At 43.6% G+C, this 72,089-nt stretch overlaps 2 protein-coding genes across 2 annotated transcripts; both read left to right on the top strand.

Annotated features, from left to right (window-relative positions):
• The first annotated feature begins 17,807 nt into the window (after positions 1 to 17,807).
• Positions 17,808 to 23,694, top strand: LOC307181160 (UDP-N-acetylglucosamine--peptide N-acetylglucosaminyltransferase 110 kDa subunit-like). Its single transcript, XM_079946600.1, has one exon. The coding sequence runs from the start codon at positions 18,976 to 18,978 to the stop codon at positions 22,114 to 22,116; it is 3,141 nt and encodes a 1,046-aa protein (XP_079802726.1). The 5' UTR covers positions 17,808 to 18,975; the 3' UTR covers positions 22,117 to 23,694.
• A 15,808-nt stretch (positions 23,695 to 39,502) lies between these two features.
• Positions 39,503 to 69,532, top strand: LOC307181156 (uncharacterized protein). Its single transcript, XM_079946597.1, has 2 exons — positions 39,503 to 52,937; positions 53,022 to 69,532. The coding sequence occupies exon 1, from the start codon at positions 42,147 to 42,149 to the stop codon at positions 44,067 to 44,069; it is 1,923 nt and encodes a 640-aa protein (XP_079802723.1). The 5' UTR covers positions 39,503 to 42,146; the 3' UTR covers positions 44,070 to 52,937; positions 53,022 to 69,532.
• The last annotated feature ends 2,557 nt before the right edge of the window (positions 69,533 to 72,089 follow it).

Genomic DNA, 72,089 nt, shown 5'->3' with positions numbered 1-72,089 from the left:
CCTCTCACTGTTGTGGCCTCTCCTGTTGCGGAGCACAGGCTCCGGACGCGCAGGCTCAGCGGCCATGGCTCACGGGCCCAGCCGCTCCACGGCATGTGGGATCTTCCCGGACCGGGGCACGAACCCGTGTCCCCTGCATCGGCAGGCAGACTCTCAACCACTGCGCCACCAGGTAAGCCCAGTTTTTTGCCATTATTAATGAAGTTCTGAAAAATATGGTGGGCAAGATTACTTGAAAAACTCTCCTAAAAGAAAAGGGTTAGGTATGCTAGGTTAAATGTACACAACTTATTTTTAAGTGCGTGGTTGATTTTGGAAGTGTGCAGTCGAAATTTCCAGTACCCATGAAGGAAGGGTGGTCCATGTGTGAGAGTGATAGCTCTATTAAGAGTGGATTGAAGATCTTGATAGCTTAGAACAGAAGCTGGAACTCCTGTTTTTATGGAGCCAAATGGCAAATATTTTAGGCTTTGTAGACCAAAGAGGCCAAATTGAGGATATTATTTAGGTACTTAGGTAACCACTTAAAATGCTACCAGTTAAAACGTGAAAACTATTCATAGCTCATAGGCCATAAAAAATAGGCAGCTGTCTGGATTTGGAATACAGGCCGTAGTTGAATGACACACCTGGTATAGAGACTTGTTTTTAAATGGCCATGACCACATGGGAGGCAGGAGGTAAGACTCCATCCCTACTAGATGGGAAGTTAGAACTAAACCTACCTATCCCTGGCTTCACCTTTAATGAAAGGGTGTGCCAGGAGAAAAAAATATCTGCTGGCAAAGGGAGACTAAGAGCAAATTCTCTTGGCCTCTGCTCTGGGTAGGAAACAGGTAGGAAATCTTGAGAATTCTGAACCGCAGATCTGTGTTCACAGTGTTTGGGTTGCAAATTTATTTGCGGTCTTGCAAACAGAAGCTAAGAAATTAACTTACAATGCTCCCAAATCGGTGGTATTCCAAACACAAAACTAAACCCTTTCTGGAGAGGTAGACCTTCAACACAGGCCTATAGCGTTCCCACAGATAAAGTTTAGCTAAACGTGAGCTCATGATCTAAATTTACACAATAATGAAGAAATCAGCTACAAGTGGAGAGAATCAGCAAAAACAATCAATAGCAGAATTAGATTCCCAAGGCCATCCATCAGATGTTGGAATAATCAGGTGCCAGGCAGAAAATATACATAAAACTAGAACTGAAACAAGGAGCAAGGATGTTTTAAAAGACTGGGTAGGATCTTTCAAACATTTTTAGAGTACATGTCATTGTTAAAGCTAAAAACTCGAAGGTCGTGTAATACAGCAGATTAATCGTGGAGAAGAGTGAAATTATGCTGTTTTTAAAAATATGGCAGGTCAGATTTCCTGCCTAATTATATAAGTTGATTTATCTTAAAAAATACACAGTATTTTAAAGACTTATTGGCTGTAAAATAAGTTAAGGGTATTTCAAAGGGCTTCTCTGCAAAGAGAAGTGAGAAGTAGCAAAACACAGAAAGTCGAGGGGAAAAAATGTCAATATATACATGGCTATAGGGTGAACTAAGCCTTAGGCCAGCAACTATGAGGAGGAGCTGACCCTTAGATACGTACAACTAAGCTGGAACCTTCAAAAAGTTCAACTGTTTATAAGTCAAAAGATTTATTAAAATTAATAACCAAGTGTTTTAATTGACATCAGAAGAGTAAAACAATAAACCCTGAGAACATAGAAAAAGAGACAATAAAGATATGAGCAGAACTTAATAAAACAGAAAACAGTATAAAATTGAGGTGATTTAGTAAGTCAAAAGAATATTCTTTGAAAAGATTTAAAAAAACAAACTTTGATTAAGCAAAACAAAAACGTAAGTAAACAATATACAGAAAGAATCAGGACAATGTTATAGCAGAGAGTACAAACAGAGAATATATGAAATGCCAGTAAATTTGAACATTTCTGTAAAGTGGACAATTTCCTAGCTCCTAAAGTTTACCAAAACTGACACAAGCGGAAATTTGTAGCTGGAGTTCTTACACCAGTAAAGGAATTAAGTCAATAGTTTACAAGCTTTCACCAAGAAAATACCAGACCCGGCCAGATCATTTGGGAGGTGAATTCTATCAAACTTCTGTTAAACAGATAACATCAATATTAACAAAGAAAAACTTCTAGGGAGTAGCAAAGGAAGAATGCTCCTTTATTCATCTTATGAAGTCTATATAATCCTAATACTGAAAATAGATTAGGACTGTAAGGAAAAAGAAATTTACAGGTCAAATTTACTTGTAAATATAAAAGGAAAACTTTTAAACTATGATATTAGCTACCCAAGTTCACTAGAGTAAGAAAAAGCACGAGCAAGTTAGGTCATCCAATGTAGTTTAATGTCAAGAATATATATCAATAGATTGAAATCACCACATTTTATTTCTTTCATGTGTCTCTTTAACAAATTGGTAAGTACTTATATTGATCTCTCTTGTACTAGGCACTGTGCCAAGTCACTTACATATTTACTCCTTTAAACCTTCTATCATCCCTGGGGGAAAGTTCTATTTTGCTTCCATTTCTTAGCTAAGACGCTAACCCCCAGGAAACTAAAGCAACATTTGTAAGTTTTTGTGGATGGTCAGTGACGGGACCAGTACAGGAACATCCAAAGTCTGTGCTTGGAAGCAGTGCCCCATGTTGACACTCGCATTACAGATGAAAGGAAAGGAACCATGCACTTACATATAGATTAAATCTCACATTACAGGTTAAAGGAAAGGAACCATGCACTTACATTATAGATTAATACCCACATAACAGGTTAAAGGAAAAAGAAACATGTGCTTCTCTCAAAAGTTGTAAAGAAGGCATATCCATTTCTAAATATATTTCCCAATTTCTTTTGCTTGTTTTCTGACCTTTATAGTGCATTTTGCCATGAGGAAAATTTTAATTCTTATATAATTAAATGTATCCTTTTCTCTTTGTATCTTAGAAAGGTATTCCTCATGAATAATTTATTTCAAGTCTCCCGGGTTTCTGATACTTTTATACTTTCATTATTTTTTAACTTTTAACTGGTTGCTGTATCTAGAATTTAGTAATTCTATGATAGCCATATTTTCCCACTTTTGTTGAATAATTTTTGCTACTGATCCAAAATGTGAATTTTATTTTAATCTCAATTCCCTTATGCTCTTGCATCTAATTTTAAGATACTTCCTATTCCACTGGTTGTTTTGTCTATCTAAAACAAAATGCTACCTTAAAAATAATGTAATTATAATATAATAAATGTCATTAGTAAACAGAATACAATATATAATAAATAGCATAATATAAAATAACAAAATATAATTTACCATATAACAAGGTCAAAGGAGAGCAAAAGTATACAGTCACTTGAAATATCCCCCAAAAGATATTTTATAAAATTCAATATTCATTTGTAATTTAAAAGAAAGAGTAAAATAGGGATTGATGAATGCTTCCAAAATAAGAAGAAATTATATGTCTAAAAGAGAAAGAGGTAAGTGATAGACTTTAGTAACACTGGCAATAAATGCAGGACAAGATGAGGATGCCTGATGTAATGTTAAAGAAGAAGTATTATGTAACATTGTGTTTGCAGCACTGATGAGTTCAGTGAAAAGAGAATCTCATAGAAAAGAGTATCTCGTTCTTCTTAATGTATGTACACTTGTCCATTGCATGAACATAACAGCTTATTTAACCAATATGTTACTGATCTGCATCTGGATTTCTAGGTTTTCATGGAATTTTATTATGCACAGTTGTTTCAAACACTAGGACTTCCTCTTATGTTTATATCTTTTGAAAGAAACACTATCTCCACCGATGATTTATCTGTGCTGGCTGCTAGCTGACTTTGGGTACTTCTCAGTTCTTCCCTTTACCTTCCTAGTCAATATGAAAAGGGAAGGCAAGAAGGTCTCCTGTTTCGAGACTGTAAAGATAGGTCTTGGTGATAAAGTCTTGGTGGTAAAGGCTAAAAGTATTAACCCAGAACAAATGTTTTTCCAGCTGTAACTGTGTGTGATTCCCTTGGCTTGATTCCGTAGAGGATGTAAGACAAGACTGTAGAATCTGCCCTCACAGTGCTTCCAGTAGGATGAGCTAAGTCAAGTATGGTGGCATATCTAATTCAAGACAAAATATCACGTCTCCTTTTCTCTCCTGGCAAAACTTGGTGGAGTGAATGTCGAAGTCACTGTATGCTTTAAATTAAAGCAACACAATAAATCGTGTATTGGAAGGTGATTATTCTGGTCTCTTTGTGGAGACGAATTGGAAGTTGTCTAGAAGAAGGAAAATTAGGTTAACCAAAGTTAAACTCATAAAAAATTGAGCATTAATTAAATATCTGTGGTCTATGTTTCTCTTTGATCATAACTTCTCCCAATTTATAGACCTCTTTGATACCTGATTAATCCTTGTCAAAGATGCAGTTAACTGATTATTACTGTGTATTAGGTTTTGCCTGGGCCCTGAAGAAACTATCCTAAATCACCAGCTATGATTGTCACTTGATTTCCTCACAGAGAACAATCAGAACTCCTTGTCTTAAGTGGCTTGGGATGTGAAACTAGTTAGTCTCTTAGATACTGTTAGAGGACCCTACAGAGCCCATTGGTGAAAGTTTGGAAAACACTGGGCTTCTTAAAATTGATTCTTGTAGTGCTTCAGGAAAGATCACTGAACCAAAAGGATAACGGTGTTTCTGGTTCTGTTGTTAGTGTTCTCCATGGAAACATTGCTGAAGCTTCTGGACTCAATTTCCTTCCCCATGTGTGAATGTCACTGAAAATATCCAACTCCATTCTATCCCCATGTAACTTCAGAAACTAAGCAAAATGAAGACTCAAAATTCATTTCAAATAATGAAATGAATATATAACGTAGAATGGAACTGGGAAAATACCTGGTTTAAATTCTAGAAAGTACCAACTATACAATTCTGGATAAGTTGCTTCATCTTGCTTAGTCTGATTTAACGCCCATCTCACAGGATGTTATGATGATTAATTTAATATCTTTGTATAACGTACAGTGTTATGTAATTTCTTCTTGTTTTTCTTGAGTAAATTCATATCCTTAAGCAACTCACTGTAAACAATAGTTACTTACTTGCTTAAATTACTCTTATCTTCTATTATCAGCTGAATTGTGTCCTGCTCAAGTTAATATGTGGAAGTCTTAACCCCCAATACCTGGTAATATGACTGTATTTGGAGATAAGGCCCTTAAATAGGTAACTGAGGTCAAATGAGGTCAAATGGGTGGGCTTTAATCCAATATGACTGGTGTCCTTATAAAAAGAAAATATTAGGACACAGACATGCACAGAGAGAAGACCATGTGAAGACAAAAGGAAAACATGGCATCTACAAACCAAGAAGAGATACTTGAGAAGAAATCAATCCTGCTGACACCTTATGTCAGATTTCTAGCCTCTAGACCTGTGAGTGAGTAAATTTCTGTTGTTTAACCTCCTCAGTCTCTGGTACTTTGTCATGGCAGCTCTAGGAAACTAATACAACTTTTTATGGCCTCCTTGTCTCATGTTGAAAGTTCAATATTTGGCATCATAGCTAGGAAACAAAAATATCATCTACATTCCTTGTTGTAGTCTTTCTTCCCCATTCTCATTGCTAGTAATTTCCATATTTGGGTCTGTTTTCGGTGCCTTGTAAACAGAGCGTTACGCTCATTTCTGGTCTTACTGCTAATATACAGTAAATGTGCAGATACTGAATAGATTTTGGAGAAGTGCAGCATATAGTTGGCACATGTGTGTATGTGTGTGTATTCATATAATTTATACTTTTTCTCTATTTTCTTTCTTTGGTGAGCTAAGATTCTCTGCTTTTGTGACTAGTACTCCTGAATACTAATCCCTGAATTTAATTCACCAAAAATTGCCAAAAATAATAATAATATGGGGAAAGAGAGAGTGATAGAGGGAGAAGAACAAACAATCAGGCAAGGGCAGTACTGTGAATTATTAGGGTCTTATTAATAAGATTATGTTAGTCTAGCGGAAATGACCGTAAATATCATCAGTGAGCCCAGTTGGTCTTTACTGACTGCTAGACACATCCCTGAGTTCTGTTCTTAGTCTCCAACTGTGTGATTACTACTGTCTGGAAGTATTATTTGAACAACTAAAGTCACTTAATGGAAAAGGAATATGTCTTTAAAGAATCAACAGTAAGTTTTCTATCTGATTACAAAGGAATGTTGACTATCTGGAAACCTCAGTCATATCTGTAAGCAGGAAAGCATTGGCTATTAAAAGTGGATGATATAAAAAGATGAGCAGAAACTTTGGCGATAGGTATACCTGGATTTAATTCTCACTCCTACCGCTTAGCAGCTGGATAGCCTTAGGCAAGTTTCATACCTCCCTGAAATTCACTTAATTCAGTCTGTAAAATGGCATAATAACTTATTATAGCATCCTTTTAGGAATTTTAAATCAGTTATTGAAATAAAAGTACACAATATATAGACAAGTATGGATTCCTCAATAGGTGTTTGACTTTTCATTTCTCCATTATCCCACCCGCATCAAATAAAGAAAAATACTTTTTAAAATTTATGAATATTTCATTGTTCTAAAGTTAAAGCCATAAAAATAGAAATAATCAAATGGCCTACTATCATACCATTAGAAGAAAAAAAAAGTGTTCATGAGAGTTCCATATTAGAATACAAATTTTCCTTAGGCACCTGTTTATGTATGCTATTCTGCTCTTTACAATAAATAATTAAATTTAAAAGACTTAATTCCTCACTTTTAAGACCTTATTAGTTTACAAATTACATATTGACCTATGCTACATTTTATACCGACCCATGCTAATGAATTCAGTGCAGAAAACAAAAAAAACTGCACTCAAGCAAACTACATATATATATATATATATATTACTTAAATGCATTTATATCCTACCATGTCTCATAAAGCATTGTGGTAACTCACCGGAATACAGACAATCAAATATAATGGCAAAAGCACTTAATATAAACAGGGCCAAGGAAACATAGACAGAAGATGAAGAAAAGATGAGGGAAATGTGAACAGGAGGAAGTGTAGTTAATCGAGTTGTATGTTTTGACCTTAAGATTCTCTGTGTGGGGACTTCCCTGGTGGAACAGTGGTTGGGAATCCTCCTGCCAGTGCAGGGGACATGGGTTCGGGCCCTGGTCTGGGAAGCTCCCACATGCCGCGGAACAACTAAGCCCGTGCGCCACAACTACTGAGCCTGTGCTCTAGGGCCACTGAGCCACAACTACTGAAGCCCGCGTGCCACAACTACTGAAACCCTAGCGCCTAGAGCCCGTGCTGCACAACGAGAGAAGCCAAGGCAATGAGGAGCCTGCACACCACAATGTAGAGTAGCCCCCACTCGCCCCAACTAGAGAAAGCCCATGTGCAGCAACAAAGACCCAACACAGCCAAAAATAAATAAATTTATTAAAAAAAAGATTCTCTGTGGATAAAACAACATGTAAATAATTGGTTACAAAGCCATATTATTTGAAGGTGCCAGACTGCACATTAACAGTCTGACACAAAGGGACAGCACAGGATAACTATTCAAAGATAAAGATTTTTAAATCTTTGCAGTTTGAAACCTTTTAGAGCAAGTATAATGAGCTCGACACACATTTCAACACTCCACATGTTAATCACATGTTCAAAGCATGTCTCAAAGTCATTGGAAATAGTTGCTGTCTCTGTCTCTGATATGTAAAACAGACCTGTGATGTGTAAAACTCAGGAGGTATTGATATCCACTTTTTGGCATCTGAACAGGAAACAAAGTTGTTTCGCAGTGATAATAAAGAATGAAGTAAATGCAACAGTCAAATAAAAGACAAAGTACTGAGGGAATGTATTAACAAAACGAATCCAACTAAATTCTGGTGGCCTGGGGCCTACGATTGTACACACTGCATGGAAATACCCCAGCCTAAATACTGGCATAGGAGGAAGGGTACTGCTAGGCCCATCACAGTATAATCCTTTTAAATGTCCCTTTCAAGGTTGTCTCCACTCAACACTGAGTATAGGAAATCTTCCCATCCGGCAGAAACACTGGCTGCACAATGATTGACCAAGAAATTAACACACTAATGAATAAATGATGCTAATTTATTTCTATCCCTGACAACGGGAAACAGCACACACTCTGTGTCAATGATATGTCCTCTTTCCCACTTTTCTAAATGGTCAAGTATGATTTTCCCTTCATTGCTTTATATCATGTGTGGCAGGCATGATGGGAAATGGCTACCAATGGTTCTGTTATTGATTTCTACCTTCATTTCACTGTGGCTGAAGAAGATACTTTGTATGATTTCAGTTTCTTAAAAATGTATTGGTACTTGTATTGTGGTGTAACATATGGTCTTTCCTGGAGAATGTTCCACGTGTACTTGAGAAAAATGTGTATTCTGCTGTTGTTGAGTGGAGTGATCTATATATGGCTGTTAGGTTTAGTTGGTTAAATGTGTTATTCAGTCCCCCTACCTCTCTACCGATCTTCTGTCTAGATGTGTTATCCATTATTGAAAGCAAGGTATTGATCTCCAACTATAATTGTAGAACTATCTATTTCTTCCTTCAATTCTGTCAATGTCTGCTTCACATATTTGGGGGATGTTTGGTACATATATGTTTATAGTTGTTATATCTTCTTGATAGATTGAACTTGTTATCAACATATAGTGGCCTCCTTTTCCTCTTGTGATAGTTTTTGATTTAAAGTTTATTTTGTGTGATATTAACGTAGCCATCCCAGATCTACCTTCCTTCCTTCCTTCCTTCCTTCCTTCCTTCCTTCCTTCCTTCCTTCCTTCCTTTTTCTCTCTCTCTCTTTCTTTCTTTTTGTTACTATTTGCATGGGATATTTTATTCTGTGCTTTAACTTTCAACCAACTTGTGTCTCTTGAAATCAAGTGAGTTTTGTGCGGACAGCATATACTTGGATTATGGATGTTTTTAAGGTCCATTCTGCCAATATTTATCTTTTTATTGGAGAGCTTAATCCACTTTTTCAAAAATTACTGATGAGGAAGAACTTAATTCTGTCTGTTTCCTGGCTGTTTTCTGTATGTCTTATGCATTTTTTGCCCCTCATTTACTCCATTACTGACTTCTTCTGTGCTTAGCCGATTTTGTTGTAGTGAACTCTTGATTCCTTTTTCATTTCTTTTTGCATATAGTCTATTGATATTTTCTTTGTGGTTATCAAGAAGATTACATTCACCCTTCTAAAGTTCAACCAATATCATTTGAATTGGAACCAACTTCAATAGCACACAGAAACTCTGTTCCTCTACAGTTCCATTCCTCCTCCTTACATTATTGTTGTCACAAATTACACCTCTATACTTTGTGAGCCCAATAACATGGATTTATGATTATTTTATGCATTTGTTTTTTCAATCATGTAAGAAATAAAAAGTAGAGTTACAAGCCAGTAGCACAATACTGGCTTTAGTATCTGCCCATGTATTTATCTTTACTGGAGATTTCTATTTCTTTATACAGCTTCGAGTTGCTGGCTAGTGTCCTTTCATTTCAACCTGAAGGTTCAATTTAGCATTTGTCATAGGGCAGTGTTAGGAAGTTGTAAAACAAACGCCCTCAGCCTTTGTTCATCTGGGAATGTGTTAATTTCTCCCTAAGTTTTGAAACCAGTTTGGCCAAATATAGAATTCTTGGTGGACAATTTTTTTCTTTCAGCACTTTAAATATGTCTGGCTTCTTCCGTGGTTTCAGATAGGAAATTAGCTATGAATCTTTTTGAGGATCCCTGCTTTGTAACAAATTTGTTTTTTCTTTCTCCTTTGGGAGTAAAGATTCTTTCCCTGTCTTTTGGCATCTGAGAGTTTGATTATATTGTTTCTTGTTCTGGCGTTCCTTGAGGTTCTCTTAGTCCTGAAATCAGGCAAAGATTTACAGCAACCAAACACATACTGAACCAGGGAAGAGGCAATTGGAAAAAGGCAGGAAAGCTTTGTGGCATTTTTACTTGCCCTTGCCCCATCCACTGTTAGTGTAGTGGTGGTCTTAAAGTGGTGGGGTCTTAATGCAGTGATAGTCTTAAAGTAGCAGCAGGCCATTCCTAGTATGGGACCCTCAATCCTGCTTCAGGAGGGAGCAGAAGAGACCGTACTCTCGGATTATTATGTGTATCTGTTCTAACCTGTCTGGGAGCTACCTGAAGGACTGACACAAGATGCTTATCTCTGTCTTAGCTAACCTGGAACACAGTCTGGAAAAGCAGCGGTCATTGCTCAAAAAAAGTGCAAAGCAGAGATGCCTGGGGCAGAAGACTGTGCATTGAAATACAATAGACCACATAAGATGCAGGAGCAAAAGTTGGCGGAGATTCTTTGGGAACTTAGAACATACAAAAAGTACACATGTGTCCAGAGAAATTAAGAAAGCCACATGCATACTCAAGATAAGATGCATGTTCTGAAAACACCAGAGGAGTCTAAGCTTTTACCATGGGCTGAGCCCTGAACTCAGTGCAGGTCAGCTAAATGTTGAAGGAGTGATCCAGCAATCTGCACAATGGGGAGAGGTGTGTGGTTTTGAGTGTGCATGTGGATGTGCTTGTGTATATTTGTTTTTGTTTGTCTTAGGTGCAGGAATTCAAGGACATCTCTGTCAAAACATTAGCTAAACATGAACTAAAGGAACAGAGACTTCAGTGCCTACATACGATAAGGAGTACAGTCATTGCAAAACTAGTTTGGAAAGGTCCCTAAACAAACAGACTACTACAGCCTTCAACAATCCAAAGGCCAGAAAACCCTGGGAAAGTAGGAGAATCTGATTTCCATAGACACCACATTATAATATTTGAAAGCCAGATGTTCAGCCAAAAAACTCACAAGGTATACAAAGACATGGTAAAGTATGGTCCATTTAAGAAAACAAATTAATTGATGACACCATCCCTAAGGAAGCCCAGACTTTTCTCCATTGCATATTCTTGCCTCCTTTGTCATAGATTGATTGACCATAAGTGCATGGGTTTCTTTCTGGGCTCTCTATTCTGTTCCAGTGATGGATGTTTTTGTGCCGGTACCATACTGTTTTGATTACTGTAGGTTTGTAGCACAGTCTGAAGCCAGGGAGCATGATTCCTCCAGTTGTGTTCTTCTTTCTCAAGACTGTTTTAGCTATTCAGGATCTTTTGTGTTTCCATACAAACTTTAAAATTATTTGTTCTAGGTCTGTGGAAAATGCCCTTGATATGTTGATACAGACTGCATTGAATGCGTAGATTTCCTTGGGTATGATGGTCATTTTAACAATATTAATTCTTCCAATCCGTGACCACGGTATATCTTTCCAGCTGTTTGTGTCATCTTTCATTTCTTTTATGAGTGTCATATAGTTTCCTGGGTTCAGGTCTTTTACCTCCTTAGGCAGGTTTATTCTTATGTATTTTATTCTTTTTTATGCGATTGTAAATGGGATTGTTTCCTTAATTTCTCTTTCTGATAGTTCACTGTGAGTATATAGAAATACAAAATTCATATATAGAAATCTATTGTATCCTGCAAATTTACCAAGTTCATGTTTGCGCTCAAATAGTTTTTTGATGGTGTCTTTCAGATTTTCTGTGTATCATGCCATCTGCAAACAGTGACAGTTTTACTTTTTCCTTTCCATTTTGGAGTCCTTTTATTTATTTATTTTTTCTTGTCTGATTGCTGTGGCTAGGACTTCCAAAACTCTGTTCAATAAAAGTGGTGAGAGTGGGCATCCTTGTCTTGTTCCTGATCTTAGGGGAAATGCTTTCAGCTTTTCACCATTGAGTATGTTAGCTATGGGCTTGTCATATATGGCCTTTATTATGTTGAGGTATGTTCCCTCTGTGCCCACTTTCTGGAGAGTTTTTACCATGAATGGATATTGAATTTTTTCAAAAGCTTTTTCTGCATCTATTGAGATGATCGTATGGTTTTTAGTCTTCAATTTGTTACTGTGATGATAAGAGACCTAAGACAGCTACAGAGGCTAAGTGTCCTTTCTTCCCTGAATGGGTAGGTATCCTTGTTCTGCCTTCTAATTGAGTTAGTATCTGAGTAAAGAACTGCCAGGTGTCATTTAGTTCACAGTACACTGCTGTGGCAATATAGAAATGAATTTGCCTAAGTCATTTGGCTTTTCTCAATTATAGTAAATGAATATACTGAATGAATACTTCAACTTAAGGAAATGTTCTTAAAAATATATTAATGTAGGCAACTTCAGTGGAGAACTGAAAACAAAACAAAACATTCAGGTAAAGGGTTGAAATAAAAGTACACTCAGTTGTATCCAGTTTCCTCTTGTAAATCTCTCTTTTTAATTTGAGTGGACAGTCACTTGAGAATATCTGACTTGGGGCTAAGGAAATCTAAGCCTTCTTGGCCACACTGTATTCTCTTATGTCATTTACTAAAGACACCAGTTGGGCTGCTGAAAAAAGGTGGGAAAAATCAATCCCTCACATCCAAAGGGCGGCTCTTGAAAATATGTGTGTTGTTGTAGTTATTTTGCTCTTCTGGCCTCAGAAGTTCTAATCTTAACCTTAGCCCCTCATGGAGAGAGACTTTGTAAACCAGTTCCCACGTTACTCATTATGTGACCGTTGAAAAAGAGAAACCCAGCACTTTTCCTGTGCTTTCAACCAGTTATCTTCTTCAAAAATCTGTTTGGATTGTTATACCTTAATCTTGCCTGGCAAGGGACTTATGGGAAGGTTCTTATTGTTTGAAAGTTTGGTGCCAGTATCTGCAAAGAAAGAAGAAAGATGTGTTTATCAAACATCCCAATAGTGAAGGTGTGTGAAAGCAACTTTTGAAAAAGTTAATCTGTCAGAGTTTAGCCGTATTATTACATTTTATTTTATTCATTGAAAATAAATAATTATCAATGAATCCTTTCTACATTTTCTAGTTTCCCAAAGTTCCCTGTATTCACATTCTAAGAGGAAAAATGGTATTTTAAGTCACTGTTCTCCACCTCATATTATTTATAATCACTCCTCGTGATCTCTTCCTTCCAAGAAACGTGATCCTGAGAAGTGTCCTTTGTTTGTCTTTGTGGAATAAGTGATGAGGATGCATCCTGGAGACCTGTGAGATGTTCAACTTGTGGCATAATGAAACTAGGATGGAGAGTTCTGGAAAGATCTGGAAAGGTGGCTGGTAGAGTGTGGCCATGTGGGAGAAGAGAGACATACAGAGAGAGGGAGAGGAAATTTTCAGAGGGAGAAAATGAAACAAATAATTAAATAAGTTTTGTTGTGTGGTGTGGGACGCAAGCCTTTCTCTCCCCCTTTCCTTCACAATGTCTTTCTTAAAGACTGTGTTTTTCATTAGTTTTACTGAGATAGGATTTGCCGTTTTGTTTGGATACTGAGAATGGACCCATGGGAACAGTTACATTTGGGTTATCTCTGACTATCTTTAACGAAGAACATAAATATTGGCCACACTATCTATGCACATGCTATCACCATGCCTTTTTTGTTCTCTGTTCATATATCTAAGTCCTCTTCTTTCTTTAAGGTCAATCTCAAATCTCATCTGAAATGTACATTTATTGATAGATTCAACCCATAATGAACTGTCCCTTCTTTGTCCTCCTTAGGCTCTGATTATTTATAAAAACTCATTTTTGAACTTAGAAACTGTCCAATATGATATATTAGTTATTTCACCAGCATATGTTATATCCTCAACACAATTATACGCTTTTGTGGGGCTGGGATCATACATTCTGTAATTTTTCTCAGTACTTACACTTTGATAAAAAGCACATTCATTCATCTAAACATCATTTATTGGGTGTTAATTAAATATCTCAACTCAGTAAATATTGTTTGAATGAATGCATGCATGAATGAGGGAGTATGCAATAGGTAGCCTAATGTACCGCCCAATGTGAGAAAACCAAAAACATAAACACAAAAGCAAGCCAAAAAGTGGACCAGGACTTTCTGTAAAATATCCTGCTTTTTGTTGGATGATGCCATGAAAATCAAGGTGATCCTGAACGGTCTTAATAGCTGACCAAGAATAGTAAACAATTGAAATTCTCTCAGGCTTCTTCAACCCTATCACTGGACACATTTATACCTCTCAGGAATGGTATTAAAAGAAGAGATTAATAAAGCTTTTATAGATGAGTTGATAAATCTCTAAATATTTAAGTCTTCATTGCCTCCTAGGTTTTCTCTATTTTGGGTTTCCAAAAGATTTCAATAAACCACAGGATAATTAAAAATTAGACATTATCTTTCTTACCTTGACGTTTTTTGATGGTAAACACCTTTTTATTGTCTCCATAGTGCTGCCCGATTTCCACCAGTACAGTACGTAAGTGAATTTTGCTCTGGATGGTGGACTATATAAGATGGAAACGAATTGTTTGTATATGTTTTAGAATTCTTCAAAAGGGCCTGGCCATGGAAATGCATTGAATATTACTTAAATAACTAAAGTAACTTCCTCAGAATTATTATTCTATTCTGGTTAGGATACTATCTGCTCTGGTTTGTTAAAATTTCGCTTTAGAGTGGTTTTAATTTTGTTTCTGATAGGGTCCTAGGATTTATTGCCACGCCCATCCTGCATCTGTTTTTCTTTGAATTACTCTCCTTGCAGTTTCTGATTCATACAGGGCCTTACAGGTTAGTGACAACCTGGCCATCACAACGCTGGGAAGGACAGGCCTACTTTTCAGAGGTGTTGATGTTTTCCGTACCTGAAGGTTTTCAAGAGATATCAGTCTTCCTCACCACCTCCCTTGGCCCTCTTAATGGACTAAGCAGTTCCTCATGAAATTTCTGTAGGATATCTGTACCAACTTCTCAATATTGTTCCATCCTGAGTCTAAATTCCTGGCCTCAAGGTAATGTTAGATTCCTAGCTCCAGCCCCTATTTACATAAGGCCTATACTAAGGAACGGAACCCACAGACATCAGTCCGCTCTTCTTTCTCTGGATTTAATTTCTCTGTTACTTTCTGAAACATGCAGGTGTTCCTTTCTTTCTTTTAATCTCAGCTATGTGCTTTTAACTTTTTCAAAATTGACCCAGAATTTACATGTGTCTCCAGTAAGAGTACATTAAATTGAGCTTAGTCTGCTATTCTACTGGCATATTTGAGATCCAGATAATTTGCTACTTAACTGGATTCAATGACCTGTATATTTCAGGCATCTAAAACTCACCATGTTCCAAATTTCCTTCCTTATAGTTAGTAATTTTCTTGGGAATCTGGATGAGATTAAATGGAATAAAGTTAGTGAGTGGTCCAGGAATGCCTGAAAGTTTGTTTGTCAGAGTGGCCAGGGAAAGTTAAGCAAGGAAGAAAAGCAAATGAAAAACAGAATCCCATTATTATGGCTGAGTTTACTCCCAGGATTCCATGCAGAGCTCTCTGTAGAGCTGGGTTGGGTTATAACTTATGCCAGAGCTCTACGTGGGGCTGACACCATCTCATGCCAAGCTCTCAGTTCTGGGCTAACGTCATCTCTGGTCCACTCTGTGGAGTGGAAACTTCGGAGGAATGGCCAATGTGTTCTGCGGCGTAGGAAGAGGGAAATTGTGAATGTGACTTTCTAAATTGTGGAGGAACTAACCACTGTAAATATGCCTTGAACTATGTTGTTTAATTTGACCAGTCAGATCAATGACATTCCCCTTGAATGAAATGCTGCTACATATATGAGCAGAAAAACAAAACTGGTATAAGAAATAGATAGCTAGTGGAAAGCAGCCGCATAGCACAGGGCGATCCGCTCAGTGCTTTGTGACCACCTAGAGGGGTGGGATAGGGAGGGTGGGAGGGAGAGAGATGCAAGAGGGAAGAGATATGGGGACATATGTATAACTGATTTACTTTGTTATAAAGCAGAAACTAACACACCATTGTAAAGTAATTATACTCCAATAAAGATGTTAAAAAAAAAAACTGGTATAAGGAGATGGAGAGACTGGAAGTCTTATTTTCCCACCAATTAACTTTGCCTCTGACCATGACCTTCCCTTTGAGTCTCCTAGACCTTGGGGATGATCACAACCCCTTGGGTTGGGTGACGGCAACCCCATCTTCACTAGAACCTCTATAGTTAACTTTTGATTTTTCCCACTCCGTCTATCCATCCCATGTATGCAGTCAGACATTTGATCTTGGACTTTTCCTGACAAAATGTGCTTGAATATAACCATTTCTTTTCACTCCCACTGCTACTATTGTCACTGCCTTAACTAGGGCTTTATCTTTAAGTTCTTTATATAAATATATAAATATCTATATATAAATATACAAATAAAATATAGTATTAATTCTGATGATTTTAAAGTCTTTTCTTGAGAAAGATTTTTCCTGATAAAGATACACAATATCTTATATAAATATATTTGTATTATCTGTTCTTAGAATTTTAGTCATATGATTCTATCTCTTGGTTTGTCTAGAACTTTTTGATTGAATGCTGGCTATTTTATTTGGCTTTTTTTGTTTTTCTCAGTGGAAACGTTGTTTTGCTTCCAAATATTTTATTCTACCTGGAAGTAGCAAATCTTCAAATTACAGTTTTTTAAATGCTTTCAAATATCAATACTATAGGTGTCACAAAATCTAGAAAAATGACATTTAAAAATGAACTACTGCCAGATGTGTCTCTATAAAACTTTTCCCCCACTCTTTTAGCTATATATTCTTTAACTGCCTCCTCATACGACAGTTTATGTATTTTCGAAATAAAATTTTAAGAAATAAACTTTGTAGTTTATAGACATAGATTTCTTGTAACATGGTTGATTAGAATTTGCTTCTAGTTATTAATAGTTTAGAAAAGTTTATTTCAGCTTCACAATTTATTATTGATAATGTCACATTAATTTTCATTGTTAACTTTGAGAAAACCTCTATGGATTACTTCCTCATAAATATTTACTATTATAAATGCATTACTGATTTCAGTACTGCTATAGGTTTGTGCATTACAGGAATTCTGATAAAATACTCATTCACACCATTCCATTACACACATTGTTGATGGGGTATATTCTTTTATTTATTTATTTATTTATTTATTTTTGGCTGTGTTGGGTCTTCGTTGCTGTGCGCAGGCTTTCTCTACTTGCAGGAAGTGGGGGCTACTCTTTGTTGCGGTACACAGGCTTCTCATTGCGGTGGCTTCTCGTTGCAGAGCACGAGCGCTAGGCACGCAGGCTTCAGTAGTTGTGGCTCGCAGGCTCAGTAGTCGTGGCTCACGGGCTCTAGAGCGCAGGCTCCGTAGTTGTGGCACACCGGCTTAGTTGCTCCGTGGAATGTGGGATCTTCCCGGACCAGGGCTCGAACCCTTGTCCCCTGCATTGGCAGGTGGCTTCTTAACCACGGCGCCATCAGGGAAGCCCCTGGAGTATATTCTTGACAGAAGAAAATTTCCCGTTTTGACTAAGCATTGATGAGAACTGAATCTTTGACTTATCTTTCACATGCCTGATGATTGAAATAATTTTCCACAGAATAGCTTCTGGTTTTGTACTTTTCAGTTCTTTTTTTCTTCTTCAAACGCACATGCTTTGAGAGCTGTGAAGTGCAAGACATGGCTATATTGTAAGGTGGTTTTTGTCCTTATGCTTCTGTGTCTTGTGCTAGTTAAGTCAGTAGAGTAGTCAGTATGAGTACTGGAAGTTATTCCTGTAATGCGATAGTATATAGTCAATTACATATGGTGGTGTCTGAAAATCACATAATAGCCTCACTTAAAACATCTCCTTAGGGCTTCCCTGGTGGCGCAGTGGTTGAGAGTCCATGCCGATGCAGGGGACAGGGGTTCGTGCCCCGGTCTGGGAAGATCCCACATGCCGCGGAGCGGCTAGGCCCGTGAGCCATGGCCGCTGAGCCTGTGCGTCCAGAGCCTGTGCTCCACAACGGGAGAGGCCACAACAGTGAGAGGTCCGCGTACCACAGAACAAAAGAAAATCTCCTTAGCCAGATTTCAAAAAAGCCTGTGGCCATTCCAATATGATCCAACATAGCGGAATAGGATAGAAGGAAAATTGGCAAAGAAAGAGACGCTGGTCTTACCTGATGGAAGTGAAAATATCTCACTTTTGACAATTTTCAAAAACCTATAATTACATGAACTAATTTCTAGGGTTCTTCATAGGACCTAAAAAGGAACCCATAGAGTTGTGGAACAACAATAGAAGCTTCTGTGATGAGAAGCCCGGGCACCGCAACAAAGAGTAGCCCCCGCTCGCCGCAACTGGAGAAAGTCTGCACGCACTATTGAAGACCCAATGCAGCCAAAATAAAAATAAATAAATAAAAATAAATAAATTTATTTTTAAAAAAGTAATACTCAGGTTTGAGGCATGAGAAATATGATGAGGAGAAATTAACTAATCCTTTCAGAACTTTTAAAATATCAAACTCAGTCTCTAAGATTTTAGCATTATATACAACATCGGTTACTTATTAGTGGTTTGGGAAGGCCAATTTAAAATTTTCTGATCTTACTGTATTGAAATTCACGGCCCTAATGTTTTCCACATTGACTGTATGAATGATGAAGTAAAGTCAATCATGTATTTCCTTTCCAACTAGGCAGAAAACAAAATTTTGAAAAGTGTTTGGACTACTGACTTTTGATTTCTTCTAAGGCAAGTGTATAGGTAATTTTTATTCCCTGATTAGGAGAAAAATGGTGGAAGAGGGCAGGGTTAAGAATTAAGATGTCAAGAGCGTGAGAGGTAGATGGCCAACCAGAGTTCCTAAGGTTCGGTGCCTGTAACTGTCGCCGCCGCTTAAGCCTGCCAAAGCAGTGGTACGGCTGCTGCCCTCGTATTTGCTACCTCTAGAAACATTCTTGCCAGTAGTGGCGGCAGCGGGACTCAATTACCCCCTTTTATCACTCTCTGCAGAAGCTCCAGATGGCGTCTTCTGTGGGCAACGTGGCCGACAGCACAGAACCAACGAAACGTATGCTTTCCTTCCAAGGGTTAGCTGAGTTGGCACATCGAGAATATCAGGCAGGAAATTTTGAGGCAGCTGAGAAACACTGCATGCAGCTGTGGAGACAAGAGCCAGACAATACTGGAGTACTTTTATTACTTTCATCTCTACACTTCCAGTGTCGAAGGCTGGACAGATCTGCCCACTTTAGTACTCTGGCAATTAAACAGAACCCTCTTCTGGCAGAAGCCTATTCGAATTTGGGGAATGTGTACAAGGAAAGAGGGCAGTTGCAGGAAGCAATTGAGCATTACCGGCATGCATTGCATCTCAAACCAGATTTCATCGATGGTTATATTAACCTGGCAGCCGCTTTGGTAGCAGCAGGCGACATGGAAGGGGCAGTACAAGCTTACGTCTCTGCTCTTCAGTGCAATCCTGATTTGTACTGTGTTCGCAGTGACCTGGGGAACCTGCTCAAAGCCCTGGGTCGCTTGGAAGGAGCCAAGGCATGTTATTTGAAAGCAATGGAGACGCAACCGAACTTTGCAGTAGCTTGGAGTAATCTTGGCTGTGTTTTCAATGCACAAGGGGAGATTTGGCTTGCAGTTCATCGCTTTGAAAAGGCTGTCACCCTTGACCCCAGTTTTCTGGATGCTTATATCAATTTAGGAAATGTCTTGCAAGACGCACGGATTTTTGACAGAGCTGTGGCAGCTTACCTTTGTGCCCTAAGCTTGAGCCCAAATCATGCAGTGGTACATGCCAACCTGGCTTGTGTATACTATGAGCAAGGCCTGATAGATCTGGCAATAGACACCTACAGGCGAGCTATTGAATTGCAACCACATTTCCCTGATGCTTACTGCAACCTAGCCAACGCTCTGGAAGGGAAGGGCAGTGTTGCCGAAGCAGAAGATTGTTATAATACAGCTCTGCGGCTGTGTCCCACCCATGCAGACTCTCTGAATAACCTAGCCAATATCAAAGGAGACCAGGGGAACATTGAAGAGGCAGTTCGCTTGTATCGTAAAGCATTAGAAGTCTTCCCAGAGTTTGCTGTTGCCCATTCAAATTTAGCAAGTGTATTGCAGCAGCAGGGAAAACTGCAGGAAGCTCTGATGCATTATAAGGAGGCTGTTCGAATCAGTCCTACCTTTGCTGATGCCTACTGTAACATGGGAAACACTCTAAAGGAGATGCAGGATGTTCAGGGAGCCTTGCAGTGTTATACTCGTGCCATTCAGATTAACCCTGCACTTGCGGATGCCCACAGCAATCTGGCTTCCATTCACAAGTATTCAGGGAATATTCCAGAAGCAATTGCTTCTTATCGCACTGCTCTGAAGCTTGAACCTGATTTTCCTGACGCTTATTGTGATTTGGCTCATTGCCTGCAGATTGTCTGTGATTGGACAGACTATGATGAGCGAATGAAGAAGTTGGTCAGCATTGTGGCTGACCAGCTGGAGAAGAATAGGTTGCCTTCTGTGCAGCCTCATCATAGTATGCTCTATCCTCTTTCTCATGGCTTCAGGAAGGCTATTGCTGAGAGCCATGGGAACCTCTGTTTGGATGAGATCAGTGTCCTTCATAAACCACCGTACGAACATCCAAAAGACTTGAAGCTCAGTGATGGTCGACTGCGTGTAGGATACGTGAGTTCTGACTTTGGGAATCATCCTACTTCTCATCTTATGCAGTCTATTCCAGGCATGCACAATCCTGATAAATTTGAGGTATTCTGTTATGCCCTGAGCCCAGATGATGGCACAAACTTCCGAGCGAAGGTGATGGCAGAAGCCCATCATTTCATTGATCTTTCTCAGATTCCATGCAATGGGAAAGCAGCTGATCGCATCCATCAAGATGGTATACACATCCTTGTAAATATGAATGGTTATACCAGGGGTGCTCGAAATGAACTCTTTGCTCTCAGGCCAGCTCCTATTCAGGCAATGTGGCTGGGCTACCCTGGGACCAGTGGCGTGTTTTTCATGGATTATATCATCACAGATCAGGAAACTTCACCTGCTGAAGTTGCTGAGCAGTATTCTGAGAAACTGGCTTATATGCCCCATACTTTCTTTATTGGTGATCATGCTAATATGTTCCCTCACCTGAAGAAGAAGGCAGTCATCGATTTTCAGTCCAATGGGCACATTTATGACAATCGGATTATGCTGAATGGCATCGACCTCAAAGCATTTCTTGATAGTCTCCCCAATGTGCAGATTGTCAAGATGAAATGTCCTGATGGAGGAGACAATGCAGACAGCAGTAATACGGCTCTTAATATGCCTGTCATTCCTATGAATACTATTGCAGAGGCAGTTATTGAAATGATTAACAGAGGACAAATTCAGATAACAATTAATGGATTCAGTCTTAGCAATGGACTGGCAACTACCCAGATCAACATTAAGGCTGCCACTGGAGAGGAGGTTCCCCGTACCATTATTGTAACCACACGTTCTCAGTACGGGTTACCGGAAGATGCCATTGTGTACTGTAACTTCAATCAGTTATATAAAATTGACCCATCTACTTTGCAGATGTGGACAAATATTCTGAAGCGTGTTCCCAATAGTGTACTGTGGCTGTTGCATTTTCCAGCAGTAGGAGAACCTAATATTCAACAGTATGCACAAAATATGGGCCTTCCCCAGAACCGTATCATTTTTTCACCTGTTGCTCCTAAAGAGGAACATGTTCGGAGAGGCCAGCTGGCTGATGTCTGCTTGGACACTCCACTCTGTAATGGACACACCACAGGGATGGATGTCCTTTGGTCAGGGACACCCATGGTGACTATGCCAGGAGAGACTCTTGCTTCCCGAGTTGCAGCTTCCCAGCTCACTTGTTTAGGCTGTCTTGTGCTTATTGCTCAAAATAGACAAGAATATGAAGACATAGCTGTGAAACTGGGAACTGATCTAGAATACCTGAAGAAACTTCGTGGCAAAGTCTGGAAGCAGAGAACATCTAGCCCTCTGTTCAACACCAAACAATACACAATGGACCTAGAGCGGCTCTATCTACAGATGTGGGAGCATTACGCAGCTGGCAACAAACCTGATCACATGATTAAGCCTGTTGAAGTCACTGAGTCGGCCTAAATAATGACTGTGTGCACAGGAGAATTACCCTGTACCTGAGCCTCAACCTTCTGGGGGAAAGGGAACTACTTTTTCCTTATCTGTACAATACCATGCTGCAGATGGGTGACAGACAATGATAAGAAATAGCACAGCCAGACTTGCTTCCTGCATGATCATGATCACGATAGGGAGAGACACAAGAGATGGGAAACTGCTGTTCCACAAGGAGTCTCCATAGAATTTTGCAGCAGCCAGGTGTCTGGAAGGTCTGGAAGGTAAGTGTGGAAGGTCTGATCTCCCTTGGTCTTCCATGGGATGGATGGTTAGTGTGGAAGGGAGATAGAGATTGCCCAGCCATTTTGTGATTATCATGGATTGATTGAGTCTTCTGAATTAATATTTTTCTTTATATTTTGGGTATTGGAGCTTTTAAAAATGTTTGGTTTCAGGTATTTTTATTCATGTGAAGTGTATATGATTCTCTTGAGATAAGGTTTTAAGCTATAATATTCCTTGTTTTAGTTTCTGAACTCTACAGATAAATGGGGACTTTGCTGGTGTAGTCTTTTTATAGGTTTTATAAACCACTTGAGCCTATATCAGTCATTTTAGTGTCTGACATAATGTTTGGAACTATCAGTGCTTTGTTGGTTTATAGATGATGGCTTAAATTCTTTTCCTGGTCCGTTTCCTTCTTCCCCTCCCTCCACTTTAAAAATTCTCCTGTAACTTGGCTAACAAAAAACCAAGTCTGATTCAAAACCTCCCAGAGCGTTTCTCTTAAACGCATCATCTGGTGCCAAATGAAGATCCTTAGGAGTGATTATTAATTCTGAAGGGCACAGTTGTGGTACTGTCACTGATGATAATAATAATGGATTTTTGGCCTAGAGTGTTGACCTATTTCACCAGTGTTTTACCGTTGACTGCCCCTCTATGCTGCTTCCAAAAGTCATAGTGTGTGATAAGATTTTTACTTTCATTTCTAAAGTTTTTTTTTTTTTTAGTGAGTCCTGTTCTTCCTTTTTCTTTCAGCAGAAATGAAATCCCAGATAAGTATAAGTATTCAAATATTTGATCAGTAAGTCACAGTTATCTCCAGTACATTAAATAACTTTCATCAAAGAAACATGTTATAGGTAAAAAGCTCTGAAGGACCAGCTATGTATATGATAATTATGTTTCAGATCTTCTAGGGTATTATATATAATAACTTGTCTTCTGGACGTGGTCTTGAAGTCTTTATGGATTCAGCCTCGGTAGTAGCGAACTGCACTGCTACTTGGTTTGGAGTACAAATTAGACTTTAGCCCTCCTGGAGGTTGAGTTTTTGGTATTGAAAACCATAGGAATGAAATTATTGTATTTCAGCAAAGGATCGAGGGCTTGAGGCTTAAAAAAGGCAACATATGTGTGGGAAGCAGTCAGCCTTGAAAGCAGGTAAGGACATGCCAGGCATGCGGCCGCTGCTCGAAGGGAATGTCCCTACTTGTTCCCCTCCTTATTCCATTCCATGGGAGATAAATCACCAGGGCCCAGAGATCAGAAAGAATGTAAAATTTGACAAGCAAAGCTGTCTCCCCTCTGCACGTGCAGGTTATTTTTGATGCGTCTGGGTTTATGGGTTTTCTCCCAGGGAAGTTAACCTTGAGCCGAGACAGTCTGTAGATAATGTAAACCACCATCTGGCAAGCTTCCTTTCTCTAGTCTATTTAATCTGCAACTGTAGCATAATGACTTTGGAATTACTGTTGCTGTATTACCAAAATCTTAAACTAGGATATTTTTGACAAATGCGGTCCTTAGTTAATTTTTAGAGCTACAAACTGTCAGATGGCTCTGAAATAACAATTGTATGGCTATTCTTCACGGTGATCACAATATGGTAATGACCTTGAGGTATCACTAAAAAGCAGGAAGGTGTGAGTCTTCCTTTGGTTCCGGAGTGAAATGCGAGTTGGAGTTGGAAAAGAGGCCCACAACCAAGTGTTAGAGAAGGAAATGTGAGGTCATTAGTTAAAAACCAGGTTGAAGTTAAGGTGAAGAGGCATGAGGAAATGGTCAACTGTTACAGTATTACAAAGATCATCAAGAAGCATATCCATGAATGTGGTTTGTATTGCAATCTGCTGAAAAAGAGACAAATATCCTGGCCTGGCCTTCATGGAGATTATATTTTATTGATTCTGATAATAGATTATTGTTGAAAAGGGCCTCCTATAAATTATAACCATGCAAAGGCAGCAAGATAATTTTTTTTCCTTTATGTATGTGTTTCTCATTCCTACTCACTTCTCTCTTAGGGGAAGAGAAAATCACAAAAAACAAAATTGTCAAGTCTCAGCTATTCCTTTTCAAAATAATTTTTTTCCAAATTCCAGTGGAGGCAATAGGTTAACTGTTAAGATTTGTAAGGCTCAAATAGCTAGATTTTTACAAAGTGTAGCCAAATTTTCTTCCATACATAATAGCTTTGGAAAGAATATGTGATGATGCAAAGTTGGAAAAAGGTGGTTTTTCTTCTGTGAATGGCTTCACTGTGTTGGGAGAAGAGGCACAGAAGAAATCAAAGTAATTAAACATGGGGTGAGTTTTCCTGATAGGGGACTCTAGTGCTTTAAAATAGACTAGATAATCCTAGGGATAATCTGAGGGTAGAACAGACCAATGCCTCATTTCCAGTCTGGTACCCTGGAAGAAAACAGTGTATTTCCTTTGAGGTCTTGAGAGGTTTCTCTTCTGCTTTGTTTTATTTTTGGTTCATTTTGTAATCAACCTTATTAAGGTATCATTTACATACAATAAAATGCAAACATTTTTAGTCAACTGTTCAGTGACTTTTAAATAATGTATACATTTGTATAACTAGCACCCCCATAAAGATAGATAACAATCCTAAAACCCTAGAAAGTTTCCTCCTAGGCTTTTGCAAAAGTATCCCCATCTCCCACCCCAAGGCCACCACGGATCTGCTTTTTATCTTTAGAGATGACTTTTGCCCAGTTTAGAATTTCATGTAAGTTGAATAATACAGTCGGTGCCCTTCTGATCTGGCTTCACTTGCTCAGCATATGGTTTTTGAGATTCATTCATGTTGGGATGTTTTAAACCAGGACTTTAGCCTGGGTGGCTGATGTTGTCTGAAGGCACCTATAGGTACATCTGAGTCTCTGGCATTGTCACTGTCTGTTCTTGGCTCAGTATTTTCAACTTTATAAGAAGCACAAGGTTGAAGTAAGGAAGATCATTGTCAGTATAATGGAGGTGAAGTGGGTTCTGTTATATAATATTCTCAGCAAAAATTGACCTGCTTGGAATCACTGTGTTGATAATCGACAAGGATTCTCTTCCTCCAAAAGCCTTGATACTATAAAACTTCTAAAGGACGCTGTCCTAGGACCCTTCTTTTAGTTTTCATATTTTGGGAAACATTTCTGGAAAATTCAACTGCTCGCAACCTGAAAGAAGCAATTATTCACCTGAAGGCTAACTCTGCTAAAGTTGAGTTGTCCGACCTTTACATGCTGATAGAAGCCAAATAGCCTTGCAAAACAATGCTCTCTTATTGGATATAAGCATATAGATTGTTTTAAGGTGGACGTGTGTATGCAGTAAAGTGAAATAACAAAGAATCTTTGCGTTTCCCTTGCTGTTTTTTTTTTATTTTTTCATTTAAGTTTCTATAGCGTATGCTAATAGCTCAGGGAAACCTCAGGTTAGTTTTAGGTCCACTCTTTATGTAAATGTTGAAGTACTCCATACCCACCTTTTTTCTACCTTCCTTCTTTTCTTCCTTCTTTCCTTTCTAACTTCTTATAATCCATTATACTTAATCCTGCATTTGCTGAGGTGGCAATTAGTGTAGGAAAATACTGTGAAATTTTGCTGTTCAGAATGCATGTTGACCAAATTCTATATTGAGAAAGGTCTGAATTTACCCAGAGTAACCCTTTCTCAGCGTCTTTGAATAAAGGCCATAGAAAGTGGGCTATATATAGTATCCTGACAGGTATGTAGAATTCATAGCAATTGCCCTCAAAGAGCTTACCTAGCGTAGATGCATATGAATGCATTTAATAATTGCTTTATTGGCAGCAGTGCCAACATACACAGTCTATTTTGTTTTATATCATTCTCATTACCTGCTCTTTACCACTGTATACATTGCTAATGGCGTGGTTTCTATGGCTTGTGAATTTCACCGCCAAATAATACGTAATTTATTGCACACTTCAGTGTAGAAGATGGAGACTTCATAAATTTTCATGTGCTCGTTGCCCCTTTGGAATGTATTACACTGAGATCAGTCAAAGTAATAAATTTATTTCAAATGTGCGTGATAGGTAGACATCAATTAGGACTGATGGGCAATATTTCTTCCAGCAACATAACAGTTTTTAAAGACTAAGCCATTGAACGTGGAGTCACTGAACAGGGGACTCAGTTCACTGGGATCCTTCTTAGAAAAATAAAGGACAACTTGAATTGGATTTGTGTGGTTTATTCAAGTAGTAACTAATCATCTACATCTTGGTGAACTTAATTTGTCACAGTCGTTTGGTATTTTATTAACTCTCTTCCCTCGACTCTCACGAGAATCGATCATGAGTATCTTAAAACATACTAAGTCGTCTTCCATCCCTCTAAATCTAACTACAAGAGCACACTTTCCTTATCCAATGCAACTTACTATCTTTTAGAGTGGCTGGGGTTTTAATTCTCTACAAAATTAAAACCAGCAAAGAGAAACATTTTCAAGGAGCCGCCACATTGTAGAGCTTTAGAAAGAAGACTTTAGAATTAAGGGCAACTATATCATTTTATAGCTAAAGCACCCGAGGCCTAAAATAGGCAGGTAACCATCGAGGTCAGGGAAAGGGGTGGAAGATCAGATTTCAAGCTGAGAAAGAGTCTACGGGGACTCAATATGAGCAGGTCAAAAACTGAAATGAGACCACGAATGTTCTGGGAAGGCTGGCATCTGGCCTCCAGTGTGGGATTCAGATGGGGAGTGGTTCCTGGGGGAACTGAGCTTCTGCAGTAGGCAGAGAAGTCCACCTCATCTCCGGAAAGTGCCACTGACATCAGGAAGTTGAGGGGAAAGAGCAATGAGTTCCAGTCCACTTGAGAAAGCAGGCCAGTCTGATTAACTCTGAATTTAGGCTTATTTCAGATACTTCTTGAGAAAGAACTTGGACAAGAGCAAGTCCCACGCAGCCTCTTTTAAATCCATGCCCAGTATTTTCTGGTGGAGCTGCTTAAACCCTCCAAGTGACTCCAGTATTTTAATTTCACTCTGTATTTAATTCCGACAGTTCTATGATTGATTCTTTAATGGGCAAATAAGTAGGGTCACAAAAGAGTGCGAATGTATTTTACAGGATGAGGATGGGTGGAGTGGAGCAGTCTGGAACAGGACACCAATAAAAAGGGATTTTGGTAAAGAAGAACGTCATTAGAAATAGAGAGGAATTCGCAAGGAAATTAGTGCCTGACACCACGCCCTTCTCTCTGCATGTTTAGAAGCTAGTTTCTAATTTTATTTTCATAGGAGATGTCCCTGTGATGAACTGTCTTTAATTCCATACTATTTATCACATGGACATATTGTGAAGTTTGTGTGAGAGAAAGCAAGTATTAGAATTTGTCTTGCAAGCAGCTATAAGCACTGCCTGGAACAATCTAGGATAGAAGGAAAAGGAAAGGAAGGTGGAAACAAAGGAGAAAGACAGCTAATGATGCTGGAGTCTCTCGCTGGGATTTGTGGTATCTCTTTTTGAAACTAAGTACAGAAAGTCAGAACTTGACTGATTGTTTCTTGATCACGGTTTGTTTTCATTTTTGCTTTTTTCTTGCTCTCTCATCAGTTATTCCAGCCAGTGGCATGTCATTTTCAGTTTCAGTAAGCATGCTTGTCTTGTTTCCATTTGCATTATTCATGCAAACGTTGATTGAACTGATGACCCCGAGTTATCACGACAACATTAGATACACCAGTTGATACATTTCTTAATTTTAGAAAAAAATTACCTAGTGAAGGTTAAAATAACTCCTCTTCAATTTGTCATTTAAAAAAACTTCTCCTAACATACAATACCTCATTGCCTAACAATGCCAGATAAATGAAGAATTCCTATGTATTCATGAATGCAGGCTAGTCTGTATATTTTTTGGCAGGTATGACCGTTACCAAGGGTAATGGCCTTGTTTGCTGGCCATGTCCTGTCTCCTTGAAAGTTGTACTTTCTGTTGTCTTTCAGTTGGTCCATGGGATATCAGAGGTGAATTTATAAAACTATACTTCCCTTTACACTTACTTTGTTTTGTTTTGTTTTGTTTTGTTTTACTTGAAGTGTAGTTGATTGACAATGTTGTGTTTCAGGTGTACAGCCAAGAGATTCAGATATATATATTTCTTTTTCAGATCCGTTTCCTTTATAGGTTATTACAAGGTATTGAATATAGTTGCCTGTGCTATACAGCAGGACCTCGTAGTTATCTACTTTATACATAGTATACACTTACTTTGTGTGATCCACGCTGGTCAGACCACATAATTATTTTCACTTCTGATATAATTTTTTCAGGTCCAACCTCAAATCTTTGATGAGAAGATATTTTAAAATAAGTTTAGCATGTGTGTGCTCTAAATCCAACAGTAGTTATTAGAGATATGATTTTGCACTAGGTAGTCCTCTCTTTTTTGTTCTTGGCCAACCCATTGAAAATTCGTTTTTATTTTCTGCTTAGTTTGCTAGATGTTTATGACTATAATAAAAGTCTTAAATTTTGTCTCATATCTTAAAGCACAATCTGAATTAGCAATGGATATTGTGCTATACATAGGGGCTGTGATATAAATATAGTTTCTAACTTCAAAAACATATAGCCTAGAAGGGAACACAGACACATATGCAGCAATTATGGCAACTGCATTTGTTTACTAAGTGAAATAGCACTGAGATGGATAAAGTGCTAGCAAGCCTTGAACACGCAAATCAGCTTCAAAAATAGATGCGCAGTTCTTTAAAAATCTTTTTAACATTTTTCCAGGTACATGTAGAATATAACTTAGCATAAAAACGGTATGGGTTTGAGGATATGGGGAGGGAGAAGGTTAAGCTGTGACAAAGTGAGAGAGTGGCATGGACACATATACACTACCAAACATGAAATAGCTAGCTAGTGGGAAGAAGCCGCTTAGTACAGGGAGATCAGCTTGGTGCTTTGTGACCACCTGGATGGGTGGGATAGGGAGGGTGGGAGGGAGACAAAAGAGGGAGGGGTTATGGGGATGTATGTATATGTATAGCTGATTCACTTTGTTATATAGCAGAAACTAACACACCATTGTAAAGCAATTATACTCCAATAAGGACGTTAAAAATAAATAAATAAGGAAAAGAAGACTGACTCATCCAATTAAAAAAAAAAAAGAAATTCTCTTGTCCTGGATTCAAGAGAAGGGATGAAGTAAAAGGATGAGGAAGAACAAGAAGAGGAAATGTGAGCGTGGAGAGGGTAGGAGGAAGAGCAGAAGGCAAATAAGTGTATGTGCTTCCCTTGCCATCCCTGACTTTTTTTTTTTTTTTTTTTTTTTTGCGCTTCAGGAAAACCCAAAAGCCAGAGAAGAGCAAGGAGGTGGTCACCACTGCATGTGAACAAAAAGGTGGAGAGAAGAGAATGGTGGTAATCTGCGCAGGCAACTGGAGGATGACCTGAGTGCATCTCGCCAGGGAACGGTCCCTGTTCCACAGAACCCCTGAAGATGCCAGGCTCTTATGTTTAGATGGGGGGCCGAAGGCGTCTGTGGGGTCACCACATACATCACTCCTGGAGGTGTTGTTCACTCTTTGTAAAGAGTGTCCCTGGTGAGATTCAACATCTCCCTCTGCAGGACCCAGCCTTGCCCTCCCAACCCGCCGAGGTCAGCAGGCAACATCCCCAGTTAATCACCAAGTGTGGTGAGATATCTGGAGTGGCCCTGGTACCCCCCAGTTCAGGCGTCCTGGGGAAAGGGTGAGGAGGACAGAGGCACCGGGGCTTCTTCTCACGCAAGCAGACAGCTCACCTGGCCCAGCGCTGCTGCATCCCTGTGGGCACGCGGTAGCCCTGGCATCCGGTAGGGGACACTGCAGGATCCACACCTGGCTGGGATTTGCCCACCCCCTGGGGACCCCTCAGCCTCTGTGGAGCCCCACTGAAGGGCCTGGGTCACCTCATGGCACCATTTCTCAACCTGAGGTTCTATAGATTTTCCATAGATGTGTTAAAATTGAATACAACACACACACACAAAATGAAGGCAATTCAAAGCAATGCTAATTTAGGATGAGTTAAAGGGCCAGGATTCCAAGTTAATTATGACCTTAAAATTAGATAACAAATACATCTGGTTTTATTACACGCTGAAAAGCAGTGTCTTCTACAAACTTTTCATGTTGGGATACAGCAAAGCTATAGAATTTATGATTCTATGACCACAGCATCAGGATATTTTTAAATTAAAAAGCACAGGCAAGTTTGGCTGGGGTGTTAAAGAAAGAAAAATGATTCTTAGGGGAAAAGGGAACATTGCGGTTCTCTGCCCACTTCCACTGTGCTGATCTCATGATGGGCCGTGTTGCGTGTGGGCTGGAGGGACAGGGTCACTACTCTCACCTGTGTCATCAGACCTCCCACTCCTCACAGCGCCCAGGTGGGAGGGACCCACACTTTTCACCCTGTAGCCCCAGAGCCTCCCCTTTCATCTGCATCACTTTCACTGTTCAGGGGACCAGTCACTTGAACACCGCCCGGCCAAATGCCCAGGTTAAATCGCCCCTGTAGGACAGGTCTCTCTGCTACCAGAACACACTTGGCAAAGAGCAGCAAACAGACCCCAGTGCCCTGGGGATGTGAGCCCTGGGGGATGTCAGGGCCCAAAGTGACTTGCAGGGTCTGAGTAGCCCCCTGGGTCCCACACACCGACCCCAGGAAGCCCACCTCCCCACTGACTCCAGTCCCTGCCTTTGTGTGGCAGGTTCTGGTCTGACACCTGTGAGGACTGTGACCTGGAGGCCTCAGCCTGAGACTCAGAGGGGATGGAGCCTGCGCAGCGTCTGGCAGCTTAAATGAGACACGAGTCCAAGGAAGGAGGGCCGCCTCTCTGCTCCCCCTCCGCTCCTGAGTCAGCTAGTGAGTGCCGGTTACTTCCTGTCGGAGCTGTACAGATTTAGCATAAATTTTAGATATAGGTCTTACTTTTAACAGTGAAAGGCTGTTACATCAAGCAAAATTGATCTTTTTTTTTTTAAACATTTTTATGTAAGATAACACACAAGTATAGAAAAGCACCCTCCGCAAAGGGAGGGCTCAGTGAATTACAATGGGCGCTCCACTCTGGGGAGCAGTAGTTTTTCCCTCTGTAAAAGCCCAGATGCTTCTGAGAAGCTCCTCAGCTTCCTTACTCTGGCCCGACCTCCACAGCGGAAATCCCAAAGGGACTGGATTCTCCCAGCCCTCCAGCACCCTCCACTACTTTCTGATTGTGCTGCCACACTCATTTTGAGTTATTTGTGTGTAAATCACTGCACTTGGAATATACGTGGAGTAACTGATTTCATTCTTATAACCGAATAAGTCAGCACTTATTCTTCTCCCCTTCTACAGGAGGCAGCCAGGGTGCTGGGGACATCCTGTATATTGAACTGTGTGTTGGTAGCAGATGTGTTTATATTTACAAGAAACCATAAAGCTCTACGCTTAAGATCTGTGCCCTGTACAATACACCAAGGAAACTTCAATTAGAAAGAGATGCCAAAAAAATTTCCCCACAAAACAAACTTCAGGGCCAGGTGGCTTCCTCTGATTTCTACCAAACATTTAAGACAGAAACGATGCCCGTCTCCTACACACTCTTCCAGAGAACAGATACAGAGGGAACACACCCACACTGCTTTCATCGGACCAGGAGAATACTGATGTCGTACCCGCAGCAGATATTACAGGACAGGAGAAATTACAGGCTAAACACTTCTGAATGTCGATGTCAAAATCCAAAAGCAAATATTAGCAGTCTAAATCTAGAGGTTTTCAGAAAGGAAGGAAACTAGGGTTTCGTGGCGGTATTTCCAGTGGTTGATGTGGACAGGATCACTGGGTGTTTGGGTGCTGCCTGGGAACGTGGAGAGAAGGGACAATGCCATCGGGTTAGTGGAATGAACGTTTGGTGACAGAGATTAGGAGGGCCTGGGTCATCTTCAGAGACAGTCCTGGGATGGGGTCTCTAGGCTGTGGCTATGGAGGGGTCCCTCTAGAAGGGCATGGGCCTCTCTCCTGTGCCACTGCAGGGTCTAGGGATGGATGAGGAGTTTGTAGGGGCTGGTTTTTGATGAGGAAGGATGAGCAGGGAAGGTGCGCCCTCAGAGCCAGTGCAGCCACGGCCCCTCCCCAGCCAGGCCGTAGCCCAGGCTACTCAGACAGTTGCTCACATCAATAGGCGACAGTGGGTCACGCCAGCTTTACCCACTAAACCACCAAGCACAGCCCAGCAGGCCACTGTCCTCATTAATCAGCACTACCTGTGCATCCAGGGCTGGTTGTTGAAGACCAAGCTAATTTGTTGGAGACGTGCCATGTGGGCAACTGGCTTGGAGAGACCAGAGCTCTGAGCCACGTGGAGACAAGCCGACCACTGGTCAGACCACCAGGAGGCTCACCCAGTGTGTGAAGACGCTGAGGGAGGAGGGACGTAGATGGGACCCCCTGATCCTTCAAGGGACCTTCTTTCAGGGATATTTAAGAGCTGTGGGGTCAGGGATCAACATGTAAGGGGGGCAGCAGGTCAGGCATGGGCCCTCCTGTTGGCTCAGACCCCTCCTGTCCTTGGAGCAACCATGGGGCAGGCAGGAGGATTGGGGTCATGGAGGGAGGGGAGCCCTGGGCTCAGGGGTCCAGAGCACCATCTAGAGGATTCAGGGGTTGAGGGATTTCTCTCCCAGGGAACCAACTACATTCCTGTCCCACATCCATCTGTCATCAGCTTTGCGACTCCGGGAAAGTCACTTAAAATCTCAACATTTTCGTGCCATGTACCATAAAATATGGTTCACAGCACCTGCCATGAGTTCCCCACGGGGCTGATGTGGGGATCACAGGAGATGATGACAGATATTCTTCACAAGCTCTAAAGCATCACACCCATAACCTTCCCCACTCCCCTGCCCTGTGGCATCCAGGTCCCCTCTCTGGAGGCAGCACTACCACATTTCTTGCTTATTCTTCCAGACATTTAATATTTGTACACTTAGGTAGCACTTATGAAGTAACCATCATTTTTCATCAGGGTCTACCTGATTTGCTGTATTAAGCTTCATCATGTGATACTAATAAGTGGGCCCTATTAACATTTCCGTTATCACAGAACAAGGAACTGAGGACAGAGGGTCTGCATAACTTTCCCAGGTTCACGTGGCTTCTGGTATGATTTGAATCCAGACCATCAGGCACCAGCCCCCACTCTGTCGGTCACTGTGCTGTGCTCCCTTTCTGTATTATCTCACTAAATAAAGTCATGTCCCCGTGCAGTCAGCCTGCTGGCTATTTTAACTGCACACCACATTGCAACACCCTCTTCTGAGCCCAGCTTCGATTCACTTTGACTCCCCTAGACTCCCCTAGGAGGCTGGTGAACAAAGAGAACAGACGTGTGACCTGGGAATGAATTGACACCTCTGCATGGTCTTCTCCCAGCAACATATCAATAGTTCTCTCAGTTTTTGTTGTGTTTTCCTGGATCATGACTCGTGTACCAAGAAGAAAAGGAAGATTATAAAGGAGTCAAACACAGGATGCACAAGAATATCATCTGCGATCAAGATAATCTGCCGGCCATCCGCAGCGGTGGTTCAGGCACATCAGAATCAGCATCTGGCCAAACAACAGGGTAGGGACACAAATAGCACCCCCACTAACCACTCCATTGAAGGTACTGTGGAAATAATACCAGCAAGTAGATTCAGGAGCAATGGCTGTAGTTTGTACAGCAGAGCCTGGGTCTGGCTGAGGGAGGATTGGGCAGGGAAGGTGCCCACTCAGAGCCGGTGCAGCCACTGCCCGCTCTTAGGCAGGCCTTAGTCCAAGCTGCTCAGACGATTGGTCAGTTTCTAGTCAGTGAGACCCTGGGGGCCTGTAAACCTCATCTGTTAAGCCACCAAAACACCAGCCCAGTAGACCCTGTTCCCAGCTAATGAATATTAACTGCTCATCATCCAGGTTTGATCAGTTGAAGATGATGCTAATTCTCTGTGCAACTGTCATGTGGGCAGTTGGTTTGGAATGTCCTGGGTTTTGAGTCAGTTAGGGAGTCAAGTAGACTACTGGTCATTCAGGGTGGTCACTTGACCACCAGGAAGTCTCACTGCAAATCAGCTGCTAGAATCAAGTGCTGAGGGGGAAGGGAGGGGAGATGCACACATATTTGGATACCCCGGTCCATCAGGGGGTCTGCATTTGGGGGAAAGACATTGTATTTGGGGTCAGGGATTGAAACGTAGAGCCAGGAGGTAGGTCCAGATTTGAGCCATTCTCTTGGGCCAGGCACCTCCTCCGAGTACCAGCTGTCTCCCTGCAGCATCCTTGGGGCAGGAGGATGTGGGAAAGGGAGTGAGGAGAGCTCTTGGTTTGTGTATCCAGGGCATGATCTCATGTCCATGTGTTCAGGAATCTCTATCCCTCCCCTGCCTCAGACCCATCACTCATCAGTGTTGTGACTCTGGGCAAGTTACTCAATCTGTCTAAATTTCAGTGCCCTGAACCATAAAATATGGGTCACAGCCCCTACTCTGCCCACCCCACAGTGCATCACAAGAAATAATATTCTTTCCATGAGCTCTAAAACTTCTTACTCATGTCATCAATGTGAAAAAGTAGGCTCTATCCTCCTGTTTGTAGCCTCCTAGGTGCCCTTTCTGGAGACGACCTACTTATTCTTCCAGGCATTTAATACTTGAACATTTATGTAGGTAGCACTTATGAAGTAAGTACCCATCATTTTTCTTCAGGCTTTGTATTTACTAATTTTTAGCCTCAGAACATAATACGAATAAGCAGGTCCTACTAATATTTCCATATCACTGGCCAGGGAACTGAGAAACAGAAGGGCTAAGTTACTAACCTTCCCAGGTACACGTGGCGTTCAAATAGGATTTGATTTCAGGCCATCAGGCACCAGCACCCATACTCTCCCTCATTGTGTTGTGCTGACTTTGTACTTGTCTCATGTAAATAAAGTTATTTTCCCCATGTGATCAGCCTGTTGGGTATTTTAAGTGCACGCTAAAATGCAAGGTCCATCTTCATAAGCCCTACTTTGATTCAGGGGACTCCCCGGGCAGCTAGTAATAAGGAGCTCTGAAGTTTGACCTCTGAATAAGTTAAGACTTTTGCCAGGAAGATGTCAACACCTCTCACTATTGTGACTGTATTTCCTAGGAACTTGTTTCAGGAATATGAAGAGAAAAAGACAAGGATTCAAACCAAGGATACATATGGGGATTGATCCTCCGTGAAGAAAATATACTGGCTGGCCCTCACCGTCATTCAACAGCTCAAAATGAACATCTGGTCCCAAAGGGTTGAGCCTCAAATATCATCCCATACAAGCCACTCCATTGAAGTCACTGTGAGAATTCCATCCTGAAACTGATCAAGAGTAATGACTATAAAAATGTTGTCATATTATCCTTTGATTGAGATATAATTCACATTCCATCAATTCACATTTTTTTTTAACTGTGTGATTCAGCTGCTTTTAGTGTACTCAGGTTTTGCAATCAACATCTCTAATTCCAGTATATTTTCATCATCCCCAAGAGAAACCACATACCTAGTATCAGTCATTCTCATTCTGTCCTCCCCTTTCACCCCAGCCCTGGGTCTTTCTGTCTCTATTGATTTTCCTATGCTGGACCTTTCATATGAATAGAACCACACAATGTGCGGACTTCTGTGTCTGACTTTTGCAGTAAGCAAAATGTATTCAAGGTGCATCCAGGTTGTAGCATGTATCTGTCCTTCACCCTTTTAATGGCTGAATAATAGTCATTGTATGGATATAACACATTTTATTTTTCCATTCCTCAGTTGGCGAATAGTTGGGTTGTTTCCACTTTTTGGCTATTATGAATAATGATATGACAATATAACACTCATGTACAAGTTTTCGTGTGAACATATGTTTTTTATTTCTCCTGGACATATACCTGGGAGTGGAGTTCCTGGGCCATACTGTATCTCTGTGTTGAACTTTTTGAGGAACGGCCAAACTATTTTCTTTTTCATATTTGCACCAGCGATGCTTGAAAGTGCCAATTTCCCCACATCATTGCCAACCCTTGTTTTTAAAAAAATTATATGGCACAATAGTGGGTATGAAGTGGTATCTCACTGTGGTTTCAGTTTGCATAATTTTGACTAATAATTTTGGACATGTTTTCATGTGCTTATTGGCAATTTGTGTCTTCTTTGGAGCAGTATCTATGCAGATTCTTTTTCTCATTTTTAAAATTTGGTTATTTGACATTTTATTGTTGAGTTGCCAGTGTTCTTTACATATTCTGAATACTAGGCTTTATCAGATATATGACTTGCAAACATTTTCCTTCATTCTGAAGGTTGTATTATGTCTTTCTTGTTGGTGTTCTTTGAAACACAAAGGATTTTAATTTTGATAAAGTCCAATTTCTTTTTCCTTTTGTTGCCTGTGCTTTTGCTATCATATTTAAGGGTTCATTGCCAAATCCAAGACTATGAAGATTTATCCCTTTTTTTCTTCAGAAATTTGTATAGTTTAGCTCTTATATTTAACTCTTTGATCCATTTTAAATTCAAAGCCTATTTTGTCTGATATTGGTATAGACACTCCTGCTCTCTTGATTACTATTTGAGTTTTCTCACTGAGTTTGGAATTCCCTTTTCTATCCTTTAACTTTCAACCTGCTTCATTCTTTTGATCTCAATTAAGTCTCTTGTAGACAGCATATAGTTGGGTCATATGTTTTTACCTATTCCGCCAATCTCTGTATTTTGATTGGAGAGTTTAATGCATTTACATTTAAAGTAATTGCTGACAAAAAAAAAGACTTATTTCTGCTATTGTGCTGTTTCTTTTCCATCTGCCCAAAGCTTTTTTGCCCCTCATTTCCTGCATTCCTATCTTTCGTTGTGTGTGTTTAGCTGATTTCTTACAATAAAATATTTAAATTACTTTCTCACTTCCTTTTGGGACTATTCTATAGCTATTTTCTTTGTGTTTACCATGGGGATTACCTTTAACATCCTAAAATTAAAACACTCTAATTTGAACTTATACCAGGTTAAACTCAACAACATCCAAGTTCTTGAAGCTAAAAGAGCATCCTACTATCTCAATGCAAAAGACCTTCTCCAAGACACACTGCAGTTTCTGCCTGGCTGGGACATTGCCCCAGAGTGGGGTTAAGTTTAAGGAGTCGAAGGAGGCATACATTTCCATCCTCTGGATCACTGCTCACCAAAAAATACATAATGCCAGGCACATATGTAATTTTGAATTTTCTACTGAACACACCAGGAAAATGAAAATGGTGAAGTCAATGTAAATAATAGATTTTTAATTCAGTATCTGCAAAGTGTTAGAATGTTTACATGTGGCACGAGAAATGTGGTCATATTACGAGGGCTTGAGAGCCGCGTGGGGCAAGATAGAGGACAAACAGCATGCACTTGAAACTCTAAGAAGTGAACGCTAACAGGCAGATGGGGCCTGGAAGTCCAAAGTTGAATAACAGCCCATAACAGGGTGATTATGGTGGGGTTTTTTTCCTGCCTCTGTCTCCCAGCTTAGGCAAGGCACGCAAAGTCCAGCAACAGCTGAAAGTTAAAACCATGGGATCAACCTTTTATTTCTAGCCAGACAAGTGAGAAAGTGGGGGGCTTGGATGTTGAGGAGTGAGGGGGTCATCCCCATTGGTCTTTTTCTCCCCAGTTACCACATCTCCCCTGCAACCTCAGTGATGGCAGAGGCCTTCACTGAGAAATGGCCTGTGTCTCTGGACAAAGGAACAGGTTAAGAGGCTCCTATTGTCTGAAGAGTGTGGGGGCATGCCCGTTATTTTCCTTTCTTTTCTCTTGCTATTTAAATTGACAAGAACAGATACTACACTTGATCTTAGCCGAAAGGCTGAGATGAAATAGACAAAATAAACTTTAAGCGAAAATTACTGTCAAGTATAAATTTTACTAATCTAGTAATTCCAAAGGACCAAAGAGCAGGGCAGTGGCTTTATTGAGAACCCAGGATTTCCGAGTGTCCACCGTGCTCAGTCACTTTTAAATCATCAGCACAGCCCTATAATTCAGAGATTTAGGTGAAGTGACTTGCCCAGGGTCACACAGCTAAGTGAGAGTCTTCTGGGACCAACAGTAACTTTTGCAAAGGCGTCTCTTGCTATACTTAATCACTGCCACCATCTGACACTCACATTCTTTCTTTTTATACTATTCTGTTTCCTTGGGTCAAAGAATCCGACCCCTGAATTAAGGTTAAATAGCAATTAGTGGCAGATCAAAAGCCAAAATCGCTTCAAGATATTCTTTTAATTCCCCCAAGTAATGCCTTTAGTCACAAAAATATAGAACAATATAGAAAATTACAAGTGACCTTAGTGTTCACAGGCAAGCACTAATACATTTTAATGTACCATGATCATATTAAAATAGAAATAACTATGAAACATTTTCTGCGGAGAAGCAGCCCCTGTGGCAGGCAGCAGAAAGGGACAGGAATGCTGCATGGTACCCAGGCCCCCAATGGCCTAGGTCTCACCCTGCAGCTCACTGCTGATGCGCCGGAACGCTGCTTCCTTCTCGGAGTCTAGGTCTTCAGTGGCGATAGGGAAACCCAGCTCAGGGCCTGGGGGCAGCCTCAGAGACTCCCCTTGCCGGGGCGGCAGCAGAGGAATCCTGCGTTTTCGGGGCCTGGGACTGTCAGATGTGCGGGAGCCCTTCCTCCAGGGCCCTTTCTGCCCTCTTGTTGCCTCTGCATCTTTGTCAGGCTGGCTTTTCCTCTGGGAAACCACCGGAGCTGCAGAGGGCGACGGAGGGCCCTCCTTGCTCCCTGTCTTTGCAGACTTCTGGGGCAGCCCTTCCGGTATGGCGGGACTCCTCCTTCTCTTCACTGGTAGGAAACCTCGGGTGGAGACATATGAGTTCGTGATGGCGTTTCTTTGGGGGCAGGAGCTCATGCAAGTGGTCTGCGGTCTCCTGGTGGATCTGTCTTCTGCCCTCTTGGCGTGGAGGTCTCTCTGCAGAGGTCCAGGCCTGGGCACGAAGAAAGAGTCCCCCAGGGGCCTAAATGCAGATCGTGCGCCCCCGGTGTCATCGGGGCGGCTTCTCTGGTCTTCGTTCCTCCCTGTGACTGTGGGGACTTCCTCCTGCTTGGCCATCCCTTGCCCGCTCTCTCCCAGGGCCCTCAACACCGTCTTCTCTGTGCTGTAGTTCAGGACACAGCTGGGTGTCGTGGCCGGCACTGGCTGACCCCGTGCCACACTGACAGTGACTGTGTCCACTGCGGACACTGAGCTGCGGGACGTCATGGAGGTGCGAGCACCCATCACTGCCTTCTTCCGATGGCCTCGCCTGCAGATGGAGATAAGGACCCCCAGAAAGGAGCGCAGGGTCTGCGGAACGGTAGAATGGGGTCTCAGAGACTCTGTGGCAAAGCGCAGATGGCAGAGTCACTGGACACTTGTGGGCTGGCCTGCGAGTGGATAGCCGGCCATAGACAGCTGGTTTACCCGGGGCAACCATGGGAAGTCGGTGGGCGCGGGGAGCGGGCTGGGGGCAGCCGAAACCTCCTGGCAGGTGCTGGTCCCCCAGTGCCCGGGGCGGGGGTAAGGGGCAGGGCTTACCTAAGTAACTGCCCCTAGAGAACTTGGGTGAGGTCGGTCCTTGGATAGAGAGCTGGGCTCCGAGCACTCTCCTTCAGCTGCCAACTCGGCCAAAAGCGGAGTGCGCTCTCTTTGGCCTGTTGCTGGGATGCAGTTCTGGAACCTGTGAGCGAACAATGGGCGTGCGTTGGCGGGGCGCAAAAGTTTAGGGAGGGGTGGCGCATGCGCAGAGTACACGTCAGGCCCTGGGGCGCACAGGTGAGGATGCGCGCCCCTGGACCATCTAGCGCTTCTGAATCTCCCCGGGGGTCTGAGGGCTGGAGGTGTTTGCCTTGAGGGTGATGAGCTTCTTGGCAGGACAGCTGCCCCTTCTCCCCCGGCCGGCTCTAACTGTACAGGATGGGTCCCCGGCCACCAGAACAGGAAAGCTGGAGAGCAGGGTACCTGGCTCAGCAGCCGCCACCCGAGGTGGCAGATTTGGCATCAGCGCCTGTGCGTCCGCCTGCCCTCCCACCTGGTAACATTGGAGGAGAGAGCCGCTAAGAACAGAAGTGCAAAAAAAAAACCCCAAAACAAACAAACAAAAAACCCCAGAAGTGCCCAAGCCAACCAGATCCTGCTTGGGGTGACAACTGAAGGGGCAGGCAGGGCGGGCTGGGAGGGACATATATACCAGGTCCAAACCCAGAAAGATCTGAAATGCACGAGTCAGAATGAAAGTCCAGAATCATCCTTGGGCTTTGGGCTGAGCTGGAAGTATAGCCAAACTCTTCAAGGTCTCCAGCTCCACCTGCAGTTTCTGCCTGGCTGGGACATTGCCCCAGAGTGGGGTTAAGTTTAAGGAGTCTTAGTTCCCCTACCAGGGACTGAACCCGGGGCCCCAGCAGTGAAAGTGCTGAGTCCTAACCACTGGACCGCCAGGCAATTCCCTGTATATGTATGAAAAAAGGATACCACAGTCTCAGAGGGTGGCGTTGACGTCATATAAAGGTGACACATATGACAGCTATAACAAAGAGTGGAAGGTAAAAGAATCTATATGGATGTGTAAGCCTTCTGAATTTTATTTAATTGGTAAAATATTAACTCTAGACTGTGAAACAATACGTATACATAGTGTTATTCCAAGAACAATTAAAAAATGACAAACTCAAGAAAATTGGATAACCTCAATAGTCCTATATTTAGGAATTGTGGACAAGATAGCTAAAACATTCACATATGTGTTTTGTGAAAAGTTTTTCTCTTGGTTAATTGCCTAGGAGTGGGTTTTTGGGTCATATGGTAAGTATGGCCCTCTCAGCCAGCCCTGGCCACCACTTCAGGTGTCACCCAGCAGGATCTGGATGGTGTGGGCACTTCCGTTCTTAGCGACTCCCCTCCAGTGCCGCCAGGGGAAAGGGCAGGAGGACGCAGAGGCGCTGCTGCCAAAGCTGCCGCCTCTTGTGGGAGCTGCACAGACAGCGACCTTGCCCCACTTTGCTGGGCGGGGATCCCGTCCAGTACAGTTAGTTACCCCGACAGCACTGGGGCGCGGCCAGGGGAGAAGGGCCAGCTGTCCTGCCAAGAAGCTCATCACCCTCAAGGCAAACACCTCCAGCCCTCAGACCCCCGGGAGATTCAGAAGCGCTAGACGGTCCAGGGGCGCGCATCCTCACCTGTGCGCCCCAGGGCCTGACGTGTACTCTGCGCATGCGCCACCCCTCCCTAAACTTTTGCGCCCCGCCAACGCACGCCCATTGTTCGCTCACAGGTTTCAGAGTATAAAAAGGCAACAGGCCAAAGAGCGCGCACTCCGCTTTTGGCCGAGTTGGCAGCTGAAGGAGAGTGCTCGGAGCCCAGCTCTGTATTCACGGACCGACCTCACTCAAGTTCTCTAGGAGCAGTTACTTAGGTAGGCCTTGCCCCTCACCCTCGTCCCGGGCACTGGGGGACCAGCACCTGCCAGGAGGTTTCGGCTGCCCCCAGCCCGCTCCCCGCGCCCACCGACTTCCCGTGGCCGGCCCGGCTCACCCAGCTGTCTATGGGCGGCTATCCACTCGCAGGCCGGCCCACAAGTGTCCAGTGACTCTGCCATCTGCGCTTTGCCACAGAGTCTCTGAGACCCCATTCTACCATCCCGCAGACGCTGCACTCCTTATGGGGATCCTTATCTCCATCTTCAGGCGAGGCCATCGGAAGAAGGCAGTGATGGGTGCTCGCACCTCCACGACGTCCCGCAGCTCAGTGTCCGCAGTGGACACAGTCACTGTCAGTGTGGCGCGGGGGCAACCAGTGCCGGCCACGACACCCAGCTGTGTCCCGAACTACAGCACAGAGAAGACGGTGTTGAGGGCCCTGGGAGAGAGCGGGCAAGGGATGGCCAAGCAGGAGGAAGTCCCCACAGTCACAGGGAAGAACGAAGACCAGAGAAGCGGCCCCGATGACACCGGGGGCGCACGATCTGCATTTAGGCCCCTGGGGGGCTCTTTCTTCGTGCCCAGGCCTGGACCTCTGAAGAGAGACCTCCACGCCAAGTGGGCAGAGGACAGATCTGCCAGGAAACAACAGACCTCTTGTATGAGCTCCTGCCCCCAAAGAAACGCCATCACCAGCTCATATAGCTCCACCCGAGGTTTCCCGCCAGTGAAGAGAAGGAGGGGTCCCGCCATACCGCAAGGGCTGCCCCAGAAGTCTGCGAAGACAGGGGGCGAGGAGGGCCCTCCATCGCCCTCTGCAGCTCCGGTGGTTTACCAGAGGAAAAGCCAGCCTGACAAAAATGCAGAGACAGCAAGAGGGCAGAAAGGGCCCTGGAGGAAGGGCTCCCGCACATCTGACAGTCCCAGGCCCCGAAAACGCAGGATTCCTCTGCTGCCGCACAGGCGAGGGGAGCCTCTGAGGCTGCCTCCAGCTCCTGAGCCGGGTTTCCGGGTCACCGCCGAAGACCTAGACTCCGAAAAGGAAGCAGCGTTCCGGCGCATCAACAGAGCGCTGCGGGGTGAGACCTATGCCATCGGGGACCTCGGCAGCTCTCCCCAGCACAGGCAACCGAAAACTCCAGCCTTTGCCTCTGCTCCAGGCCCCCCAGCTTCGGGCGGCCCCGCACAAGCATCTTCTGGGTGTTCATCATCCAGAAATTCCACCGTGGGCACCCATGCCAGCACACAGCTGGGTTTTGGGAGCAGAGCGGCTGCCCTAGATGATCTGAGCTGCATGTTTGCAGCTCTCAGAGTGACATCAAGAAAGAGGGGGCCCCCGAGCACCACACACAGCAATGGGGGCAGCGTGGGCCTGAACTCCTGGGACCCTCCTCACCAGAGCCACCCCATGGTGACCACGGGACCCAGCCCTAAGAAGAAGCCTAGGTTTGGAGGCACTACTGCCCCCATCTTAATGCACATCCCTGGGGGCCCTGATTGGCAGCAGCGAGGAACCACCGCCTGTGGCAGCTCTCCCCAGAAGAGGAAACGGAAAGCCCCAGCCTTTGCCTCTGCTCCCGGCCCCCCAGCTTCGGGCGGCCCCGCACAAGCATCTTCTGGGTGTTCATCATCCAGAAATTCCACCGTGGGCACCCATGCCAGCACACAGCTGGGTTTTGGGAGCAGAGCGGCTGCCCTAGATGATCTGAGCTGCATGTTTGCAGCTCTCAGAGTGACATCAAGAAAGAGGGGGCCCCCGAGCACCACACACAGCAATGGGGGCAGCGTGGGCCTGAACTCCTGGGACCCTCCTCACCAGAGCCACCCCATGGTGACCACGGGACCCAGCCCTAAGAAGAAGCCTAGGTTTGGAGGCACTACTGCCCCCATCTTAATGCACATCCCTGGGGGCCCTGATTGGCAGCAGCGAGGAACCACCGCCTGTGGCATCTCTCCCCAGAAGAGGAAACGGAAAGCCCCAGCCTTTGCCTCTGCTCCCGGCCCCCCAGCTTCGGGCGGCCCCGCACAAGCATCTTCTGGGTGTTCATCATCCAGAAATTCCACCGTGGGCACCCATGCCAGCACACAGCTGGGTTTTGGGAGCAGAGCGGCTGCCCTAGATGATCTGAGCTGCATGTTTGCAGCTCTCAGAGTGACATCATGAAAGAGGGGGCCCCCGAGCACCACACACAGCAATGGGGGCAGCGTGGGCCTGAACTCCTGGGGCCCTCCTCACCAGAGCCACCCCATGGTGACCACGGGACCCAGCCCTAAGAAGAAGCCTAGGTTTGGAGGCACTGCTGCCCCCATCTTACATCACATCCCTGGGGGCGCACCCAGGCAGGGCCCCCCTACTTCCAGCGGAGGGTGCAGCCCATGCCCAGCCAAGGCTGACTTTAGGGGTGTGTCGGTTCCGGCCTCTATTCCTATCAGCCTCAGCTCCACAGTGGGCACAGCAAGGTGCAGCCTTGCTCTTAGGGCCCCCTCATCACCTGCCCAGGGCGTGGCTGGACAAAAAACCACTGGGCCATCGACCAAGTCATTCTCCTCCAGGTCTCCATTCATTACCTTGGGGTTTAAGAGGAGGAAGTTGGCCTGAGCCAATAACTTTGCGGCGAGGCCATCAGTGTCCACCTCCTCCCAGGCTGGGCCTCGTGTGGACCCTGTTTCGATGTGAAACTTACAATAAAGCTTTGTTCTTGTTCTTTTGCATAATCCTCACGTGTCTGTGATCTGTAGATCAAGTGTGGAAAAGCACTGGCTTGTATGAGTGGTAACATGGAAAGCCAGACCTGTTGACAGTTTCCTGTGACCCTGCTCATGGGTTGTGAAGAGTAGCACAACAAGATGGCTACAAGGGCCCTATATTAAAAGTGTGTTTTGAGTTTAAACGATGCAGCCCGAAATAAAATGGGCCCAGAGGGAGGGGTAAACAGGGAGGGTCATCCTTGTCTGTTGTAATTGCTACTTCCCACCCACCTCTCTGGCCTGGAGGGGGCTGGGTCATCCCGAGCACACACCAGCCGCCCATACTCTACACGTTTAGTATTTTCTAATGTAGCAGTTTCTTTGACTTTTTCATTTTGCTTTAATAAGTCTTAGGCAAATCATTTACATGCACATCTCACTCAGAGAGTATATGTCCATACAACCTAAAGCAATCTACAGATCCAGTGCAATCCCTATCAAAATTCCCATGACATTTTTTACATAAATAGGAAAAACAATCCTAAAATTCGTATGGAACTGCAATAGACTTCAAAAGCCACAGCAACCCTGAGAAAGAAGAACAAAGCTGGAGGCAACACTTTTCCTGATTTCAAATTATACTACAAAGCTAGAGTAATCAAAATAGTATGGTACTGGCATGAAAACAGACACATACACCAATGCAACAGAATCAAGAGCCGAGAAATAAATCCACACACATACGGGCAACTAATTGACAGGGATCCAAGAATACTCAACAGGGAAAAGATAGTCTCTTCAGTAAATGGTGTTGGCAAAACTGGATACCCACATGCAAAACAAAGAAAGTGGACCCCTATCTTACACCATTTGTAAAAATTAACTTGAAATGGATTAAAGACTTAAATGTAAGCCCTGAAACTGTAAAACTCCTAGAAGAGAACATAAAGAGAAAGCTCCTTAACATTGGTCTTGGTGATGATTTTTTGGGTATGACAACAAAACCACAAGCAACAAAAACAAAAAGCAACCAATGGGACTACATCAAACTAAAAAGCTCCTGGAGAGCAAAAGAAACAATCAACAAAATGAAAAGGCAACCTAGGAATGGGAAAAAATATTTGCAAACCACATGTATGATAAGAGGTTAATATCCAAAATCTATAAGGAATTCAAACAACTCCATAGCAAAAAACAAACAAACAAACAAAAACAAATAATCTGATTCTAAAATAGGCAAAGCAGGGGACTTCCCTGGTGGTGCAGTGGTTAAGACTCCACACTTCCACTGCAGGGGGCATGGGTTTGATCCCTGGTCAGGGAATTAAGGCCCGCATGTCATGCAGCGTGTGTAAAAAAATAAAATAAAATAGGCAAAGCAAGACTAGGAAACAACTAAGTGTCCAACAGGTGAATGGATAAAGAAAATGTGACATATAGATATAGATAGATGATAGATAGATAGATAGATAGATATAGATAGATAGATAGATAGATAGATAGATAATGGAATTTTATTCAGCCACATGAAAAGAAGGAAATCTGCCATTTGTGACAACACAGATAGACCTTGAGGGCATTATGCTAAGTGCATTAAGTCAGAGGGCAAAACATAAATACTGTATGAGATCACTTATATGTGGACTCTTTAAAAAAAAGAAGAAACAACTCACAGATACATAGAATAGACTGGTTGCCAGAGGTGGGAGGTGGGTGAAATAGCTAGCTGAAAGTGGTCCAAAGGTACAAACTTCAAGTTATAAGATAAATAAGTCCTGGGGATGTCATGTATAGTGTAGTGACTATAGCTAACAATATTGTTGTGTATTTGAAAGTTGCTAAGAGAGTAGATCTTAAAAGCTCTCATCACAAGAAAAAAATAATTTGTTACTGTGAGTGGTGATGTATGAAAAGCCATGGAAGAAGCTTAAATGCATATTGCTAGTTGAAAGAAACCGGTCTGAAAAGACTACACACTGGATGATTCCAACCATATGACATTCTGGGAAAGGCAAAACTATGAAAACAAGAGGACATGTGGCCCCAGTGGACACCACTGTCTCTCCTTTCAGGAGCCTCCAGGTGCTGGAGACCTTCCCTCCTGAGATCCAGGTCTTCATGAAGGACTCCAGTGGCCAGGGCAAGCCTTATGCCATTGACCCTGATGACTCCATCCACGACTTGAAAGAGAAGGTTGAAGAGGCTGGAGGACCTTACATGGAGGGTCCCAGGGCCAGAAACTGTGGAATCAATAGCTTCTCAGATTGCACATCAAGGATTGTGACACCATCATGCTCGTTAAGAGAGGCCCCACATCCCCACGAGTGCCAAGATCAGGCTGTTCATTCTGTAGACTTCTATGGTCATGTCCCCCTAGCTCACCCCTTTCTACCCAGACCACTGTGCTCTTTCTGAAGCACAAATAGAAACAGAATCCTCCCCTGCTTTAAATTCTCCAATGGCTCCTATTACCTACAGAATCAAGTTCAAGTTCCTTTGCTTGGCATTCAGGGTTCTTGACCATTTAGCTCTTGCTGACCTCTCAGTCTCTCCTTTGAGAGTGCTCAAAACATACCAGACGTGGCCAAACACTTGCAATTCCAGAACACTGAATGCTGGCTCACAACTCCATGACTTTGAGTCAACTTTCCTTCTCCCCCATGTTGTCACCATTCAAAGTTCAAACCTCTAAGTTATTGATTCTCAAAAGTATGGACCCCAGACCAGCAGAATCAACATCATCTGGGAACCTCTTTGAAATAAAAATTCTCAGCAGCTAGCCCAGAATTACCTGAGTTAGGTTCTCTGGAAGTGGGACTCAGCAATCTGTGTCTTAACAAGCCTTCCAAGTAATTCTGAGCAAATATGGAAGTTCCAGGGAGCTAACACCCCGGGGGTAAGCCTTGGCCCATTGAAAGACAGGAACCAGCGAGTGCAGTGAGTGCATACTCCCCTCCTCCACCTCTCAGGTGGATAATTTTGAGGCATGTTCTGCATTGCTCCTTAGAGGGTCCCCAGTGGGATCAAAGCTCAGCTGCCCACAGTAGTGATCAATTTCATGATATTTCTTGGACTGTTTTTTCCTCCTTCTCAATCCCCCACACCTGTCCCTTGGGATCATTTCCCAAAACAAGTCTCATGCAAATCCTTGTCTCAGGCTCTGCATTTGGAGGAACACAAGCTAAGAGAAAACCCATCTTTATGCATCTTCCTCCTTCCTAAAACCCAGCCCACACCCTTCCTAACTACTAGCTCTTCCCCCACGACCATAGACATGTGCCCAACTGCATGGCATTTCTATAAACCATAAAACCAATACACAATCGACTGCATGTTCCCCTTTTTTTTTTTTTTTGTGGTACGCGGGCCTCTCACTGTTGTGGCCTCTCCTGTTGCAGAGCACAGGCTCCGGACGCGCAGTCTCAGCAGCCATGGCTCATGGGCCTAGCCGCTCCGCGGTGTGTGGGATCTTCCCGGACTGGGGCACGAACCCATGTCCCCTGCATCGGCAGGCGGACTCCCAACCACTGCGCCACCAGGGAAGCCCCATGTTCCCTTTATAAATCGTTTTTTTTTTCTTTTTTGGCCACACTGCGAGGCCTGCAGATTCCTAAATACCAGACCAGGGATTGAACCCTGGTCCCTGTCAGTGAAAGCCCAGAGTCCCAACCGCTGGACTGCCAGGGAATTCCCCCTTTCCAAATCTTGAAAGCTGCTGAACTCCCAGATATCTCATGAAAATGAATAATGAAATGAATCAAAACTAATATGTAAGGTCTATTGAGCAAAGTGGTGGCTACCAGTGGGGAGAAGGAAGTGGGGAGAGGCAAAATAGGAGGACGGGATTAAGAGGTACAAACTACTGTGTATAAAATAGATAAGCTCCAAGGACATATTGTACAGCACAGGGAATAGAGCCAATATATTATAATAACTTTAGTTTTTCAAAGGTTTATTATTTATTTATTTATTTAATTTATTTTTGGCTGCATTGGGTCTTGTTGCGAGACGCAGGATCTTCATTGAGGTGTGCGGGATCTTTCATTGCAGCACGTGGGCTCTTCGTTGTGGTGTGGAGGTTTCTCTCTAGTTGTGGCCTGCATGCTCCAGGACACATGGGCTCAGCAGTTGTGGCGTGCGGGCTTACTTGCCCTGCCACCTGTAGGATCTTAGTTCCCCGACCAGGGATCAGACCTGTGTCCCCTGAATTGGAAGGCAGATTCTTTACCACTGGATCACCAGGGAAGTGCCTATAATAACTTTAAATGGAGTATAACCTGTAAAAATATTGAATAACAATGTTGTACACCTGAAACTGATATAGTGTTGTAAATCAATTATGCTTCAAAAAAATGTTTTAAACTAAGATGTAAGGTCTGAATGTTTGAATAACTTTTGTTTGAACAACTTTTACATTGCCTTGAAGCTCATTATCTGTCATTATAAACATAGGACAAATGTTTGGAATCTCACTTTATTGTTGACTTTGGTTTGCGAAATTGCCACTGCTCTTTAAACAGTTATAATATAGGACTGTTTAAGGACCAGGCACTACCAAACTTTGAAAATATGGAGACTTTTAGAATTTATGTAATTAGAAATGTGATTCTTTCCGTTTGGGGTTAGCCAGTTGGAGAGTTTAAATTGAAACGTGTCATGATTGAGGGTTTTTTTTTCCCCCCCAAATGGTATTTAAGACAACAAACACCCTCCACCCCACCACTTCCTCCAGCTAACACCTGGTCTTTCTCCTCCCTTTCACGACAAAGTTCTTGAAAGTGTTATCTACACTCCTGGTCTCCATCCTCCTCACCCAACTTACTCTTCAACCCCGCACCTAAGATCTGGCTTCTGCTCCCAGCTCTCCCTTACATTTCACCCACAATGATCACCAGTAGCCTCTTGGGTGCTTCTCAGACCTATATTCCTGAACTTATCGGAAGCATTAGGCAATGTGGACAACTATTTTAAGCTCTCTGGCTTAAACAGCTACCCTTGTAGACCTCCCCACTTCCCACTCCTCCTTGTATCTTCCTCCCTTTGTTAATAGTACCCTCCATCCATTACCCAGGTACCCAAGCCAGAGAGCTGATAGCCATCCTGTCTTCTCCCTCACCTCCTACCTGTAGTCACCAAGTCCTGTTCACCCTTCCCCCAAGGTAGACCTAGAATCCCATCCCTTCTCCAGCCAAGTCCGGGTCACCTTCCCTCTCACCTGGATCACTGTACAGTGTCCTGACACCTCTCCCTACATATCTACCCCTGCCCCCTGCAATCCTTCCTCCCCACAGAAGCAGCCAGACCAATCTTTCCAGAATGGTCATTTCACCTCTGGTCGCTCTTCTGATTTGCCACTGCCCTCAGGACAAAGTCAGCGCAGATTCACCTCATATGTGACCCAGTGGATCACTTTCTCTTTCCTAGAAAAATGTTTCCACTTGGCTATCAAAACACACTCCGGATTTTTCTTCCACCTCCCTGGCTACTCCTTCGCATTCTTGTTTGCCGGATGCTTGCCTCTCCCCAATCACTTAATACTCTTAAGTGTTTCAGGGCCCAGTCACTGGTCCTTTTCTTGCCTTGCTCTATACTCGCTCCCTTGGTGAACCCACTCAGCCTCATGGCTTTAAATATATCTATGCTGGTCATTTGTATCTCAACCCCAGACTTCGTCCCTGAAATCCAGACTCAAATATGCAATTCCCTAGCCAACTCAGATCTCATTAGACACTCAAGTTTGCTTCCAAAGCCGAACTCCCGACCTTCATGCCTACACTGTGCCCTGGCCCAGTCTTTCCCTTCTCAGTTAAGGACAATTCTATCCTTCCAGTGCTAAGGCCAAAAGCCTTAGAGTGGTCCTTGACTCTAATTTTTCTCTCACATCACACTCTATCCTTTAGCAAGACCTGTTTATACTCAAAATATAGCCAGTGAAATGATATGAGGTCTGGGATTCACTTCCAAATAATACAGGAGGGGAGATGTGGATGGAGATATCATTGAAACAAGATTGTCTGTAGGTTGGGACTTCCCTGGTGGTCCAGTGGTTAGGACTCTGTGCTTCTACTGCAGGGGGCATGGGTTCAATCCCTGGTTGGGGAACTAAGATCCTGCGTGCCGGGTGGCCAATAAAAATTAAAATGGGCAGAAGACCTGAATAAACATTTAAAAAACTGTCTACAGGTCGATAATGGTTGAAGATGGGGGATGGTACGTGGAGGTTCATTGTATTATTCTACTTTTGTTCATGTTTGAAATTTTCCATAATAAGAAAATTGAATCATACCACTTCTCCCTACCTTTCACTGCTACCATTCTGATCCAAGGCGCCACATCTCTTGCCTGGACTGTTGTAGTAGCTTCTTAACTGAATTCCTGCTTCTGCTCTCACCTCCACTCCCCACCCTCTGCTTTTAATCCAATCTTCCCAAGAACAGCCAGTGTGATACCGTTAAAATGAAAGTCCATCCATGTCCCTCTTCTGCTTGGAACTCCCCAGTGGCTCCCCAGTTCAATCAGAGTAAAAGCCAAAGTCTTAGTAGTCTTCAAGATCCTACACAATTTGCCCCCTACCCTTGTACTCAAACCTCATCCCCTCCCACTCTCCCCCTTTGATCATTCCATTCCAGTCACACTGCTATTCCTCAATCCCACCAGGCATACTGCCGCCACAGGGCCTTTGCACTTGCTGTTCCTTCTCCCATTCTTCTTTAATTGTTTTTATTTATTTTATTGTTTTTAAATTTTTGGCTGAGCCGGGTCTCAGTCGCGGCACACGGGATCTTTCGTTGGGGCGTGTGGACTTCTTAGTTGCCGCATACAGACTCTTAGCTGCGGCATGCATGTGGAATTTAGTTCCCCGATCGGGGATCGAACCTGGGCCCCCTGCATTGGGAGAATGGAGTCTTACCCACTGGACCACCAGGGAAGTCCCACTTTCTCTCATTCTTCCCTCTGACATACATACCGCTCACTCTTCGCCTCCTTCATGTCTTTGCTCAAATGCATGTCTTTGCTTTTCAGACCTTCCCTAGCCACCTTTCTTGAGACTGAACCCCTGAACATTGCCACTTCTCACCCCCCCGACACACGTAGTCAGTACCTTTTAACCTCTTTCCCTGCTTTATTTTCCTGATTAGCACTTATCACCATCTTAATTATTATAATGTTACTTATTTATCCTGTTTATTATCTGTCTCCACCATTAGAGTGTTAGCTCTCTGCAGTCCGAGAATTTTGCCTATTCACTGCTGTATCCCCAGGACACCTGCCTGGCACATAGCGGGCACTCAACAAATGTTTGTTGAATGAATGAATGAATGGCATTCCGAGTTTCAATCCCTGCCCACCTGTCCAGGCACAGCTCTCCCCTCTCCCCTCCCTGCCCTCCATGCCAACGTGGATCTGACAGCCGAGTCCTGGCACATAGCAGGATGGTTCACACTTCTCAGCCTTATCCGGTCTTGTGCCCTCTGTCTCGTGGCCGCATTCCCAGTCTTTTAAGACTCATCTCAAGCAGGTGTTCACTGACACCACAGGTGACCCCAAAGAAACTCTTCTGCCTGAATTTCCACCAAGTTTCTGTGCCCTCTTTTCTCCTAGTACACAGGACACTGGACTCTCTGTGTCTCCTCTGTCTCCCCCACTGCTCTGGGAGCCCCTGGGGCAGGAACCACGTCTTACATTGTCTTCTTCGCACAATGTCTGGCACCCAGCCAGCACTCAATAGATGTACAGTGAACGAATAACAATACTTGCATTTACTTAATGTTTTCTCTGCTAAATGTTCTCTTGCTTAATCCACACAACCTATGGGGTAGGTATTATTCTTAAACCCATTTTAAGGATTATTTCTGTGAGGGTCAGAGAGGTTAAGAGTCTGGCAAAGGGCAGACTGGAATTCCAGAGTTTGTTCTGCGGAACCCTAGAATTCCCACTGTTCAGCCCAACCTCCAGCGAGTGCCTGCTCTTACTGAGCCTGTTTTGGGTGACAAGCTTGTGGGGATGGGATTGGTGGATACCATCCAACTCCCATCTCCTGGGGGAGTTGTCTTTCCCAGGGCCATCCTCAAGCCAGTTTCAGTTTCCAAGTTGTAAAAGGGAAACTAAGAGGTGAGAAACGAAACCGACAGCAGAAAGGGTGACTAAAAGCCCCGCCTGTTAAGGTGGTTTCACCCAGTGTCCCTTGGTACCCCAGCTGCAGTGAATGGCCTCCAGGAAGAGGATCCCCTGGTCAGCCAGACACCCCTTGTTTCCTCTTCACTCTGGTCCTTTATTCCACAGGGTGCTGGAGGTCAGCTGAGGAGGAGTCCCCTTAAAGAAGAGTGTGTGTGCCAGGAGCTGGGTAGGTGTGTGGGTATAGATCTAGCCACCAGTGGTACTCTCAAGACAGAGATGGCAGTGCCCCCGGAGCTCTTTGTCACCCCAGCTTCCAGGCTGAACTCCTTCGTGGCTCACTGCCTGCATCCCAGCCAGAAGTGGAAAAAAGAGGTGTTGGAGACTGTGCAGACCGTGGAGCAGTTCCTGAGGGAGCAGAGCTTCCAGGGGGAGCATGGGCTGGACCAGGAATCGGGGGTGCTGAAGGTGGTCAAGGTGAGACTGGTTCCCTCCATCCCCAGGCCAGGGCTGGGCAAAATGCAGCTTGTGGGTCTACATCCCTGAGGATGCTGGGACCTGTTGCCTCATTATCTCTAGCCCATGCTATTGACATCTCAAGACACTCCATCCCAATGCACTGCTGCCTTGAGCAGAACAAGTCCAGTAAGGAAGCTAATAATAATAGTGTACTTTTTTGGATGCACTAGCCTAACCCCTTAACATGTATTATGTCTAATTTGTGTACCCTGTGAGGTGTGTATTATTCTTTTCCCATTTTACAGATGAGCAGAATGGGAACTCAGTGATTTAAGATCCATAATGACCAAACGCAATGCAAGGTCTCTGATTGGATCTTGGTGTGAATGGACCATCTGTAAAATATAATTTGGGAACAATTGGGGAAATTTCAATATGGCCAGAATATTAAATAATATATATATATAAGGGAATTGTTTTTTTAATATTTATTTATTTTATTTTTTTATTTTCTTGGCTGCGTCAGGTCTTAGTTGTGGCAATGCGGGATCTTTTGTTGCAGCGTGTGGGCTCGGGCTTCTCTCTAGTTGTGGCGTGCGGGTTTTCTCTCCCTAGTTGTGGCGCGTGGGTTCCAGGGTGTGTGGGCTTTGTAGTTTGCGGCACACGGGCTCTCTAGTTGAGGCGTGGGAGCTCAGTAGTTGTGGCACGTGGGCTTAGTTGCCCTGCAGCATGTGGGATCTTCGTTCCCTGACCAGGGATCGAACCCGAGTCCCCTGCATTGGAAGGTGGATTCTTTACCACCGGACCGCCAGGGAAGTCCCAGGGAACTGTTTTTTTGAGGCGTAATAGTTTTGTGGTTATGGGGAAAATGTTCTCTTTTGTTGGACACAAATGCTAAAGTATTTAGGGACGATGGTCCTTAGCGTTTGTAATTTACTTTAAAGTGGCTTAGTTGAAGCAAATATGGCAGAGTTTAGACTTGTTGAATCTGGGCGGATGTATAAGTGTTCATTGTATTCTCTTTCTATTTTTCTGTTTAAAATTTTTGATAATGGAAATTTTTTTTTAATGGAAGCTCAGAGAGGTGAGGTCACTTGCCCAAGGTCACACAGCTAGTGGTGAAGCTGGGATTTCACCCAGGATCTATCTTACTCTGCTCCAGGCTGCCCTCACTGAGCTTTTTTCCCCCAAGCCCTTCCTGCAGCTGCATCATGTCACCTCCTGTCCTAGCTAGGATAATAATGCAAGAGGGTCAAAACTAGAAAGGTGTGATGAGAAAAACAACTTTGAGGAAAAAATTTTGTTTTTCTGAGTGGCTGCCGAGGCATTTTACAGTATGGTGACCCTACTAACACCAAAAGTTCAGAGTCTGGACTTTTAGATAGGTTTAGGGTATCCCCACAGGTTCCTGCTTTGCCTTCCCCGGTGGAACCTTTTAATATAACCACTGAGTGGGCTTCCCTGGTGGTCCAGTGGTTAAGACTCTGAGCTTCCACTGCAGCGGGCATGGGTTCGACCCCTGGTCACGGAAGTTCTGCATGCCACACTGTGTGGCCAAAAAACATAAATAAATAAAATTTTTTAAAAATTTAGAGCTAAGCGGGTTTTAAATAAAAGTTTTTAATGTAAATTGATACAGCCACTATGGAGAACAGTATGGAGGTTCCTTAAAAAACTACAGATAGAACTACCATACGACCCAGCAATCCCACTACTGGGCATATACCCTGAGAAAACCATAATTCAAAAAGAGTCATGTACCAAAATGTTCATTGCAGCTCTATTTACAATAGCCAAGACATGGAAGCAACCTAAGTGTCCATCAACAGATGAATGGATAAAGAAGATGTGGCACATATATACAATGGAATATTACTCAGCCATAAAAAGAAACGAAATTGAGTTATTTGTAGTGAGGTGGATGGACCTAGAGTCTGTTCTACAGAGTGAAGTAAGTCAGAAAGAGAAAAACAAATATCGTATGCTAACACATATATATGGAATCTAAGGGAAAAAAAAAAGAAGGTCGTGAAGAACGTAGGGGTAAGACAGGAATAAAGACACAAACCTACTAGAGAATGGACTTGAGGATATGGGGAGGGGGAAGGGTAAGCTGTGACAAAGTGAGAGAGTGGCATGGACATATATACACTACCAAACGTAAAATAGCTAGTGGGAAGCAGCTGCATAGCACAGGGAGATCAGCTTGGGGCTTTGTGACCATCTAGAGGGGTGGGATAGGGAGGGTGGGAGGGAGACGCAAGAGAGAAGAGATATGGGAACATATGTATATGTGTAACTGATTCACTTTGTTATTAAGCAGAAACTAACACACCATTGTAAAGCAATTATACTCCAATAAAGATGTTAAAAAAAAAATAACCACTTAGAGTTAAGCCTGTGAAAAGTTAGTAGCCTCTGCCCCAATCACCTTGTAAGGACTAGGTGCTTGCTACCCCGCTCTAGCTCCTGCTGGCTTGTGACCTGGGGTGGAAGACTGCCCTTCCCCCGGCTCACTGTGTCCCTTTGCTTCTGGGATATATAAGTAATAAATCATTTTTTTTTATTTTTTAAATTAATTTTTGTTGGAGCATAGCTGCTTTACAATGTTGTGTTAGTCTCTGCTGTACAGCAAAGTGAATCAGTTACACGTATACATATACCCCTCCTTTTTAGATTTCTTTCTCACTTAGGTCACCACAGAGCATTGAGTAGAGTTCCCTGTGCTATACAGTAGGTTCTCATTAGTTATCTATTTTTGAAAGTAATAAATCTTATGACGCTACTCCCTTTGTATGGGTGTATTGGAACTGCACCTTTCCTCCAAATGACCCCGGGGGTTTCATTTCCCCACAGAGGGAGTTTGGATGCTGAGGGAGCTACCTGCCCACACTGTGTGGGCGGCTTGTGCCCCTGGCCAACGAGATATTAACACTTTATTTGGGCTTTAAACTCTCCCCCAACCCCTGAAAATCTGGTAAGCTGTGCTGGTCCACAAGAGTGAATGCTTGTCCTTGGGTTTGAATAGGTTTGAACTGAAGCAAGTCATGAAGCCTGTTCTAGAACGCTCTTCCCTCTCTGCCTATATCTTACCACTGGAAAAGGTGGGAAGGGCAACACAGGCACAGCCTTCAGCGGGATGTGCTCTGTGCCATTCCCAACCCTCTCACATAGGGCAGAAACACCCCGCCCCTGCCAATTCCTGAGTTAAGCCCTCACTTCTAATGTGACTGTATTAGGAAATAGGGTCTTTAAGGAGGTAATTAAGGTTAAATAAAGTCATAATGGTGAAGCCCTAATCAGACTGGACTCGTGTTCTTATAAGAAGATAGAGACATCAGCGGCCTCTCTCTGTCCATGCACACACACAGGTAAGACCATGTGAGGACTCAGTGAGAAGGCAGCTGTCTGCAAGCCAGGAAGAGAGGCCTCAGAAGAAAGCAACTCTGCTGGCATCTTGATTTTAGACTGCAAAATTCCAGAACTGCGAGAAAGGAAATATCTGTTGTTCAAGCCTCCGGTCTCTAGTATTCTATTATGGCAGCCCAAACAGACTAATGCACCATTTTATGTTGGCTTTTTTCCCCAGGAGAACAGTACCTATAACAGTAGACTAGCATCCTGGTCCCCAGGTCATTTTGGTTCAGTTAAATTCTTAAAGTAGCACTTACATCTTACCTCACACTGAAATAAATCCTTTTGTAGCATGTGAGTGGCACAGAGTGGAGCTTAAAAGATTTAGTGGGCCATCAGGCTCTCTCTAACCCACCCCTTGAACCTGTCTTATACCATCTTCTTTGCTTCCCAGTCCAAACCCTGTGTTCCAGTCTTTTCCCTGTCCCCCATTTATAGTGCCCACTCCTTCCTTGCCCAGTTGGAATTTTCTCTAGCTTCCATGCCGACTGCCCAAACCCCATCTCTTCTTCAGGGTCATCCTAAGCCCTACATCTTTGGGGCCTCTTCTCAACCTTCCAGCCAACCTCTGCATCACTCTGGTACTTCCTGCCTTTGCAGAAATTTAACAGAAAGAGAGGAGGGGATTGGAGGCACTGTGCCTAAGATCTCAGGTGGATGAGATTCTTCCCTGCAAGCCAAGTGTCCGGCTGTAAACAATACCTTCAGGGCCTAAACAGTGAATAGAGGGATAGAAAGTGACTTGACTTTGGTGTATGTATGTGTTTATACCCATATATGTGAAGTCTGTGTTCTTGGAGTAGAGCCCCATTCATTTAGAGAAAAAAGAGCCTGCTCCAAATTCCCCATCTGGAACTAGCAATTTGTCCTTAATGAGGCACATGTATAACACAGGTTATAGATTAAGACTGACCTGAAGAGAGCACACTGACTTTCGTCTAAGCACCTCACACGTCAAAGACAGCTAGACGTGGAAGAAACCAAGAAATCAAGTGTAGGATTTCCCAAACTGCAGTCAGTTACTAGCCACATTAATAACTGTTTTAAACCTTATTCACATTGCATCAAAGGGATGCTTTGATGCACTGCTGAGGTCTTCTCAGCAAAGCTCACGGGAATTTGGTATATGAGGATCCACACTAGCGATCCATTTCACCGGTGTCAATCTCTCTGGACAGTTTGGGTGGAAAGGACAATTCCTGAAGGTGCGATACCTTCACCACATGTACTAGCATTGGGTCTTGCTTGTGTGTGTGTCACCGACTTCAGCCTTGCTGTAGCAATAATAGCTAAGATACTGTACAGCTGAGAGGCTATTTAAGTATTTATAGATATATACATAAGATAAAAGCACCTAACTTTTTTCTACCTATTGCTTACTTTCCACAGCGGTGTACACACCACACTTTAGGAAACAGTGATGTTGTCCAATTTGTCTTCTCATTTGAAGATGAGAAATGAAGGTCTGGAGACCTTTCATTGCTCAAGGTCATTCGAGTGTTTAAGGGCAGGATGCTGGGGTTCCTGACTTCCAGGGAACCTAACTTTTCTCTGAAATTATACTGCCCCTTAATCTCTTAGCAGTACATAAAACAAATATTGGTGACCTCGTGACATGCCAGCCCTTGGGTGAAATGGAGATCTGTGACTGGCTCTCAAACTTTTAAGAAATGGGAGTCTAGGAAAAAAAAACCCCAAAACAGTCATGCAAAGACTCACTGTGCTGGGAGGGGAGCCTGTGGTCGTCTAGCTCAGTGCTGGGCTGAACCCTGGATCGTCCAAGGAGGGTCTTGGAGACCTCTCTGCAGGCCAAGAAGTCAAGGCATAAGGGGGAATCAGGCAGGTTTGCTTCTGTGTCTTCATGTTATTTTCATGTAAGATAGCACTGAAAATTTCAAAAGTAACACTGGAAATGTGCTGTGCTTGTCCATTTTCATCGTATAGATAATGACATGAAGGCTCAAAGGGGGGATCGTGTTTTGCTAGTTAATAACAGACAACATTCCTCATCCAGCATTCCTATAGCTTAAAAAAGCAATAGAGGCAAGTGTGTCCATGAACGTGGGTTTGTGGTCATGCAGATTTGAACTTGCATCCCAGCAGGACTTGAATGGAGTTTTTCTCTCCAAATTAGGCAAATTGTTTCTCCAAGGCTCATGGAGTGGTCAGTGTTGTTATAGGGGAGTGAGGTAAAAGCATTTTCTTCACCATATGCTGCCCCAGACATGTTATCTGAAAGGAAGGAAAGAAGGAAAAATGGGAGGGATATATGGAGAAAGAGGGAGGAAACTAAGGTGGCAGAGAACATTCCTAAAAGTCCTCCATGATACTTCTGCTGTGCTTCCACACGCTCCTTGGGACCTTGCTTGCCAACAGAAATGTTGATTAAGCACTCTGGTTCTTATGTACGTTCTGCATTGGGAACACTTATAGTTAGGTTTCAGGGCTCTGAACTCCCCAAACTGAGGAACTTGTCATTAAAAGGTCCTTTTAAAAAGCACAAGTGCCCCCAATTTAATGGCATTAGATTTTGGCAATGATTTCTTGAATATGACACCGAAGGCACAGGCAACAAAAGGAAAATAGAGAAATTGACTTCAAGAAAATTTTTAAAACTCTGTGCATCCAGACCCTATCAACAGAGGAAAAGGGCAATCGCAGAATGAGAGGAGATGTTTGGAAATCACATATCTGATAAGGGATTAATATCTAGAGTGTACAGAGAACTCCTAAAACTCAACCACAAAGCAAACAACCTGGCTAAAAAATGGGCAAAGGACTCGATTAGACATTTCTGCTAAGAAGATACATAAATGGCCCATAAACACCTCAAAAGATGCTCAGCATCAGCAATCATTAGGAAAATGCAAGTCAAGACTACAGTGAGACACCACCTTACACACATTAGGGTGACTACTGTGAAAACAAAAAATAACAAGGGTTAATGAGGATGTAGGAAATTGGAGCCCTGTGCACTACTGGTGAGAATGTAAAATGGTACAGCCATTGTGCAAAATATTATGGTGGTTCCTCAAAATTAAAAGTAGGATTACCATATGGTCCAGTTCCACTTCTGGGTATATACCCAACATAACTGAAAGCAGGTTTTGCAAGATACTTTGTATACCTATGTTCATAGCAGCATTGTTCACAATAACTAAAATGTGGAAGGAACCCAACTGCCCACTGACAGATGAATAGATAAGCAAAACGGGATGTATACACAACAGAATATTATTCAGCCTTAAAGAGGAAGTTCTGACACAGGCTACAACATGGATGAATCTTGAGGACATGATGCTAACCTACCAGTCACAGAAAGACAAATGCTCTCGATTCCACTTGTATGAGGCACCTAGAGTGGTCAAGTTCATACAGACAGAATGTCGAATGGTGGGTGCCAGGGGCTGGGGGTAGCGGTTGCTGGAGGGCAGAGAGTTCCAGTTTTTCCAGAAGAAAAGAGTTCTGGAGATTGGCTGCCATACAACGTGAATGTCCTGAACGTTTCTAAACTCTACACTCATAAATGATACGATGATACAATTTTATGTGCATTTCACTACAAATAAAAACAAAACATGGACTTCCCTGGTGGCGCAGTGGTTAAGAACCCGCCTGCCAATGCAGGGGACACGGGTTCGAGCCCTGGTCCGGGAAGATCCCACATGTCGCGGAACAACTAAGCCCGTGCACCACAACTACTGAGCCTGCACTCTAGAGCCTGCGAGCCACAGCTACTGAAGCCCGTGTGCCACAACTACTGAAGTGCATGCACCTAGAGCCTGTGCTCCTCAACAAGAGAAGCCACCACTGTGAGAAGCCCGCACACCGCAACGAGGAGTAGCCCCCGCTCGCCGCAACTAGAGAAAGCCTGCGCACAGCAACGAAGACCCAACGCAGCCAAAAATAAATAAATAAATAAATTTAAAAATTAATTTAAAAAATTATTAAAACAAGAAAATACCAAACACAAGTGGCCCTCGGAGACACAGTAAATATTTTTGTCGTTCACAGTTTAGAGCTGTCTCATTGTCAGGGTGCTAGTCTTCAGTCAACTAGCTGAGAACTGGTACGGAGGGGATGGGAACTTCCATGAAAGAGCTTCTGAAGCTAAGTAGCCTGGTCCATTTCCTAATTTCTTTAGCGAATATCTGAGTGCTTGCTGGAGCCGGGCACTGTACTTGGTCCTCGAGATAGACAGCTGTGAAAAAATTATACAGAGATCCTTGCAATCTGGGAGTGAGAGGTGGGGTAGGGAAGGACCCGCAAATGAAAGCATGGAAGTTTTTAGCATGTTACCAGGTGATGCAGGTTACAGGAACAATAAAGCATCAAAGGGAAAGAGGGCTACCCTAATTAGAAGGGGACATGTGGACAGACCGGAGAGAGCAGCCCCTGTAGATACGGAGAGAAAGAACATTCTAGGCAGAGAGAATAGTAAGTGCAGGAGGCTACGGGGAAGGAGCTGCTAGGAACAGCCAGGGACAGCGTGCCAGTGTGTCTGGAAGGGCTTGAGGGAAGGGGAGGGACGGTGTGTGTGTGTGTGTGTGTGTGTGTGTATGTGTGTGTGTGTGTGTGTGTGTGTGTGTGTGTGTGTGTGTCAGAGAGAGAGAGAGACAGAGAGACAGAGAGAGAGAGAGACAGAGAGAGAGAGGAATGGGGAGGGGGAGAGGGGGAGAAGACTGCTTTTGTTCGAATCCAGATGGGAGCCTCTGAAGGGTTTTGAGCTCTGAGCAACACGATCTGACTTGGGACTTACCAGGATCACCGTGACTGCTGTACCTAGAACGGATTGAATGGGAGGGGGCAAAGCAGAAAAACGCATTTGAAAGGGGTGCACAGAATGGGAGAGCAGGGCTGGTGGGACCTGAGGGGAGAGGTTTTCTGTCCCTTGCAGGGTGCCGGGTAGGGTTTAGTCTGGGTGTGGCCGCCCCGCTCCCTGTCTGCAGCACTCTGCCCTCCTCACCTCCTGTAAACGGAGGCTAAGTACATCCTTGAGGCTCTCCCAGAGAGTTGATGGCCTGCCTGGGACAGTCCTGAGTCACAGCCCCTTGGCTGTCACCAGCTCCAGGGATGCTCCTGTCCTGAGCATTAACCTCCCTCAGGGGGAGTCCTCATTCTCCAGGGAGGAAATGGATATCTCACTGCTGCGGGCTCTTAACTCCTGTAAAGCTGCAGGACAAATGACTCACTGAACATGCTTCATGCAGGGAGGAGTGGGTAATCTCAGAGAAGGGAATAAAAGTTCTCAAAACTCCGAACCGGGGGATTGCAGAGAAGCTCGCTGTCTTCTCTCTTGGGTGCCTGTGTGTGAATCGGGGAAGGAGAGGGCGGGCACCGACTTGGGTCTCGGTTCGCCGCCGCGGACCATCCTTCCAGGGCAAGTTTTTCTTAGTGTCACTCGATTTCCTGAAGTGGGAGAATGAATACCCAGTGTAGAAAAGTGGGAAGAAAAGCGTGTTAGTTAGCATGAAATATGGTCATCTGATGACTTGTCCATTATGTATTTGAGGAAGCGGAGATTCTGAAGACCTTCACCTACTCAAGGAGAGGAAATTGCCTCTGTCTAGACCAGGACCTCTTACTTTTGCCACTGGTGACATTTTGTGTCCGATAATTCTTTGCTGTGGGCTGTCCTGGGCATTGTGGGATACTCCTACAGTATCCCTGGCCTCCGCCCAGCGGACGCCAGCAGTCCTTCCCCAGCTGTGACAGCAGAAATGCCTCCTGAACTTGTCAATTGTCCCGGGGGCGGGGAGCTGGGGGGAGGGCGGCAGAGTTGCTCTGGGTTGAGAGCCCCTGACCCAGGCTCAGCAGGCACATGGGTGAAGTCAGGACTGTGTATGTCATGTCCTCTCTGGCTAACAGTAATCGATGGTGTTAAAACTAACAGTGGCTTCTGCTTGGTCACTGGGACAGCAGAGCATTCACTGCTCTGCCTTGAGAGAACAATTTTCCTGTGTTTTAACTAATAAGGCCCTTGTGACAGCTGGATTCTGGGCACCCCAACTAATAAACGTGCCGATAAGGCAAAGAAACCAAAGCCAACGTCCTCCCTGATTGCCAGGGAGGGGGCATGTTTTCTTTCCTCTCCCTCTCCTGGATCCATGCAGTAATTAGCCAAAGTAAAATGAATTTTAGCTCATGCTTAATTGCCTTTACAGCGTACTCGCCAGCACGGATGCAGTAGTGCTAAACTAATTTTTAAAATAAATTTTAAAAAATTTATTTATTTTTATTTTTGCCTGCCTTAGGTCTTTGTTGCTGCGCGCGGGCTTTCTCTAGTTGCGGTGAGCAGGGGCTACTCTTCGTTGCGGTTCGCGGGCTTCTCATTGGGTGGCTCCTCTTGTTGCAGAGCACGGGCTTTAGGCGCGTGGGTTTCAGTAGTTGTGGCACTTGGGCTCAGTAGTTGTAGCTCGCGGGCTCTAGAGTGCAGGCTCCGTAGTTGTGGCGCACGGGCTTAGTTGCTCCGTGGCATGTGGGATCTTCCCGGACCAGGGCTCGAACCCATGTCCCCTGCACTGGCAGGTGGATTCTTAACCACTGCACCACAAGGGGAGTCCCTAAACCAATTATTTTTTTAACTTTATGGCTTTAAATAATCCTTGGCTCTGAAATTCCCTGTACCCCTCAGCTACGTAACCACAGGCCCCTCTGCCCTAAATCCTTTTCTTATACTTTTGTAGCTTTTTAAGCAAGGCCCCTCTTTAGGAAGACATAACCCCTTCTCTGTAGAAAACATGAAAGACCTGAACAAATCAAGATTTCTCCATGCAGAATTCAGCTAGTCCTGTGCTTAGCTCCAAACAAGGAAATCCATCTCTCTAGCAAGCATGCCATTACCGGGACTAATGTCTGACTTGAATAACAAGCAAATTGTTGTGCTTTTAATTGTACCCTGCTGGGTCACAAAGCTTGTGAGAGAGGAATGTGCCCAGCTTCTGCAGGAGAAACAGATCAGGCCTCTAATCCTCCTTTTCTGTCACCTTCCCCTCCCCCTTTCCAATCCTTTCTCTTCTCAGCAGAGCAGAGGGACAAAAAAGAGACAGCTAAATTATGTTTAAAATGGAAGAGTCTAAAAGAAGAAAAACGGTGGTCAGTACTGACTTGGGAGAGGATGCATTATCTATCCACAGCCTCTGCAGTGTGGCCCATTTGAGGACAATCAGTGTTCTCACCGGCTTGCTGGAGGGCGATATCTGCGAGCCTAAACCAGGCTTTCTCAGCCTCAGCACGACTGCTGGGTGGGGTTGGATGCTTCTTTGCTGTGGGCCTGTCCTGTGATGGAAGGACATTTAGCGTCGCGTAAGCTGTGACCATCCAAAGTGTCCCAAGACACTTTCAAGTGTCTCCTGTGTGCAAAATTGCCCCTGATGGAGAACCACGGCCCCAAGCCCTTCCATATTGGGATGTACTTGCTCTCTCTCTCAATCTCCCCCGCCCCCCAGTACACAAAACCCAAGAAAATCATGGTTCCTGTGTTAAAACTGGGGAGATCAACGTGCTCTTCATGTAGGTAGAATGAGTGGAAAGGAAAAAGACGCTGACTTGTGTGTAGGCAGGGGACAGAGTGGGAACCCCCTCAACACCAAGACTGAAAAGAGTCTTAGGATGTGGGTGTGTTTGTGGCTCCCGCTGGGAAGTGGCAATGCCCCTGGTTGAACAAGCCAACTTTCGAACGCCTCTACCCTGTGCACTTTGGAATAGGGCTTGCTGTGGGCGAGATGAGGAGTGATGGCGAGGCTGCAGAGATGAAGGCGCCTCTGAAGGTGCTGACTGTCTCCTCCCGCACTACTTGGGACAGGGGAGAACTACCCAGCTTCACAGAGATACCCATTGCTCAGACAATGACAATCCTGTCTTGGACCTAAACATCGGGATGAAAGAGGGCTACTGACAAGACAGACGTTGTGCAAACATGGGGTTGCACTTTCATTACAGACATCGAGGCAAACATTTCACTCCTGGTGATATAATGAGACCTCCCTATTTTTAGGAATTTACAAGAAGCATTATTGCTTGTCCTTACCGGCCAGAAGGAAAGGCGGGAGAGCGAGCACACTGCAGTGAGCCCCCATATCCACTAGATGGCGGTGTACATCTTCCTCAGAAGCCAGGCGGGCAGCGCTCCGGGCAGCTCGTTGGCCTAAGCAAGACAAGGGCCACTCTTCTTTTGGGAGACAGGCATCTCCTCTCACCGTCGGCACAAACAGCCCCAAACAATTGCACTGACCACACAGCTCTAAGCCATGTTCCAGGGCACTGCCGTCTGTTCAGGAGTGAATGCTGGGGAAATGAACCACGCTGCTAATTTCCTTGATTGGGGGCCAAAATAAGATCTCAAGTGACAGTGGGTGTGATTTATTTTTCCAACAAGAATAGGGGCAAAGCCATTTCATCCCACCCCCCCACCCCCGCCCCAACTGCTACCATAAATGAAAGCAATCACCTAATTAGTCCTGAATTACTAACTGGCAGGGTAAAGATCTGCTGGAATTCAAGCTGAAGTGGGGAGTCTGGAGAAAGGGATGTGATTTCTGCAGAGGAGGAGGGGAGGGGTAGGGCAGGGTGGGAGGGGCGGGAGGGGAGGGGAAGACCTGAAGCCCATTGTGAGGTCCTGCGTCCCTGTGGTCTGGGGGCCGTGCTGGCCCTGACCCTGGGAGAAAAAGAGGCTCAGTGATGTCTTCAGGCCGTTTATTTTGTGCAGGAGAATGACTTTATAAACTGAAGGAAAAAGAACCTGTTGGAGAAAACCTATCCGAGAGTTTCTCTGAAAATGCTACAGATGGAGATGAACTGGCTTGGGAAGGAGAGCACAGCCCTGTGGCACCTGGCCACCCCGCTGCTGGTGGACCCCCCAGGAAGGTTCTGTCATGGAAACGACAGGCAGATCTAAAACCAAGTTGGGCTTTACGTCATTAAGAAATCCCCCAAAGGAATGGAATAAAGGCCTCCTTTCACACTTTGGGTTTTGTATGTGTCCCGAGGAAGCGCCTCTTCCCCAGCTGAGACAGCGCGCTGTCCCCGCGACCCAGTGAGCGGCCCTCGTCCTGCGGGGAAAGCAAAACAGCAGCGGGGTGGGTGCGCGCCCAGAGCTGCCCCTCTCGCAATTGATTTGTTCAGGGGTGACTTCTTGCGTTCTATTTAGATGTGACTTTAATCGAAGTGCTTTCCTAAGGCGATTTATCACAACTGTGAACGGTCAGTTTGCACAGCTGCTGCTCTTTTAGGGAAACGCACAGGCTCGGGAGGTGGAGGGGCCGGCGCGGGCTCCCCTCTTTCCCACGGACCGGCCCGCGTGCCCCTCGCACACCAGAAATATGTGCACCGCGTCTTCAGAGGCCGCCGCTTCTGTGCTCGGGCTCCTCTGCTGTCTCTGGCTGCTGAACAGCCATCTCCTCTCTCCTGGGAGGGGCAGCTGGTTTCCTTTTGGGGCGCTCCCCTTCTCCCCGTCTCAGCTCCTGCAGCGGAGACGAGGCTGCCCCTCTCTCCCTGCACGCTGCGGGCTGGGTGTACAACCCGGCTCGGGTCACCGTCTCCCCCCTCCCCTCCCCCCCCCGTCCCCGCCGACCCCGCTCAGCGCCCACCACAGCCGGCAAAGCCCACACGGGGCGCTCAGTTAAAGCTGAACCTTAGGTGAAAACCACGACTTTTTAGGGTGTCTTCAACATTGCATGCAACATACTTCTACTAAAACAATTACTGTTTATCTGAAGTTCAGCTTTAACGAGGCGGGCATCCTGTATTTTGTCTGGCAGCCTTCTAGGTTCTAAAGAAAATGTTTGTCCAGAGCAGATCAAATTGGAATCAGCCTAGGACTTTTAACTGGAGCTTTGGGGAAAAAATACTTAAAAGGTATCTGTTGGGACTGCTAGGCTGGTAGGATTCATGCTTGCAACCGCTGGGAGCCAGCTTTGCTATCATGTGGGGAGAGCTGCTGGAACTAGAAGCCAACACCACAGAGAGCAGACCTGTTTTACTTGAACAGGTGGATCCAGCTGTTCTTGAAGCTGGCCCGGTGGGTGGTAGAGGTCAGGGTGCTGATGGCCAGGAGGGATAATAATTTCCTACCCCTCAAATCTGGGAAGTGAAAACAGCAGGGCTGAATGTGCCCACGGGGCATGGCTTCTGTTCAACTGGAAGAGTGGTGAATGGCTGTTGGGTGACCCAAACAGTCGGTCTACTATATTCTTACTTTGTTTGCTAATTGTTTTGCTGCATGTAAACTCTTTGTTGCATTAGCTCTTGTTCATGACGTCATGTCTGGAGGCAGGGTCTGATAGACTTACATGTGGAATTGGAGACTTAAATTTCAAATCTGCCTCTGCCTGGTTGAGTGGCTTTAGGGTCCTCGTAACCTCTACAAAGTTGAGTTTCTGGGTCTGAAACCTAAGGACAGAGGTTATCGTAATCCATTTGGACTGCTATAACAAAATACCAGAGTCTGGGTAGCTTATGAAAAACAGAAATTTATTTCTCATAGTTCTGGAGGTTGGAAGTCTAAGATCAGGGTGCGAGCAGATTCACAGTCCGGTGAGTCTCCTCTTCCTGGGTCACAGTTGGCGTGTTTTCTCTGTAACCTGCCATGGCAGAAAGGTCGAGGGACCTCTGCGGGGTCTCTTTTATGAGGGCACTAATTTTGTTCATGAGGGCTCTACCCTCATGACCTTATCACCTCCCAAATGCCACACCTCCTGATACCATCACTTTGGGGGTTAGGATTTCAACATATGAATTTTGGGGGAGGCAAATGTTAAATCTATAGCAGAGGTACTTTCCCCATAGGATGGGGGAGAGGGAAAGTATGTAAGCACCTGTCATAGGGCCTGGTGTGGAGCAGGTGCCCCATACAGATGTTATTACAAAACATTGAGTATAGTTCCCTGTGCCATAGAGGAGATCCTTCTATCTATTCTATGCCTTCTTTGAATGACCGTAGCACTTGTTGTCTGTATCATTTTTATGTCTGTTGTTGCTTTGTGACTGAAAACGAAAAATTTCTATTTGTCCATGTCCTGGCCCTTACATAAAAATGTGTTCATATATCTATTTCATATTTATTGACTACATCTTAGGCACCCTGTTAACTGCTGGTTCTAGATGTTAGTAAAATATAGACCTTCCTGCTCAAAGGGTCACAGTATTTGTGGGAAAATAAAAAAATGAACAACCTATGTCTCAAAGAGCTTTGTACTTCCCAAAGAGAACACACCTCGTAGGTACAATAAATACATGTATCATATGTAAATGTATAAATAGTTAATGGGATTATACACCTGAGATAACTGCTTTCCGATTCTGAGGAAATGATGATTATATTTCACCAGGAGCTCAATACCACTCTGAGAATGAGGGCTTAACCCCCGACTTGACTCACTGCATCGCTTTCCTATATAAAAATACACAAGTCTGTACATATGCTCTAGAAAAAGGCTTATCTGGCATGAATTTCAGATAGCAAGAAGAAAACTTCAAGAGGTTCAGAGAAGCATCCAGAAGCTCAGATGACTGTCTGGCACTAATACAACTTGCTTGACAGGAAAATAGAGCTGCAAATCTCACAAAATCAGATGATCTTTCAAGAATTTCAAAACCTCCTGCTATTAATTGGAAATCCTAGAAGAATAGCTTCTTTTAAAATGTACTGATAATATGCTTTACAGCTTAATATTCAGAAGCCTATGTTTTGGCTAAGTGAGCTTCAGGAAGGAAGGAAATTTGCGGTTTACCTCCACTTACTTTGGAACCGCTGGTTCCAAACATCTACTTCTATGCACAGTCATCTTATCATCTGTCAAATGGAGGCAACTCTAAGACAACAGAGTTACAGAGATGTTGCACAGCTCCATGTGTCATTGTCGTCATTTGTTTCAGAATACCAATAACATCTAAGCGACTACCGAAAGAGTGCTATATTATTTGGGGTCATCTAGTGCAGCTCTGTCAAAGTAAAGAAAAGGGACCTAGAATGACTATAATTTTCCCAAGAGGACACAATTATTTTATGGTAAATCTGGGACAAGAACCCTGATCTCTTGGATCCCATTCCATTGTTCTTTCATTGGGTTCTGAACAACCCAGAGAAATAAAGAGAAATAAAACTCCTGTGTGCTGTGTCACTGGTACAGGACATGGCAAGATTGGAATTGGAGCACTACATATTAAGAGGTATCTGAGAAATTCTTCAAACTAATTGAGAAACAGTATTGAGAAACATAGAAAACAGTATGTTTTATGAAGATGATTCTGTGCAATGAACAGAACTGGTAACACACACTGGAAGGTGAATTCTCATCTTCTGGCACCTTGAAAACGCCACCTCAACATACACGTTAAAATAAACATTTGAACTGGGTCATATTTAATTCTGCATGCTCTTGTAAGTCAGCAAAATATTCCATATATCATTTAAGTTGTCACTCACTTTTTAACTTGACTTTCAATTTCTAAAAGTCTTTCCAAACATAAAACAGAGGTGGGAAAATGGTATATGGGAAGCTGCAGAGATGAAATAAGCTTATTTCATTAGGCATAAGGATGAATATCCAAACAACTTCTTCATGGCTGAAAGTGTGCAAATCTACTGTCTTCATTTTGTAGTCAAGGCTTCTGGAAAAATATGCTAATGGATTCCTTATTACCCAAATGTCCCATATCAGTTTCAGTAGGTATCATTATATATTATGGAAATTTTTCTCAGTGACAGTGAAAGACACCCTGACTGAACATCCCCCTGCCCATGACACAGAGATGATGGTCTCAAGCTATCTCGAAGGCACTGGAGCCCACACTATCCGTTACTAATATTAATGGAGGATAAAACTTCATATTCTGTTTGCTCTATATTTGTTCAATCACTTCTTCCCTTCATTAAACTGGATGGCCCATAATTGAGTCTGTAGTGTGTCTATCATTGGAAACTGAACAAAGTTTTGTTGGTTTTATTAATGTCATACGTTCCTAGGGAGGGTCTATTCAATAACTAAGTCTAGTTTCACAGTTACAAATAAATTCTGATGTAACTTTGAATAAATTAAGCTCATCATAAAGGAAGGATACTGAGAGTTGCTACTACCCCTTCCTTGAGGGGCTCTCGTAAGGCACTAATTAAAGTAACAGAGGTGTATATGTATGCATATATTTTCAATGATATTTGTACAGACTTAAAAAGAACTCTGCAGAATGCATTATAAAAACCTTAATGCTGTGTGTCCCTAGTTCCCAGCTCTCTCATTAGAACTACTTAAATGAACACAATCTTATCTGTTAGGATAGCTATCAGAGTACTCCAAATACTACTTCTTGCAGTACCCTGTCCCAACCATTTGCCATCCTCTTCCCATTAGTCCTCAAGTCAGAAGCCCCGAAGATCTGTTCATTAATTTATGAACACATTTCTTCATCCAGCGAAGAAAATTGATTGATCCCTTACCAAATTTCAGGCACCATTCTTCAGTATGATTTATAGGCATGTTCAGGAAACACAGCAGTGATTAACACAGATGAATATAGTCTCTCTTGAGCTGAGTGGGGAGACAAAAGTAAATAAGCAAATATAAAATCATAAGTATAGGGCTTCCCCGGTGGCGCAGTGGTTGAAAGTCCCCCCGCCGATGCAGGGGGCACGGGTTCGTGCCCCAGTCCGGGAAGATGCCACATGCCGCGGAGCGGCTGGGCCCGTGAGCCATGGCCGCTGAGCCTGCGCGTCCGGAGCCTATGCTCCGCATTGGGAGAGGCCACAACAGTGAGAGGCCCGCGTACCGCCAAAAAAAAAAGCTATGAAAACAAAACCTATGGATGGAGACCTACATGAAAGATGGAAGAGTATAATAATGGCCAGAGTACATTACTGTGGCAGAAGCAGCAGCCCTTAAGGAGGACAACTTTATAAATTACAAATTGGATTTAAATAGACAGGGAATTGAAAGTGGAGACATTATTTTCTGCAGAAGATGATGGACAGGGGAGAACAAAGAAAATAAAACTGAGATTGCTAGCAAAATACAATGCTAAGCATGTAAGTTAGGACTGAGTCCTTAACTTTCATTTTTATTATTGAGTGGGTGAGTATAGATTACTGACTACACAGAACCAAGCCTGGGAACACATTTTATATTTATGATCTTTGTGCCTAAAACTAGATTCTCCTGCAATTTAATATGACACTAGGACAATGACTGGCCAAGTTTTAGATTAATCACTCTTACACAAAGATTTTTCATTCATATAATCTCAAACAAATACTGCGTCACCAATTAAGTTCCAGATCCTATGCACTCTGGCTGAAGATAGAAATATCTTGCAAGCCCAGCGTCACTTTCCTCTTCCTCTGGTAACAAATCACACTTTCTATTATGACAATGGCCCCAGTTATCGGCCCAGGAATAAACACTTGACTCAGGAAGAGCCAATTAAAGCCCTCCTTTAGAGTTGATCGAGAGCTTGAAGGTTAGAGTATTTCAATCTTATGAAATTTTTGTAAAACAAAATTATTTCAAAATCTACTAATTATTCTTTAAGTTCTAGAAACTGCATTCTGTGACTAAGAGGACAATTTATTTGCCGTCGGTTCTGCTCTGCCCACTTTATGTTTCTGTTATTGTGAGATAAAGGCAGTGGGGAATGGCAAACCAATTCTGATTCATTCAACACATGAGTGCTTCTTAGGTACAAAACACCATTCTGAACATTGTCCGAGGTAAAAAGGTAAATAATACCTAGCCCCTTACCCTCAAGGATCTTCCAGCTTAGCAAGGGAAATAAAACATGCACACAGATGACTGCAACAAAAAGAAGATAATGATTGCTGCCAGACGTTTGGGGAGAATGAGTAGAGCAAAGAGAGAACACAGAATAAGGCAACATTCAACAGTCAGCCAAGAACTATTTGTTGAGCAATTGCAAGCTGTGACCTGGAAATGGAAGAGGAGAACATAGATCTTCACATGGGCAGGTGAAAAATCAAGTGTTATTACTTGTAACACAGCTCTTCAAATATATTTTTTGGCACCAAGTGCCTACTAAATAGCCTTAAATTAAAAACTAAATAAGGATACAGTCTCTATCAAATATAGCCTCAGGTACTGATGCCTAAATACTAGGATCACAGTATTTGTGTTCCCAAGGATGCCTTTCTATTGCTTTGCTTCTTTCCCCCTTTCCAAATTAGCTAATGCTGCCTTACCAGGATATCTATTTCACTTGTTCCAGCCTTTTTGATCCAATGTATTGAATAGCAGAATAGGTGAGTTACAAGAGGATATTTTGACTTCAAACAACAGAAATAAAATACTATATAATTAAAAAAAAGAGGCAATCTTTCAGGCACATGTGGATCCAGGAGTTCACATGTTCTAACCAGGTCCCTTTCTCTCTTCCCCACCCCTTCTTCTCTCTGCCTTTTCTCCTCTCTGGTAGTTCTCATTATGGGATTCAAATATTTCCCTGTTTATGTGGGAGCTTCTGGCACAGCTGCGGGCTTATACCCTCGCAGCTCCAGGGCTGGCTG

This window comes from Stenella coeruleoalba, assembly GCF_951394435.1.
Source record: "Stenella coeruleoalba genome assembly, contig: scaffold_404, whole genome shotgun sequence".
Taxonomy (NCBI): domain Eukaryota; kingdom Metazoa; phylum Chordata; class Mammalia; order Artiodactyla; family Delphinidae; genus Stenella; species Stenella coeruleoalba.
Note: the sequence above shows the minus strand (reverse complement) of the source record. Positions and strands in the feature narration are given on the sequence as shown.

What these genes read in the sequence shown, in the direction of transcription:
- LOC307181160 (XM_079946600.1), top strand. Translation starts at nt 18,976, where the DNA reads ATGGCGTCTTCTGTGGGCAACGTGGCCGACAGCACAGAACCAACGAAA.
- LOC307181156 (XM_079946597.1), top strand. Translation starts at nt 42,147, where the DNA reads ATGGGGATCCTTATCTCCATCTTCAGGCGAGGCCATCGGAAGAAGGCA.